At 35.4% G+C, this 72,089-nt stretch overlaps 4 protein-coding genes across 4 annotated transcripts; 1 reads left to right on the plus strand and 3 right to left on the minus strand.

Moving 5' to 3' along the window:
• The first annotated feature begins 16,176 nt into the window (after window positions 1–16,176).
• Window positions 16,177–17,632, plus strand: LOC113284194 (protein LIGHT-DEPENDENT SHORT HYPOCOTYLS 4-like). The gene has a single exon (XM_026533609.1). It carries the CDS (start codon window positions 16,750–16,752, stop codon window positions 17,440–17,442), a length of 693 nt encoding a protein of 230 aa, XP_026389394.1. The 5' UTR covers window positions 16,177–16,749; the 3' UTR covers window positions 17,443–17,632.
• Window positions 17,633–21,488: 3,856 nt separating this feature from the next.
• LOC113284196 (probable methyltransferase PMT23) lies at window positions 21,489–25,224 on the minus strand. Its single transcript, XM_026533611.1, has 8 exons — window positions 24,745–25,224; window positions 23,961–24,110; window positions 23,566–23,836; window positions 23,297–23,410; window positions 23,006–23,177; window positions 22,664–22,912; window positions 22,077–22,271; window positions 21,489–21,944 (listed from the first exon to the last, which is right to left on the minus strand). The coding sequence occupies exons 1-8, from the start codon at window positions 25,153–25,155 to the stop codon at window positions 21,743–21,745; spliced, it is 1,764 nt and encodes a 587-aa protein (XP_026389396.1). The 5' UTR covers window positions 25,156–25,224; the 3' UTR covers window positions 21,489–21,742.
• A 573-nt stretch (window positions 25,225–25,797) lies between these two features.
• Window positions 25,798–29,149, minus strand: LOC113284195 (probable methyltransferase PMT23). Its single transcript, XM_026533610.1, has 8 exons — window positions 28,600–29,149; window positions 27,987–28,136; window positions 27,592–27,862; window positions 27,349–27,462; window positions 27,059–27,230; window positions 26,713–26,961; window positions 26,282–26,476; window positions 25,798–26,151 (listed from the first exon to the last, which is right to left on the minus strand). Exons 1-8 carry the CDS (start codon window positions 29,068–29,070, stop codon window positions 25,953–25,955), a joined length of 1,821 nt encoding a protein of 606 aa, XP_026389395.1. The 5' UTR covers window positions 29,071–29,149; the 3' UTR covers window positions 25,798–25,952.
• A 13,333-nt stretch (window positions 29,150–42,482) lies between these two features.
• LOC113284198 (eukaryotic translation initiation factor 2 subunit alpha homolog) lies at window positions 42,483–47,911 on the minus strand. The gene is made up of 7 exons (XM_026533612.1): window positions 47,403–47,911; window positions 44,313–44,369; window positions 44,140–44,226; window positions 43,904–44,050; window positions 43,659–43,763; window positions 43,106–43,204; window positions 42,483–42,957 (listed from the first exon to the last, which is right to left on the minus strand). Exons 1-7 carry the CDS (start codon window positions 47,784–47,786, stop codon window positions 42,808–42,810), a joined length of 1,029 nt encoding a protein of 342 aa, XP_026389397.1. The 5' UTR covers window positions 47,787–47,911; the 3' UTR covers window positions 42,483–42,807.
• Between the last annotated feature and the right edge of the window lie 24,178 nt (window positions 47,912–72,089).

The raw sequence follows: 72,089 nt of genomic DNA on the forward strand, positions 1-72,089 counted from the left end.
CTAAGCCCCACTTTCCAAAAGGCCATACACTGGTTGAAGATGACAATGGTGCTCCAGGTTCATGTATTTTCTTTCCGTGCCGTTGACAATCTTCGCAACATCTTCATTTTTTTTTTGCATCTTCGTGCATGTATGGCCAGTAATAGCCTTGCATTTTTTATCTATGTGCCAAAGATCTTCCCCCGCTATGATTGCTAGCATCCCCACTATGTAACATTTTTAGTACCTTTTATCCTTCTTCTCGTGTCACACATCTGAGTGATGGCCCATTAAAGGATTTTCGGTATAGCAGCCCATCTCTTAATTCATAATTTGTTGCGCGGCTTTTTAGCTTGTGTGCTTCCAATCTGTTTCTTGGTGTTTCTCCTTTCGCCAAATATGCATGAAGTTTTGTTCTCCAATCTGCGATATTGTTCGTTTGTTCTTCTTCTCCACCTTCTATCATCATTACGTTCTCTTCTTCTTCTTCTTTATTGATTGATGGTGACAGAAGTGTCTGTATTTTTATGCATCTCGCAGTTGGATCTGTCATCATGCTTGAGATGAAAGCAAAAGCGTCTGCAGTCTGTTATCCTTCCTTGAAATGTGCCTCCATTTTATCTTTGGGATTTTCGCTGACAATTCTTCAACGAGTTTCTTGTATTTCTTCAAGGATGGTTCATTTGTAGTGTACTCTCCCTTTATTTGGCGAATAACTAGCTGCGAATCACTAGTGATTCTGGCATTTTCTAGTTTCATTTCTATTGCGAACTTTAAGGCATGTACCTCAACTTCATATTCCGTTTCGTTATTAGTGGATACGAATTCCAATCTGAATGAAAAAGCCATCTTCGCTCCTTCTGGTGAAATTAAAACAATTCCAACCCCATTGCTTTCCCCATTTGATGATCCATTTACCAATATCTCCCATCTATTTGGTTCTGTTAATAAGTCTTTTGGATCTCCATGTTCTTCTTCTATATCCATCATCTCCTCCACCGCTTCATCATCTTCTAAAGGAAATTCTGCTAAGAAATCTGCGACAACTTGTGATTTTGGTGAAGATAATATTTCATATTTGATTTCGAAATGTCCTACTTGTGCATTCCATCTCTCCACCCTACCTGATCTTTTTGAATTCTTCATCACTGATTCAATTGGTACTTTTGTTAGCACCCTTATTTTGTGTGCTTTAAAATATATGCGAAGTTTAAATGCGGCGTATACTAATGCTAAAATTAGATTCTCAATCTTTGAATCATTCCTCTCTGCAGCATTAAATGTTTTGCTGATGTAATAAATGGGCTTTTCCACTCCTGCGTCCGTTCGCAATAACACGACACTTAAAGCATGTGATGTTGTCGCAACATAGATCAATAGTTCTTCTCCTGGTTCTGCCTTTTGTAAAATAGATGTATTCATGAAGTGTTCTTTGATCCCTTGAAAAGCTTTTTCACATTCATCAGTCCATTTGAATTTCGCACCCTTCTTGAGTATGTTAAAAAAATATTTACATTTGTCTGATGATCGCGAAATGAATCTTCCTAGCGAAGCTAAAAGTCCGTTCAATTTTTGTATATCCTTTATCGTTGCTGGTGTTGGCATGTCACGAACTGCTTGTACCTTTTCTGGATCAACTTGTATTCCTTATTTTGAAACAATGTAGCCTAAAAATTTTCCCGATGCAACACCAAAAATGCATTTTTCAGGGTTCAGTTTAATGTTATGATGCTGCATCTGTTCAAAAATCTCCCTCAAATCTTGTACATGATCTTTGGCTTCTTTACTCTTCACCAACATGTCATCCACGTACACCTCTAATGTTTTTTGTATCCATTTCGCGAACACCTTCTCTACCATTCTTTGATATGTTGCTCCTGCATTTCGCAAACCAAACGGCATTTTTGTATAACAGTATAAACCTCTTGGAGCGAAAAAAAGCAGTATGCTCTTGATCTTCTTCAGCGAGAGGATTTGGTTATAACCTTTGTACCCATCTAAAGAAGACACTCTATCATTTCCCGCTGCTGATTCAACCATTTGAGGAATATCCGGCAATGGAAAACTATCTTTAGGGAAAGCTTTGTTTAAATCAGTGAAATCTATGCAAATTCTTATCCCTTTATTTTTCTTTGGAACAACAACCATGTTTGCTATCCACTCTGGGTATTTAGCTTCTCTTATAATTCCCGCCTCAAGCATTTTCTGTAATTCTTCTTCTATTTGAGGATGGTAGGTCGTTGCGATTTTTCTTGTTCTCTGTTTAAATGGTCTCACATTCTTGTTAATCTCCAACTTATGACATGCAATTGACGGATCTATTCCAGGTATCTCATCCATGCTCCCCGCGAAAATATCTTTATATTTCCGCAAAAGATTAACATTTCTTTCTTCCTCTTCTGCATCCATCTTGTTCCAATCCTCAGTATTAGGGGTTATTCTATAGTCCCAACATTTACTTCTTTTGTTGGTTCTTCCGCAGTGTAACTGGCCTTGGGTTCTCCCATTTGTGTTGGCTCTTTTATCATCTTCGCAAGTCCATCTCCTTCCTCCTAAATTTCGTTGGGTATTCCTTTACCTTCTTTTGCTCTTTTCATGTACACTCTAAATTCTTCTTCTTTCTTTGCCTCCTTTGCTATTTTTCTGCGAAATTGTCGCTTTTTTGCTCGTCCTTCATAATGCTTGACTTCAATTTGATAACATAATTTCGCGTTGTCAATATATCCTCTAATTTCACCTACTCCATTTGGCATGGGGAACCTGATGCATTGATGCAACGTTGATGCTACAACTTTAATTGCGTGTATCCATGGCCTCCCCAACAGCATGTTATATGGTGATTCTATATCCACTACGCATAATGTCCCTTGTGTTTCGATCTCTCCTAGTGGAATTCACACCACTATTTCTCCTTTAGGTTTTGTTGTGGATTTTCCAAAGCCATGAACAAGATAAGTTGAACAAGACATTTCTTCATCTTTGAATCCCATTCCTTTGAACGCATGATAGAATATTATATCCACTGAACTTCCTGTATCGAGTAAAAATCTGTTCAATATCCATTCTTTTAATGGATTTTGTTGTTGTCCCCTTCTCTTTTCGTGTAATAGGTACTGTAATAACCAATGGAGATGTGTGGCTCAAATTTTCTTTTGGTATTTCTGCTGCCATGAATGTGATTTTTTGCTTTTCCCAATCTTTCAAGGGTGATGTTTTTTCTACCGCCATAACCTTTCTTCCTTCAAAATCTCGTTTATGTATCCTTCCTTTGATGTTTTCATGGAATTCATTAACCATTGTTTTTCTTATCATATTACACTCCAATCTTTTGTCATCTTCATTGACTCTAATCATTTTTCTTTTAACTAGTTCACTGATTTGTTTAATCACTTTCTTGATTTGAACAATCTCAACAACAATCTTCAGTTTTCAATCTCCAGTCCCTGTTTCTAGCGCCATTATGTAGTTGCAGGAAATCCTACACTACACCCCTCACAAGATTTCATTAACATTCAACTCATTTTTAGATTAACAATCTTAATTTTATTGATGAATCTTTAAATAATCTTACAAGAAAAGATAAAGGAATCAAGAATAACCTCTGCTCTAAATTTTCTCTCTCCTATTTACTTGCTTCTCACTCAAAAAAGATCTCTCTCTTCCTTACAGCTGATCGGCTCTTTATATAGAGCTTTACATAGTGGATGACAGCTAATCTAACCTTTATTTTCGGATTTTTCTTGCGGTACTTTCGCAACTTTGCAAATGTTCATTTTCGCAAACTTCCTTATTTTCGCAGGATCGTCACACTTTTCTCATGATTTGGCTGATGTCGTTTATTATGTCGTTTCTGAAGTTGTTCTGCGACACTGCCGTGTTGTGTTGTTAATAATTTCGCTGAAGCATTATTGCTGCGAGATTCTGATCCTACAACACATGGGTACGTAGTGGAAGGGAGTGGGGATGGGGTTGGGGATTATATAGCATTTTCGAACAGAGACTAGCATGATTCTGCAAATCACGATATACAAACTCGTACAAGTTAGGTCACCAATAATATAAAAATCAATTCTGACCACTATTTCTATAATAAGTTATTTTTTAGCGTTTACATACTTATTAGTGTTAGTTTTTTCCTTTTTATCAGACTAACATTAACGTATATAGAGACTTAATGATCCACAATAAATCGCTAATGCACGATTTAACGTATGAGTCGATTCTCAAAAATGAAAAAGGAGTCACTAATTTAAAAACCCTGTTACATATATGTAATTTAATTTTCACTAACATATTCTTGTTTTAAGAAGAGAAAAACAACAAGCCCATGGGTATCCCATCTTATCAATTTATAATTCTTAATTTAGTGGAGTACCCTAGTGGGCCACTAAGAAACACAGCACCAGCTGCAGCCTGCAGAGGAAAAGGGAAGAGAAGTAGTGAATGTATTACAGAGCCCAACAAAATGATAGCAACCTAGACTTACCAGGTTAGCATTTAGTAACATATGTTTCTTCCCATGAAATCATATCAGCAAAGATGAATGGCTCCACATCCAGTATGTTTTTTGTCATTTAGAAGAACTCTTTAGCCGCCCAAAAGCCATAATAATAAAACACTCAACATCATCACATCAAATATGAATATCAATGGAGGAGCTAGTGGACACCATTAGGTTATTGACAAGATTAATGAAAATGGTGGGTGCATCTCCTTGCCCACACCTTCTCCATGCACCATTTAGGACTTGGAGACGATGATGAAGTGGTGGGAGGAGGTGGTGAGTGGACCAATTGGCAATAGTCATATATAATAAGGTTTTGGTAATAACTGATAAGCAGCATCACGTCTGATATGGGGGCAAGAAGGAATTATTTGTTTGGTAGAAACATGACCCATCCGATTTGTTGCGACATTTAAAAAAATATGGTACATGCACTAGATATGAAAAACAAAGAGGAAAAGAATAATGAAGACGCCACAGGGAAGATTGTAAAGAAATTGCACACCGAAAAATCAAGATTAGATAAATATTTATCTTTGAAATGTCGGCAAAACATCGAAGGATATTCTGACACGTTGCGGGAATGCATAAATTTTAATTATTCCATGCATCATGACTTGAAATATTATGTCAAAAAGGCATTGCATCCACCCATAACAAATGCTTGTATTTGAAATTACAAGAAAGAAAAAGTATGGGTGGAGACAAAATCAATGATTTTTCTAATTTTTTATTGATTTTTTTTTTTTGTAATATAGACTTTGAAAGTGAAAAAACTTTATATTGATATGAGTCGAATCTTTTTAACAAATATAATTGAAGTGTGAAAATCGAACTATATTTTGTGTGAAAATGCAAAGTATTCGTTGTTTTTCTACTTATATATGCATTGTCGTTTGGTTAACAGTAGTTCATGGAATTCAGATAAAATTTTTATTTATCGTTTTTAAATAATATTTTCATCCTTCCACAAATATGTGTCTCTCCCCCGAAAAAAAATCAGGAAAAGAAAAGTGGAGACAGGAAGAAAAAATTTCCTAGATGAAGAAATTTGTTTTTCCCTTTGATTGATAGAAAACAATTTTTTTGATCGTGGAATAAACATTTAATGATAGATTTTTTAACCACCTAATTTACCAGACATTGAAAACAAAAATCTAAATTTTGTGCAACCACATGAGATTTAATTTGGACAATAAGATAATCATAAATTTTAATTTATAATCATTGAAAAATAATGATTTAGATTTAGTGATCACTTAGATAGGAAATATAATAATATTATATAAATTCAAGTTGATAGGTAACATCATTGCATGATCTTTTATGGATTCTTAATTTGTTTTTCTCTAACCGAGTAAAAAAATAATTTGTTTTTTTCTCTTTTCAAAAATAAAGTATTTATCAAAATTTCTTTGGTTAATTAATTCTTTAATTTTCTTGTGGTATGTGGTTTGGAATTTGACTCCCTATTGGTAACGGTAGTATATTGTGATTATCATTTAAGGCGCCATCTGATTATTGGTACCGGTCACAGTTATGTAAATCCAAAAGTTATTATGCATGAACATTTCAAACTTCATAATGAGAAATTAGCAGACTACTCCACAACAAGAAGTAGCAGACTACTCCGTAACAAGAAGCATAAGTTTTTACTAGGCATTCTAAATTTTGATTTCAAACTAATTCTTGACTCTTTTTTCATAAAAGAGGGGAACCTCAAGCGATTCATTCACCTAGCCGATTTTAGTAATCGGAAATCATTACATGATTTTTTTTTTAAAATCATCATACAATCATCGAATCTATTGTAACTCCACCGATTCTTGACTAACCATCATATCCTTATAGACATTAAAGCCATTTCAAAATACCTAAAAAACCAAATCACATCAAAGGGCCTAATTTTTGTATTACTGCACAAAGCAGTGATTGGATCAGATCTAAACCAGTGTTTTTAAGAACATGTAAACCTGCGAGGGTACATGAACTAACGTTTTGAAAATAACGATATATACAAAAATAAAAGTAACAAAGACTACAGTAACAGTGTCTAAAGTAACATAGGTTTTCTAGATAGGTCTTTAGAGGTCTAGATCAGAGTGAATCGCCTTGCGTTGAAGTCTTGTTAACATTTGGAACTGATGAAATTGTAGAAGCTTTTGATCTTGTTGTAGCTGTATTTGTTTCCTTAGTTAGAGATGATGGTGTTCTCATTGTTATTGTATTTGATTTTTCTCTATAGTGAAGCATCTTCCACTTGAGCAAGTCTTCTCCGGAGTGATGAAAAAAACCTTAATCTCAAAACAGAAAAACCCAAAATTAAAAAAAAGGTTAGTATTGCTTATAATTATTGCTGAAATCAAATCTAAAGTAAGGTAAAACAAGCCTTAGAATAAGAAAACAAGAAATAAAACCAAAGATAGTAATAAAGAAAAAAACCAAAGATAGTAATAAAGAAAAGAGGTAATAATAACAAAGATAAACCTAAATGCAGTCATGTTTGAATCTAAAACTGTCATATTCAAACCCAGAAACTGAAAAAAACAGCAAAAACAAAGCAAATAGAGGAGATCAAGCAGAGGTTTAAGATGGGTTGATCTTCTCCTGCTCAGATATGCTTCAAGGGAGCCGATCCAAGCAGGAGAAGGCCCAAGTTGCTAGGGTTTTGAAAAGTTCTGAGAGAAAGAAAGTTTTGAGTTTTCCAAGAGAGAGAAATAAAGGTTTCAAGTACATTGGATTCTTGATAACTTCTTACGTGTCATCGAACATTTCTAAAACAAACAACCTATTCCATAACTTTTTAATATCACTTCATTTAAATGAAGTCAGATCCTCGACTAAAAAAAGACTAACAAAGTTTAACCAATCGAGGATGCAACAAGAATTCCTAGGACTAGGACTAACAATGAATGATTTTTTCTTTCGAAAGAAAAGGTTATATTAAAAAAGATGGCCAAGCCAACCAAAAACAACACTGAAACTTCAGATACTCAATGACCTAAGACCGAAAACTTCAAAACATGATATAACGTGTCAACATCCATTCAATAAGACCCAAAAATGTCGCCTGACTAATATTTCAGGACAGTTGTGAAACAATACAGAAACCTGCACATGGAGAATCGGTACATGAACCAAAAACATCAGACAACAGACTGCAGAGAAGAGATATAATTGGGAACTGTTGATGTAAAGCCAAAAGACTGCAGATATGACTATGGTGACTGCAGATAAGCCAACTGGTGTAGAACCTACAGACTGCAGTTGATCTCAATAGAAATGAGTCTGCAGAGAAGGAGACTATAGAGATTAAAACTGGTGACCACAGAGAAGGTGACTGTGGAGAAGTCTGCTAGTGTAGAGCCAACATACTGCAGTTATTCCCAAAAAAACTGAGTCTACAAATAAAGAAAATGGTGAAGAAAATGTACTATGCAGATAAAAAGTGCAGAAACTAATGAATATTTTTCAAGACATGATTAGCTCATTCCTTCGCTCATTAGAGTCTCCCATCTGCTCCAAATAAGAATAGTATCAATATATTTGAAAGTGTCAGATTCGCAAGACCATAAAACCACAAGCATTTTGACATGATAAATTATCTCAACTGCATTCTTCATTCTTCCTCCAAAAACTCTCTCAAATCTCTCCTTACAGAGTATCCAGCATACATAATGAATAATCCTCCAAACATCTTTGCCTTTCTCATACAAAACATTCGTACACCAAGTTCAAGAAATTGGAATAACTTCTTCGGCATATATAGGCCACGATATCTTGAATGCTTTGAAGAAGTAATCCCATATCCCAAAAGAGAAAGAATAGTGCATAAACATGTGATCAGTTGTTTCTCTTTCAGTGATACATAAAACACACTGGTGACTTTCATTTTTTATACCTCTATGACTTAATATATCTCCGCTTGGTAAAGAAATGTGAAAAGTTTCCCAAAGAATAAAATTGACTTTGTGTGGGATGTTGTTCTTCCGTAAATATTTCTCGAAGTTACAAGAAGCGAAGTCTCCGGCTAAAACATCATAACATTGTGAGTGTTGAAATTCTTCATTATCATCAACTCATCGTCTTTATTTACCAACTCAGGGACGTTTGCAAGGTCTCTTCTGAGTAAGTCTCATTTCAACTATTCGTACGTATTCAAAACTTTCTTGAAAGAACATTTTCAGCCATTGAAGTATACCATATCAGCAATAGTGGCATATTTATCTTGAACAACTTTAAACACCATCGGGAAAAGGTTTTTCAAACATCCTCTATCCATCCATTTGTCGTTCTAAAATCTAATCCGTTTATCATTCCTCGCCGTAGATTGAGCAATGTTTTGAGCATCTGGAACCAAGTTCACGATAGTCTTCCACAGACTCCTGCATTGTGGTTGATTGTCTAGATTAGGCATTGGTACTTCTCTATTACTTTTAGATTTCTGATGCATTATCTTTCTCCATAAATTGATTTTATTCTTCGCATATCTCCAAATCCACTTCACCATTAAAGTGTGATTAATATTTCTTAAAATTCTTACCCTTAGGCCTCCATTCTCCTTAGGCATACAAATGTTCGTCCAAGCCACTCACACTAACATCTTTCTACTTTCCGCCGCACCCCACAAGAATTTTCTCATGATGTTTATTATTTTCTTCTTAATACTTATTGGAAAATGAAATAAACATAAGTAGTAAACACGTAAATTAGAAAGACAACTCTTGATAAGAAAAATCCTGTCAGCTTTATTCAACATCCTCTTTTTCCAAGTTGCTAACTTTTGCTCCATTCTCACTAAAACCTGCTCCCAAATTGAAGCGCTTCTCCAATGTGCACCAATCGATATTCCAAGATAAGTAAAAGGTAACTTTTCTATTTTGCAATCAAGTTCTCTGACTAGAATATCAATAGCATCTTCAGCTAGCTCCTATACTAATCATACTTGTCATTTATAAATCTTGATAATGATAACATCTTCCTCCCAAATTTCTGGTTTCCAAAGTCTTTTCCATTCAGAATCTTCTAGTTGGACCAATGTCGTGAGTTAATTTATTGACTTCATCCATTTTCAGATATCGATTCCAACCAAATTTTCTCTTGATCAGTCTAGCAACTTTCCCCCAGCCAATATTTTTTGAGATTTTGATTACTCCCCTGGTATCATTCTAGTATCCAAACTTGGATAATCACTGTTTGATTGTAAGCTACCAATTTTCCATAAGAAGCCTTTTTGGGGACAAAAAAATCCAGCACTTGAGAAATAAATAACCCGACATTGGTTACATTCTCCACTAGGAAAGCGTAAACTAAAAAATCTACCTTCACCACCCCTCTTAAATCTAGATACACATAGATATGATCCTTCTTTATTTTTCCGAATATGAGCATGATAAACATCTTCTTCAACTCTTTCCCTCCATTTATTCTCAGCCAAATCCTCTGTCAATAATAATTCCAGTGTATTTTTCATCCATGATATCATCCTTGGATGAAAACCCAACCAGGCTCAGTACCCGTTTCTTCCCCTTTTTAGTTATCTTCACAGTTTTTGTGCTCCCAAAGTACGATATCTCAATTGAGAAAGATTTCGTCTCTAACTGGAAGAACCTGTTTTCTGGATCTTTAGCACCACCGGAATCCTCTGCACTTTGATCCTCATTGAAAGAATCTCCCCCGTCTCTATTCAATATTATGTTTCTCATTCTTGAAGTTCTCTCTTTGGATCTACCAATCATCATAGGTCAAAGTAAATAAAAAATTAAAAACTTCTAAATAGCGATTAAAATCCAGACTTCACTGACCAATAAATCCCGACCTCAAGGGGAAGGGCCAAAGATCCGTCCTTGGACAACAAAGAAGTCTAGTTGTAGCATACTCTCAAACTGAATCAATCAAAGACTGAAGCGATTGAGAGGCTGAGCTTGATGATGTAGAACAACGCCATGAAAGAGAAGCACCATATTTTTCGGTTCACGTTGCAAAACTTATCGTAGAGAATAACAATGGATGATGCAATACTGCCCTACACATTGGAGTAAATTTTTTTTTTTATCATGGTTTCCATCTATTATTGATCCATCTTTTGCAACACTGTTAATAGGGATACATGTCCATTGGGAAGGATACCAAATTCTATGTACGACAAATTAGAAATTATATACATAATTAAATATCTTCCACGGTAAACTAACACCCCCATTAGCAGCCATGATTTTCCAAATGGAAGTTTAAGCTTAAACCAACCCTTAGGGTGAGCGGTTAATTAATGGGTCGCATTTCTGCTAAGGACATGTAAGTGCCCGACAGATGCTTAAACATTTAGTGGTTATAATTCCATTTGGTTGAATCGCATTTGCATCAGAATTGGTTTTTTCTTTTTTCTTTCCTTTGGCTAACTATTTGGGCTTATTAATGGCGTATTTTTCCTAACTACAGAAGAAGAATCAACCTTTTTTGGGAAAAAATAGGTTAAAGTGTATGGCTATATGTTCTCCATAATCTGAATAAGTAGAGTTCTGAAATCTTGTTGGTTCATTTGATTCGTGAAAGCATAACATGGGACTAGCATAATGGATTATCTGGACCCACTAGTTATGCAAAATGTAAAAATTAACAAAAAAAAAACATAAAAAGTTACCACATGCATATATACGTCTTTTAGTAAGCGGTAAGATTTTTAGATATACCTACAATTCAATGCACAAATCTTTTCATATGAGATGTTTTTATCATTATCTGGATTCGAGAACATGGTGCCGAGGATACTCTTTCTCCCCTATCGAATGATTTTTAACATGTTTTGCAGGGTGTTATAAAGAAAATTACTAACACCATGTTTGTTTACTCCTGACTCATCTGAGTCGTCTGGATCTGAATTATCTGGATCTGAGTCGATATGTTTGTTTTGAGTCAGATCTGACTCATCTGACTCGGAAATAAGTGAGTCAGTAGTTTGGTCCCATGAGTCAGGGATATTTTGTTACCTGATTCAAATGAGTCCGACTCAGGGGTTATGTCTGAGTCATAGGTCGAGTCCGATCTGACTCAAAATGGAAAACAAACGGTCTGACTGCTGACTCGGTCCGAGTCAGGGGTTGACTCAGATTCAGACGCCGAGTCAGCTGCAAACAAACAAGTTCTAAATCAAAACAAGACAATTACTTGATAGCTCATCAAAAAAAAAAAGTCCGGATAAATCATTTTATACGAGCTAGATGATGTAATTTCTTTTGCTTTTTCCAATTTTTTTTTTTTTTTTGATTTCTTCTTCTTTTCTCATGAGGTTATGTTCCCTCGTATTTTTGTTTTTCTTTTCTTAATAAATTTTTTGTATCAAGAAAAGTGATGAACTTTTAACAGATCATGCTAGGTTGCACGACAATTGGACGCAGGGGGAAAGCGAATCTTATGGCAAGAAAAGCAGTTGCCCACCCAGCCTAAACTAGTGTTAAAGTTAATGCAAGTCTATTTTAGCCCTTTATAGTTTATAAGTTCAAAAAATGGGCTCCCAAGCCAATTTTGCACCCCAATCTAGGTTTGGCATGGATGGCTCTGCCCTTGATTTCGAAACCTATTTTGAGACATACACATCCATTATATTATTTAGGGTGGGTTTATAAGGTATGTCTAAAGATAATGTAATTACCTATATATCTCTAAATAATTTCAATTTATCATAGTTCCCTTATCCTCAAAAACCTAAAATTAAAAATCAAAATAAACTTTAAACTTAAACATCTAGGACTCCAATTCAATAAAGAAATTAATCAAACAAAGGAAACACGAATCGAAGTGAGCGATGTTGGAATGCGAAATCCAAATCTCAATTGCTCTTAGATGTATTTTAGAATGCATGCGTAACAAACCCATCTTGTTTTTGATTGATTTTATTTTGTTTGATCGGTAGAATATGATTTCAAAGATGAAATTAGGGTTTTCAGAAGATCAGTTCGGCTGATCTTGCAGTATTAATTTTGAGCCGAACTTAGTGTATGATTTAGAGAAACACTATGTTCGGCTAATGCGACTTTACAATATTTTCACCCGCACCTCAATTTTCCAGCCGAACCTCAATTTTTCAAGCAGAACCTAGTGGATGATTCAGTTTCTGAGTGAAGTTCGGCTGATAACTTTTAAGCCGAACCTATGTTTTTTTTGAAATTATACCTAGGTTCGGCTGACAAATTATCATCCGAACCTAGGTATAATTTCAAAAAAACAGAGGTTCGGCTCAAAAGTTATCAGCCGAACTGTTCATCTGGTCAGCAGATCTGGGTTTTAAAAATTCATTTTTTTAAATTCAATTTTTTGGGAGATTCAACTTATAAAAGGAAATTAAACCTCGATAGAAGTTTACCTCTGATTTGAATCACACATTTTGGTCACTTCTAAACACTAAAATCTCAAAAGTCAAAACCCAAGTTTTTTTTCTTCACTTCTTCTTCTTCCTCTCAAAAATCCCAACTCTCTCACATAAATTTGATTTTTCTACTAATTCACCACTAATAATTTAATGTTTAATCAATCCTTAAAATTCATAATTAATCAATTCTAATCATAATCATTTACACTAATTATATAAGGGTAGTTATGCCATTATCAAAAATGGTGGATGAGGGGTGATGTTGTTTTTTATTTAGTGACCCTATTTTATCATTATCTAGTATGCCTCAAAAAAGTATAGTATGCCTCAAAATAGGTTTCTTGATTTCACGTATCAATCAACAAGCCCATGATACTTTCGCTATTTGTTTTTCCTGTGCTAAATGATATTATTTGTTTCTCCGTGTTAGATGATTTTTGAAGTTTGACACTTATCCACCTACAAATGCGACATGTTTTAATGTCTATGGTGGTTGGCATGCTCCATCCCACCGCGAAGGTAGGGGTTCGAACCCTGTAATTGCTGAAATCCATTCCAATTTAAGGAGTTTGGATGTAATCTAGGGACCACCATTCTAGGGCGTCAGAAAAAATAAAAAATGGCTATGCTTCTAAATTTATTTTTGGTATGTTGACTATGGATAGGTTGATAGCCCATAATATAACTTTTAGGTAAATTTTTTATAAGATCTTGTTAAATTTTCGTTTTCTTCAAATCAATCTAATTTTCTTTTTATTTCTTCTTCTTTCTACGGGAGATTCTGGCTTCATGGCCCCCACTTGTTTTTCATTTTTTTTTATTTTCTTATCAATATTTCGCTTAAAAAAATAAAAGGTTGATGGCCTAAAAATACCTGGGAATATATCAGCCACCAAAAATTCATCATCATGTTTTTATTTCCTCTTAGTTACATCAAATCTCAAGATTTTTGTATAAAAACCCTTCTTAGAGCAAGTCCAACGGGACTGGTATATCACCATATTTGCCCATTATGCACCAACAATGAGACTAGCAAACCACTAAAACGGATGGACAAACCCTCAATTAAAAGAGTTTGTTTATTGCGGCTCAAACTTATTCGAAAGAATCAATCAGAGATGACCGACGCAAACATGGCCGACCGACTCATATTGAGTCGAGGCTCGGTTCCAACCGAGACGATGGTCGTCTCATTCTAAGTCGTTCGGTCTTGACCGAGCCGACAACGACTAGTCCATCCAACGGTTAGGAATTCAATCCCTATAAATTCGGCTGATTTCAACTCCAAAATCGTACCTTATCCACCTTCTACACCTACAAATTCTTCATACTTCTGCTTCAATCTTCTTCATTGAATTTCAAAATCTTTCAATCTCAACAAATGTGTATCAGAGTTCGCGGTCCTAGGTTTTTTCTGGAAGAAGATTCGGCAGTTTGTACAGCTTATGTTTTTCAAAAAAGAAATAATATCCACAATGTTACGAATTTCGCAAACGACTTTCTGGCAACAAGTTTTTGCAATGTTCGTTGCAGAAATAAGGAACTTGAGAAATCGTGATGTTACTGGATTGTCTGCTCGTTTTCAATTAATTAGTCATTCTGTCAACTAATTTCTTGGTATAACAGAAAATATTATGTGCGATGAAGACATGTCAGAGGCGTTATTCTGGCAGAACATTTTCACAATGTTCGTCTCAGAAAAGAGGAAGCCCGAAAATCGAGATGTTGTTCAATTAATCGCTCTGTCGCACCATTCCTTCATCAGTTAAGGGAAATTGATCGAGAAAAATTTATTGGTGTAACTGAAGTTGAAGTGATCCAAACAGCTCCGGATAATTGGAGGAAACCCACGACAAACCTTTTCAATACGAAGCTTATTTCAACATTCTTAAAAATGGTCTATCTCAATCACATCTGTACTGCACCCGGAGGGCTCTCCCTATCTTTACTATGGAAGAAGATATTACTCTTATTTAATGTTTGATGCATATTATATCGAGAAATGTGACCAATGGCTATTTTTGGGAAAGATTGTTGCAAAGGTTTGTAGCTCGTCAAAATGAATATTTAAGAAACAACATGAGCCTCGAACTAAGATTTGCATTCATTGGTAAGGATGTCAAACGTTATACAGAAATTTTATGGATGGTTCAACGTGATAATTCTGGATTGTGCAACGAAGAACTGGTGAGTATCTTAATATCTTTGTCCTCATTGAGCAACTGCATCATAGTTTAATTAAAATCATATTAACTAACTTGTTGTTTATCTGTTTTTCAAAAAACCATGGTTCAAGCCAAGTTTATAGAAGAAAACGGAAGAGAGTATAAGCTAGCATTCATAATGCTCAATGTTATTGTTGTTGTTATGAAATCAAGTTACTGTATATGTACGGAAATGTAACAAGTAATAGTGCGGTCTTTCATTAATGAGATATAAACTTGACAATAAAAAGATCTTAAACTAGTACAATCTTTGGCCTCCTGGTTTTCTTCATTCGATGTAACTGCCATTCAACGCGCTCATGAACTGTTTCTCCTCTGGTTTTGGTGGAGCTTTTCTTTTTAAAGGGATATTTTCCTTGTTTAACTTCTAAAACTTGCGCTGCTCCTTCCTTATTTGCATCCGCCTCAAATTTTGCTTAACAGAAAAGAAAAACTGCCTTATGAGACATTTCAAGAGAAAAATTAGTGGAAATGTGAGTTGAATGTTTGAATGAGTTGATTATTTATAAGGGTACAAATATATAGCCGCTGGAAATCCGACCGTTGCCAGTGTTGTTCGAGACGACCGGCTCACATTGAGCCGGGTCTCGGCCCTTTGTTGTCCGGTCGTCTCAAATAGCACTGGCCGGCTTATCTTGCTTCGGAAAAAACCTTTCCCCACTATCCAAAACTCTTTTTGTCCATCTATTTAGATAGACGTACCAAGTAATTTGATGGTGCCCGTTGAAGTTGCTCTTATACGTTTGTGTAGGAATATTCTACAACTACAAGTCATGCTAGGTTGCACACCTTAACCAGTCAAGCGCTTAGGAAATTAGCCCTTTGGATTTGGATGGATGTGCAATTTTTTCTTTTGCCAATCAAGGATATTTTTCCTCCGTCTTGGATGATTTTTGGAGTTTGACGCGTATCCATCATGTCCGTCATTCTCGGGTATCCTTCCTACAGAAAGTAGTATGAATGAAGATAATACCCCACCAGCTGGTCATTTCACTCACTCACTCACTAGTCTCAAACACTCAAAACACATAGGATTTCTTCTTTCTTTTTAGTCTACGCTCCTCACTCGCTAAAACCACACTCCATCCATCCATTCATCCAATACAAAAACTACACTAAATTACACTATAGTAGTACTCTAGTACACCTAGTAGAGAGCACATAGATATAGATAGCCCTTTATCGTTTATTTTTATGTCCCATCTAATTCCACTTTCATCTTTCTTTTTCTTCTTCATCTTCTCTCATTCTCTCATTCATTTCTTCCCTCCTCAAAACCCTCTCCATCTCACAAACTCTAAACCACAAAACCACCATTAAAAATCATCCTGAATCATTATCAAACATGTGTATGAAATGAATGATAACTTCTCCTCCTCCTCATTAGTCCAAAAAAAGAGCAAGCAAGCAAGTTAGTTCTTTATGTACCCTGATCATCACTATCTTCATATATCATAACCCTATACTAGTTTATGGAAACCGGCACAAGAGTTCAACCATAACCACATATATTAATCCACAAAGCAGCTCAACACATCATCAAAAAACATACACTTAGAGGAGAATTAAATGGTTGTGTGTTAGAGTAGAAGTGCTAGAAAATCAAGAGAGACTAGAGAAGAAGATATAAATAAAGAAACTCGTCAAATTTTCAAGGAAAAGATCAAAAAGCAGTCATGGATGCAACATCAGGTGGTGGTGGTGGTGGTGGTGGTGGTGGAGTTATTGGAAGATCTTCGTCAACGAACATAGCAGCAGCGGCACCACTAAGTCGATATGAATCACAGAAGAGAAGAGACTGGAACACATTCTTGCAGTATTTGAAAAACCATAAGCCACCATTATCATTACTGCGGTGTAGTGGAGCTCATGTAATTGAGTTCATGAAATACTTGGATCAGTTCGGAAAGACTAAAGTGCATACTTTAGGTTGTACTTTCTTTGGCCATCCCAATCCGCCTGCGCCGTGTACGTGCCCGTTGAAACAAGCTTGGGGTAGTCTTGATGCACTTATTGGACGGTTAAGAGCCGCATATGAAGAAAATGGTGGAAAACCAGAATCAAATCCGTTTGGAGCTAGAGCTGTTAGGATTTACTTGAGGGAAGTTAGAGAAAGTCAAGCCAAAGCTAGAGGTATACCTTATGAGAAGAAGAAAAGAAAGAGACCAACACCACCAACAACAACAGCAACAGCCACAACATCTTCGTCGTCGTCCGGGGTGGTTGTCGATAGCAACGGCGGAGGATCATCCTTGTCTGGTCACCATGTTGGTGGTGGTGGTGGAGGTGTTAGTACTACTACCAACAATCATGTCGACATGGTAGCTCATTTTCATCAACAACCAAATACAACTATCACTTCCATATAATCAAGGTGTATGGATTTTTATTTTGTTTTGCTCAATCGGTTAATTCTAGTCTATAGTCTACTAGTTCATTTCGAGATTTGATCTCTATATTATTCTACTATTAGTTAGGAAGATCAGTACTTTTTATTAATTGTCATTTCAAATTGCGTTATTAGGCAAATTCAATAAATATATGACTTTGAATTGACAATCCCCATAATCCCCGATTTGGTAACAAGTTTTTCTCTTCTCTTTTACGTACTCTCTGCTTAATGCTTAATACCCATTCTTCTCTCTGATAGCTTGATTGATGAGATTGATGAGAAACTCTATATTGTACTGTATGTATGCCGAATCTTGTTTCCAACACAATCCTGGGTTTAAATATGCTGTATCACTATACATATACTAAGTGCATGCATAGAAATCCCATTATGTCATATCATGTTGATCCTATAATTTCTTGGAAACATTTGTTTAATGGTGCTGTGTGTCTTGTCCTCCTATACATGGGCGTAGTCGGGCACTACTTCTCTTGTGCAGTAGTTGCCGTTGGTTCCTTTTCTACTGCTAGAAAACTACGTACACGCATACAGTAATTAACTTGAGTTTAATACACTCCTATACTGATGAAAAACATCATAGACTTGGCCTATGAATTAGCAGCATGTTGTAGAATAGGGTTGGGGGAATTTAACTTGTCCAAGGTTTATTTATGAAACGTGGGTGGCTTTTATTATTGTTGTTGATCTTTGATTAGTTAGCAGATTTGATATTTTCAAAATTGAAGTGAGGTTTTAGGTTATTGTCCAAATTCTTGATTCATCCATCACACGCAAGTATTGCTTGTTCTACCATGGAAAGTCCTATCTAGACTGATAATGACATTCACTCCACCCGATTGTTCATCCCTAACCTTAAGAAGGACTGTGAATTAACGGCGGGTACGTCAAAGATCCACGTCAGAGCGCGAGTAAGTCGCAAATTGTCACACATATGGTGGATCGATCTTAATATCCGTCTCGTAGATTTGTACCATCCGTACATAGCCTTTCCTGCATCTCCATATATCACTCGCATGGATTGAGTTGCCAAACTCTCTTTCTCAGGAGTCAGGAGGCATATATCATCCTGTGAAATGACATATGAAAGGAAATATAACAAGACTTTGCAAGGAGCTAGCAGATGATTATGGAACAAGGGCATGAATAGAAGCCTATAACAGGGCACAGCACATGCATATCTCTCTGGGATTCTTGTCCATTATCAACCTAGTTAGTAAGCTAAATGCAGGACATTACAGCTTTACAAGGAGCGGCAAAGCAGATTTTTTTTTTTGAAGCATACGGCAAAGCAGATGATGCTTCCCATCTTGTCTACTTGTTGTCTTGACTCAGCATTCTTAGCTCATTATAACATGTCTCAATTATTGATAACCAACTACCATTAATTTGCTATCTAGCTAGGTAGAGTCAGTCACGGTTTGATGGTTATGATTAATCAATTAGTAGCAATTAACTAAGTTGATGGTCCTGCTGTATATTTTTAATTACTCTTTAATTCTTTGTCCTTCTACACCCTACTAATTGTTTTTAGCCGTTCACCATAATTATAACATTGATGGTCGACTTTGGATTCTTTATTTGCTTTCTTAACCATTGCATAAACATTAATTACACCGGAAAGACTTATGAAAAATGTAGCGTACAAGAGCAAGCAATGTTAACATCGGCCTCATTCTCATCCCAAACCCGTAATGCTTGGTTACATGCTGAGAATCCTTCTTCCAAGCTCATACGTCAAGGCTAAGAGCCTAAGAGCTTTGGAAGATACTAATCTCTTTACAGCTGAAGGACGGTTTTCATCTGGTACCGTTAGCTCCGTGAAATTTAATATTCCTTGTAGCAGTCTTTGTCATTAGTGAGTACATGCTTCCGCAAAGAATACATGACAAAGAAAAATAAAAGACAGTTTGCACAAGAAATAAATTAGCCCTTAATTAAATAATTATGCTGCGAGTTATGGTCGGATTGGATTAGGTCAAAGCTATAAAATTAGAAATAAAATTATTTCTAGGTATTCAGTGAATAGATTATACATCAAACAGGTGAAATAGGGCTGCTTTTCATCCTTTCTGTCTCTTCTTGGGGTCTTTCCGATTTATGTATGTATATTTTATGCTGACTGCTGAATCTATACAAAATACAAACGAAAGGAACAACTGCAAATACCAAAAATCTTACATTTGAAATGAAGTTACAGTGATAAGTTGATTGTTTGTTTCTTTTATTTCCTCAAACAAAAAATACACACAAAAAGAGACACAGAGGTTGGGGCCATGGTAGAACTCCTAAAAGAAAGAAAGAAAAAATTTAATTAAAGTCATACACACTTGAGGTTGTTCTACTAACTCTCCTGCAATAGCCCTGACTAGACGTTAGTCTTGTCTTGTCAAAGACTCATAGTGGTTTTAGCGTTACGCATTGTCCTGTCCTCTGCCCTGCACTGATGCACCCCTCCTGTATTGTAAATGCATGACGAATGACAATACAAGATTCAACTACACAAACACACACTATCAGAGAAGAAAGAAAAGAAAAAAACATATATTCATCATCATCAGTTTATTTACTATTCTCATCACTCTTTTCAGCTCAAACAAAAACATAAATCCCAGACTCTCCGACATGCATATACGCAACATGCATGTGGCACCAACCAATATATACAAATCTGGAAAAACATAATTTTTTTCCTCAGCTGCTGGGGAATAGGATGAGACTTATTGTGCGAGTGGTCCTAAACCCTGTTTAGGTCGAGTTTAATTGCAAACCTTTTTAACAGCCATCAACAAACACTTAAACAGTATTATTAAAGAAACGCGCATCAATGTTAATTATATTATTGTACGTGCAAACTTTGCGAACACTAGCAGTAGCTAGTAAATTAATTACATCTGCAGTAACACTAAAAGCAATAAACAAATGGTACGTGTTTGTTTGCCGTTGCGGTCAGTATAAAAATTTAATGGCCTAGAGAGCTGATAAGGACCAGAAGAAGAAGAAGAAAATGAGTGTACTAGTATAGTAAAGACTAGAGGGTGATCAGATTTGGAAAGGGCGGTACGTTTTTCATTTTGACTCACAGTTGGTGTAGTCTCCGACAACTCTATCTTTGTGCCATGGACCTGGTGAACCTTTGCATTGGTGGTGGTGGTCATTTCTGAGGGTGGGGGCCAGTAATGACCATTTGCATCTTATTGATAGATTTCTTCTCTTACAATGACCCCACCACCACTGCACCACCACCACCTTAAGACAACTTAAAATTTTCATCAATCTCTCTCCATGGACTGATAAGTCAATCACATAATAGAGACAGACATGCACTGTGAAATGTAAATGTAAATGTAAAAGCTATCGTCCTCTTACACATCCGATCGTTTTCTTACAAAAGATTTCCCATCTCTGTTTCTCTGCAAGAGAGATTAAATGTGCCCCATGAAACACTATTGCTTATCGACGTACATAAAAGTTTGAATAAGAGTCGTTATTATTATTGTAGTACCGGTTCTACGTGTCTTTTACATTTATATTTTTCCTTTTTTCCATTTACAGGGGGCGAGGTAAAAAACGAGTGTAGGCGTTGGAACATTGGTGTCCAAGTCTCCAGGATGATAAACTAGTTTCAGTCCTTGAAACAAGTCCCACCAATCCTAAAAAAATAGACATGGTACATATTTGGTGTCTACTTTTGCAACCGTGATGGGAGCCGCGTAACTTGTTCGTGTACTGAGGTGGAGCCTGCTATGATGCTAAAGTTAATGCTTAAAATTTGAGGGTCTGAAATTTACAACACCACGTTTGGCGACCAATAATGGCTTATGTTGCGAGATTTTCAACATTTTTGGCGTGATCTTTTCTTGTTTTGCATTTTCTCTCTGGGTGTCATTGCGAAATCTTTCTTCAAGTAATTCAAAGGCCATTAGGGGATGGGAAGAAAAACTTGGCCAATAATGTTCTATGCTGGGTGGTTTGGGGCGAAATAAATTAATGGATTATGGCACATAAGGTAAGAATAGTGGCAGACATGTTCATCAATGAAGGGTGAACCACAATGCCAGGCCCAACCCAAGCCCAAGTCTTGAATGCCATGAATTGAGAATATCGAGAATTCTACTTGTGTGGATGAAGATAATACACAAGGAATTAGGTCTCTCCCCTCTTGTTACAGACATTTGAACCAAACACAAAATCAAGATCAACATTTGTAAAATTGGGAGAGATGGCATCATTTTTTATTCAACTCATTGTTTTACCTTCTACGCGTCGTCATAAGTTGTGGGTCTCCAAGAACCTTTCCTCGCAACAAAGAATTGGTCTTCGTATAATTTGGTTTCCCAGTGTAGAGATCGAAAGATAGGGCCTAGCTTATTAATCATATCTAATGTGTCTTGGACGAGAATTACACCACCTGGTCTCAAAATCCTATCCATCTCTACCGCTACATCCACAATGTCACACCTGGACAATGAGAACAATGAGTTAACTTGTAAATGTAATCATCAAAATTCATGCTACAGAGAATATGTATAGCTTGGGATTCCCCGGAAAGAGAAACGTCCACTGACAAAAACAAGCAAGTTCATGTGTTACCTCTTTGTTAGATTTCCAAATAGGTAACTGGAATGCAGTAGGTCATAAGTGCGAGGATATGTACTTAAGGGCTCACACCAGTCATGATACATTCCAATTAATCCGCGGTCATAAATAGCAGATAAGGTATCTGGTTGTTGGATCGGTATAATGTTCATCACCCACAGAGGTTGATTAATCAATGCTGCAGCAAAACTGATAAACAAAGAAAACAAAGTTGAAGTTGTAAACACTTAGTCAAATAACTCAACAGAAAGAGAAGTGCCACAGTGGAAGAACACATACTTATGTTAGCATCCAGCAATTGATTGCTCCAAGTTAACATGATACTATTTCTAGGATTATCACTTTTTTTTTTTGGTAAACAACGATAATATGGGAAACTAATATTCCTTCACAAATGCGTTGGGTGAACTAAGAAGAAGGCGAATTTGGAAATGCTAAACAAATATAGGATATGGAGGAGATGGCTAGCAAATGTTTAGCTGATTTGTAGATGGCCATATGTATATGTTTCAGACTTTCTGGTGTTTAAATTCCAATATATCAACATAAACCCAAGTTGTAAGATCCCAACAATGCCTTACCCTCCATAACCAGCATTCATATCCATTACGTTCCGAATAGACGACCAGTTGATAGCAAGGCCACCCAAGTATACATCCGACACAAGTGCAGACCAGTGCTTAGTGTCTTCGTAAAATATTTCCTCAGCACTTGGTTCCAGACTAGCAGGTCTACTGCTCAGCCTTTGGGGCCAGGGGGAAGGCCACTTGTACTCCCCAACGGAGTTGACAGCTGGAAGTTGGGGAAGACAACTTTCAAGGGGTGTATACCTGTCTCGGAACAAACAACATAAGTCGTATTATAGGAAATAAGACGAATGAATAGCATGGAAAATAGAAGCCTGTTGACTTAGTAGTAAGTACCAGGAAGGTTTTCGTTTCTCCATTTGATGACACAACGGAGGATCATTCACTTTACGTTTTTCATAGCACACGCTTGAGACAGGTTTTTGGTATATTACAAGTCCAATTCCTGTTGAATCTACTGCTTTTGCAACTGCCTTCCAGCAGATGGATTCGGTCAAAGCTACCATGACTGCAGTGAACATAGAAAGCTGAAGTCAATTCATGAACAGACACATCCTTTGGTGCAGTGGTTCAGCAGCCAAGACATTTTAACCAGATGTAAACGGAAAATGAGTTAAGGAAACAAACCCTTCCAATCATTCCGATCTCTCTCATTGTCACGACGATAAACTGGTGTTGCAGACCATACGAAAACCCCTCCTGGCCTAAGAACCCTGTTAAGCTCCATTAACGGTTTCCCACCTGCATATTTGAGAACAACAAAAGAAATCCACATTAATAAGCTATTAAGCTCCAAGAATCTCCAAGATCGCCTAATATATGAGTTTAGTAGCATTTGAAAAATGAAGCCACACCAACCATGTAAAAATCAGCATGTGTATATAACTGAGACCTACCATCTGCATCCCAATGGACCCTGCATCGTGCACAGTGTACTAAATCGAAAGCATTATCTGGAAAAGTAAGCATTTGTGTCCCAATGACCGACAGAGTAGCTGGAATTCCTCGCTCAAGCGCAAATTGTATTTGAGCCTCATGTTCATCCTTTGGGGCAAATGACATAGTAATAACATTTTTGTCCAGCAAGTATCCACCAAAGCTAGCAACACCACACCCAACGTCTAGAATAACTCTTGTATGCCTGCCCCATTTGATGGCTTTATAACTCTATCACAACAAAAATGAAACAGCCGAAGATATAAAATACCTTGTCGCATGATTTACATTAGTAAACTATAAGGAGCATATTAAGTTAACATTTCATGATATAGTAACAGAAGATCAAAAATACCTTCTCTATGAAGTTAATATAGTTCATGACTCCTTCTTTAAACTGTGTGCCACCTCCTGGGAACACAAGATAATCACCGGATTTCCGCACCCAATTCTGATCCTTTTTGTATTCCACAAGTTTTGGATGAGGCACATTATCATACCAAATCTACATAACCAAAAGAAAACACATTTCCCATTCAGTATTTCACAAGCAAAATCACCTATTGCACTTACTCTACAAGTAAATATACACCACCTGGCTGTTGCCTAGCTAATCAAACATTTGCCCACACAGAACATGGCAAAATGAACAAACTTATGCACAACAAAATCATAATACATTCTCACGGACTCACCAATCTATTTCAGCTAATTCAATCAATTTAAGCAAGTTTTTATCCGAAAAACCGATAATTCATTCTAAGCAATCTATTCTCAGCTAATTTAATTGATCAATGTAAGCTAGATTCGTTCAGAAACATGGATAATTCATTCTAAACAATCTATTCAGCCAATTCAAATGATCAATTTAAGCTAGTTTTCCTCCGAAACACGGATAAATGATTCTAAGCAATCTCTTCACAGCTAATTCAAGTGATCAATTTAAGTTACTTTTCGTCCAACACACAGCTAATTGGTTCCAAACAATCTATTTCCAGCTAATCTGCATACACAATTTAAGCTCGTTTCCATCGAAAACATGGATAATCAATCTACTAGCACCATTTGAAGAAAAATGTACTAATACTAGAAATGACAGACAGACTCTTACCGAAAATAAGATAGCAATGAAGTCTCACCATGTCCCTACTCTTCGGCCAAGAAAGTGACGTCTTATAACCTTTCGGAATCGGAATCAAACATCTGGAATTAGGTTTGGGACAATGCCTCTCTCTATGTTCCAAATGTCTTCTTGATTTCAATCCTTTAATCGCCTTCATGTTATCTAAACATGGTATATAATCTGTCGCCGCACTTCCATTACACAATCTCCAATCAATTTCATCTGCAGAAGCTTCGTCTTTAACATCATCAGATGATCCTGCCGCCGAAGTAGAAGAGATCTCAGGATCGGTGATTTTAGGGATATAAGAAACGAAACTACGAGTATTTGAAATTACAAGAACTGAGAAACAGATGAGTAAGAATATTGATGTGTATATGAATGGGTATTTTCTTTCTCTGAAAATACTCCCTATTGAATTCGCCATTAGAGAGAGCCAGAGAGGAAGATAAAACTTGATCTTCCTCTATTGAAAAATAATTTGATAATTCGTGGGATATTAATATTAATTTGTTCATTATAATATAATAAAATTCACTTTACTGATCTCCAGAAAAGATTAAAAATATACTGCTCGGTTCCAATTTACCAATTTACTTGATGTTTTATTAGACGAGGTTTTAAGAATTTTTTCTAAATTCTCATTGATTTGTCCTTGCTCTGAAATCAGAGCATACCATTAATTCTCATTTGAATTAGTAGATAAATGATTATTCCAAGAATTTGGATGGAATATTTTGTTTACCCAGATAAATTATAATGGGATTCGTAATTTACATTAAATTTAAAAACTAAAAATTAGGTGTTTTAAAATTTTAGGAATCTATTAATATGGGTAGATTTGGAAAAATTTGATTCTCTCTGTTGTTTCTTAATTTGCGTGAAAAACTCTATAACGTCAACTAAATCGGAACGGAGGGAGTAATATACAAAAAAATACAGTATTTTAGTGGCAGCCAGGGGCACCTGCTTTTATGTTCCCCCAGTACTAAAATGTAGAACCGTAAAAATGTACAGGCATTTGAACTAAGCACAAATGCCCCAGTACCACTGAGGCACTGATCAAAAATGTAGAACCATAAAACTATCTGAATATTGAGAATTATCTGTCTCTCTTGTTACAGGCATTTGAACTAAGCACAAAATCAAGTTCAGCAATTACACAACACGAGAGAGATAACAGTATAACACCTTTGTTTATTCAACTCACTGTTGTTGATCCTTCTATGTGGCGAATGTTGTTGGTCTCCATGAACCTTTCTTTGCAACAAGGAATTGATCTTCGTACAGTTTAGTCTTCCAGTGTAGAGATCGAAAGATAGGGGATAGCTTATTTATCATTTCTAATGAGTCTTGGATGAGAACTAACCCGCCTGGTCTCAAAATCCTATCCATCTCTACTGTAACATCCAGAATGTCACACCTGAACAATAAGAACTATGAGTTAACTTGTAAATATAATCAACAAAATTCATACTGCACAGCATATTTAAGTTGGGAGTCCCAAGAAAGAGAAAAGTTCACTGACGAAAACAAGAAAGTGTGCATGTTACCTCTGTGTAAGATTTCCAAATAGGTAACTGGAATGCAGTAGGTCATATGTCCGTGGATATGTACTCAAGGGCTCACACCAGTCATGATACATTCCAATTAACCCACGGTCATAAATAGCAGATAAAGTATCTGGTTGTTGGATTGGCACAATGTTCATCACCCACAGAGGCTGCTTAATCAACGCTGCAGCAAATCTGATAAACAAAGAAAATGAAGTTCAAGTAAACAGAGTTAAGCTTATACAAGAAAGGAGAAAGAGATGCGCCAGAACATATGGAGATGTTGAGCTTATATAGAACTTCAAGGGAATTGTTGTAAAAATTTAAGCTGGTTTATTTGTGGTCGAGTCCCATTTGATTCAAATTTCTGATATTCACATTCCAGTAAAATAAACATCAGCCAGCATAATCAGTTTCTGAAAGTGCCTTACCCTCCATAACCAGCATTCATATCCATTACATTCCGGATAGACGACCAGTTGATTGCAAGGCCACCCATGTACACATCAGACACAAGTGCAGACCAGTGTTTGCTGTCCTCATAAAATATTTCCTCAGCACTTGATTCCAGACTAGCAGGTCTACTGCTAAGCCTTTGGGGCCAGGAGGTAGGCCATTTGTAGTCTCCACCCGAGTTAACAACTGGGAGTTGGGGGAGACAACCTCTTAGGGGTGTATACCTGTGTCAGAAACAAAACAGCACGAGTCATATTACACGAAATAAGTCAATTGAATAGCATAACAGATATATGCCTGTTTCAACTTAGTAATAAGTACCAGGAAGGTTTTTGTTTCTCCATTGGATGACACAATGGAGGATCATTCACTTTACGTTCTTCATAGCACACATTAGAGACAGGCTTTTGATAAATTACAAGCCCAATTCCTGTTGCATCTACTGTCTTCGCTACTACCTTCCAGCAAATGGATTCTGTCAAAGCTACCATGGCTGCAGTGAACATAAAAAGATGAAGTCAATTCATGAACTGCCACATCCTAGGTACATGGTTGGGCAGTCAAGATTCTCTAACTAGATGTGGGTGGGAAAATGGGTTAAGCAAACAAACCCTTCCAGACATTCCTATCTCTCTCATTATCATCACGATAAACTGGTGTTGCAGACCATACGAAAACCCCTCCTGGCCTTAGAACCCTATTAAGCTCCATTAACGGTTTCCCACCTGCACATAAAAAGAATTCCACACAAATAAGCTCCAGGAATCTTGAGGATCGACTTGCATATGAGTTTGCAGCATTTGAGAAATGAAACTCAACCATGTAAAAAAACATGTTATATAACTGAGACCTACCATCTGCATCCCAATGCACCCTGCATCGTGCACAGTGGATCAAATCAAAAGAATTATCTGAAAAAGTAAGCATTTGTGTCCCAATGACTGACAGAGTAGCTGGAATTCCTCGCTCAAGTGCAAATTGTATTTGAGCCTCATGTTCATCCTTTGGGGCAAATGACATAGTAATAACATTTTTGTCCAGCAAATATCCACCAAAGCTAGCAACACCACAACCAGCATCGAGAATAACCCTTGTATGTGTTCCCCACTTAATGGCTGGGTAAGTCTACAACAACACAAAAGACCATATCATTCCATACTGATGGAAAAACGACCCATACTTGGCACATGACTCACATTACTAAAATGTAAGGAGCATATTAATTTGATATAAGATAGAATTAAAATACCTTCTCTATGAACAAAATGTAGTTCATGACCCCATCTTTAAACTGAGTACCACCTCCAGGGAACACAAGATAATCACCAGATTTCCTCACCCAATTCTGATCCTTCTTATATTCCACAAGTTTAGGATGTGGCACATTATCATACCAAATCTGCATTATATCAAGAAACACACTTCCCATTCAGTATTTCACTAGTGCAAACACCAATTACGCTTATTCCACACACGCCATTTTACTTGCCCCTAACTAATCAAACGTTTGCCGACACAGAACATAGCAAATTGAACAGGCTTATGCAACCCAAATCACAATCCATTCTAAACAATCTAGTGTCGGTTGTTTCAAATGATCAATTTAAGCTAGTTTTCATCATTCCCAGGTAATTTTCATTCACAATTTAAGCTAGTTTTCCTCGAAATCAAGGATAATTCATTCTAAGCAACCTATTTCCAGCTAATTTTCATTCACAATTTAAGCTCGTTTTTCCTAAAACATGAATATTTCATTCTACTAGCAACATTTGAAGATAAGTAATTTTCATTCACAATTTAATACTCAAAATGACAGACAGACTCTTACCGAAAATAAGATAAGTGAGGCAATGAAGTCTCACCATGTCCCTACTCTTCGGCCAAGGAAGTGTCATCTTATACCCTTTCGGAATCGGAATCAAACATCTGGGATTAGGTTTAGGACAATGCCTCTCTCTATGTTCCATATGTCTTCTTGATTTCAATCCTTTAATTGCTTTCATATTATCTAAACACGGTATATAATCTGTTGCCACACTTCCTTTACACAATCTCCAATCAATCTCAGCAGAATCACCTTTCTCTTCATCATCATCAGCAGCATCAGATGATGATGATGATCCTTCCGAAGAAACAACTTCATCTTCACTTTTGATTGAAGGGATTATTGATTGAGTAGTGGTAGATTGAAGATCGGTGATTTTAGGTACATAAGGAATGGAATTACGAGTATTTGAAATGAGAAGAATTGTGAAACAGAGTAGTAAGATGAATGAAGCGAATAAGAATGGGTATTTTTTCTCTTTGAAAATAGTTTCCATTGAATTCGCCATTAGAGAGCCAGAGATGAAGCTCTCTGAAAGAGATTTTTTTTATTTTTTAAGTATGGAGATGAGGGCATGGGCACATACATACACGTAGGTCAATGATTAGTCGGTAGGCGAAATAATGTGATTTAATTCTTGGGATATTAAATTAGTACTACTTAATTAACTTTGATTTTGGTGGCAGTGGCACCTGCTTTTATGTCCTCCCCCCATATAGTGGTTGATACTTGATATTCTAGTCGAAAGGTTACTTACCAACAACCACAAGTACTTAGCTAGCCAAGCTGGTTGCCGGAGGCTTCAAGGCATATGCTCAACTAACGAAAAAATAGTTTTTTAGTTATAAAAATCATTGTGAAATATATTTTCCGATTTGTTGCTTCTTGTATGGACAGAAAATCACATCGCTACGTGTAAGCATCGCCAAGCGTAACAAAGATTGACCAAATATGGAAGTTCATATGGTGTATACATGCTGACCGCTTTCATGATACCATCATAAATCACATTTTAAATGTGGAAATTTCCGAGGAACCCATATTTGATTCCTCTCTCTTCTAGAAATCAAATATGACTTGGCCAAATCAAATATGAGTTCCTTAGAAATTTCCACCATAAGACTTATTCTTAAGATAGTATGTATTTGTAGCCCAAAATACAAGATGGACAACAAAGATTATTAGTTTCAGATTAAATTTAGGTTTACATATTTAAAGTGAGACTAAATTAAGCTTTAAAAATTACGATTTATTAAAGAATTATTATTAAGAAAATTAATAGTGCAACTAATTTCACTTGTAACCGGTCAACTAAGTAGTCACGACCGTTTTGTGTGGGTGACAGTTTCTCGGAGAAACTTTCTCCTTTTATTATCAGACTTAAGGTTAGTTAATTGATTCGTTCTTTTTTTATTTTCTTCTGCATTTTTTTCCATCTTCCGTGGTAAATCGTTCGGGTACGGAAAGGAGTTTTCTCCCTCTCAAAGCCCATTCTCATTATCATATCTCTGATACGATTGTGCGACTCGCACCGATAAGCTCTTTGTACTGGGAAGAAAGGAATCAGTAATAGCAGCTATCGAAGATGGTGCCTTTGGATGATTAGTGTATCAGGACAAACTATAGTTGTGATTACGGATGGTGAAGAAAGGGTGGAAATAAAATGGTGGAAGCATTTATGAGCGGGGGATTTTGAAAGCCTCAGCTACGGTTAGGTACCAAATATTCAGGTGGAAAGTCTTGGTTAATTAAAATTGGTGCTAGGGTTGTTACTATAGATCTGTATATAATGAATCCGAGCAATTTTGTAATTATCATTTGAGTTTTTAATCTTGCAGCATTTGTATCGCTAATTCCAACTTCGTTGTTTTGTTTACTGTGTATGAATTTGGTGATAGTATAATTTTGGTATATGCCTGTTTTTAATTAGGCTAATGATGATCTCAATGTTGTTTTTCCTATTAAAAAAAAAGATGATTACATTATTGTGCACGAAATTGCAAACTAAAACTCTTGTGTTTTGTGATTTTTTATCAGATTATTTAATTGTGATTTTTCACCCATTTATTCATGGAATTTTCACAAATTTCAACATGGCACTATTATAGGTGAAAAATTGGAATTTTTGTCAAAAAAACTAGTCGTTACACCAATTGCACCTGTGAAAATTAGAATTTCCCGAACTTCGGCATGGTGATAATTGCAAATTTTCCCCAAAACGATGTGAAAATTCGTTGTTTCACCAAACCTGTGAAAATTAGAATTTTCGGAACTTGTGCATGGTGGTAATTCAGTTTTCTGGCCTGAACTTCCCATGGTGATAATTGCATTTTTTTTTTCCTTTTATGTCGGCTAGAAGGAATTTCAAATTTGAGGTTTTCTCAGTGAGAGAGACTAACCAACCGACTTGATAAGCAACGAGATAAAAATGGATAAAAATTAGTTAATTTAGGGAACGAGATAAAAATGGATAAAGATTAGTTAATTTAGGGTATTATAGAGAGATAAAAACGGATAATCCGGATAAAAAGGAATTAATTTAGGAATTTGTTTTAGGAAAGGAAAAGAATTACTGTAGAGAGTATTTTAATTAAGGGATTAAAATTAATCACCATTATTAACGTGTTTTCTTTTATTTTTTCAATAAAATTAATTAGGTTAAAAGGTCATTATAGTAAAACTAGATGTTGTAAAACTAATTTTGGGTTTCTAATATAGGGTATCTTAATGGTGGGCTCCTAGTATAAAAAGTTTCCAAATTGGGCTAGCCATATATTCCCCCATTCTAAATACATTACACTCGACGAACGAATTGTACAGATTGATGCCAATAGCCGGGAACAACAACATTACATGCTTGAATAACTTTAATATTTCGTTATGCATGTATACATACAAATTTTTTATTATGCATGTTATAATGTTAATAAAAGTACCATAAATACCTAGTAAAATATTTTGTTATTGTCATAACAAATGTCGTTATTGTCTTATGCCTAAGTTTTCACTCATCCCACATTTTTTTATTTGTTATGTTATTTCATTACTAGTTAGCGTAGTTTCGTTGTTTCATGTCCTTTGAAGTAGCAAAGAGAAAGCTTGGTCGATATACACGAGGGAAAAGAAGAAGACACAGAAGATGTCCAATATATTCAATTGAGGTCGGTTGTATTACTGCGTAAATGACTCGTCCATTGATCATCAACTGAAATTAAAAAAAAAAAGGAGAAAAAAAAATTGGTCCTACTCTCAAAAATAAATATTCCCTAAATTTCCAAGTCTCGCAAAATATCACTTCTTGAGGAGAGATTTCTACTATGCCTATTTTCATAAAAAAGTCTCTCCAAATCTCAAAAAATTAAAAATCATAATTGTTCTTCGAATAACTGGGGTATTAGAGTGACTCTTACAAAATCCTAATCCAATAACATGGAGTTTCATAGAATCTAAATGACTTGATAAAAGTCTCTAACCAATAACAATAAACATTAGAAGACTCTCCAAAATTCTCTATGGACAAACAGTAGATTTGGAAACTCTCTTGTAATTCATTTGAAATCTCAATTGACTACCTCGATGTAAATATGAATCAAATACTCACGTTATCTCGTGTGTAATTTCCGTGTTCAATCAAACTTAGAACTACCAGAAAATAGTTGGGTCGTCAATATACAAGCCCACAATAGGTTAAAATAATTTCATGTTGTTCCGAGCACAAGCTGACGATCTTTAAAACCAGGCCTGCAATCAAGGTCTTGATTGAAAACATTATGATGCATGTTGCTGAGACTATGCAACTCAATTTGGAGGTGTAACTATGAATCTCCCCACCTCCCACTCTTTTTTTTTTCCTGAATATTTTGAATTTCATTCGTTATTTGTGTTCGATTTTTTTTTTTTGTATTCGAATTTTGTTGATAATGTTGTTGGAATTATATTAGTTGCATAAATTATGTTAGAATTACTAAATTTAGAATTATTACATGCATATACAATGCTAGGGTTGGACTGATGTGTTTATTGGTTGGCCTTTTCGTGGATGTGGATGCGGATGCGGATGCGGATGCTCGCTCTTTTGTTCCATGTCTATATTATGAGGAAATGCGAAATGTATGATTTTTTATACAAGTCCGAAAATATTTAAAAAAAAGAAAAGCAAAGCTATTTACAGATCAATGTGCACCTCAAAATGTGCCTTATTCAGCTGAATCAAGAAATCGTCCTTCCAACGTAACTCTCCATTGCACTTTGTCGAAGCGCACAACCTCTCTTTATCTTGTGTAACACAACAATTTATGTTAATAAACTTTCAGGAAAGTGAACCTAAATACAAATGCACAACTCTCCTCCAAATAAGACAAGCTTCACGCGAAATTGGCATGCGAGTTCTCGGCACATTCCTTGTCGACTTGACCAAGAACCGACCTTTTTTATTTGGAGCCTAAATTATAATACAGTAAAACTCCATTAATTAATACCTGACAATTTGATAAACTCTTTTAAATAACATTTTTAACTGGTCCCTAGTCGGGGACAACGTGCCAAATGAATAATCCGCTAAAATTATAAGATAATACATTTTATTACCTATACATACCTCATATGAGATATTAATTAATAGCTCATTTACTTATATATATACTCAATACATTAATGATCCATGAAGACTTTTTGAAAAATGATTCAGTTGTCTTTTGTTTTTTGTTAAAATCAATCACATTGAATTTCTTCTCTAATTTTTCTTATCATTGTAAGAATTTCTGATATTGTTTTCTCATAGCTCAGCAAGAAATTATTCAATTAGGTATTGCATTTATTTAAGAAACATTTCCTTATATGATGATAAATAAAAATTTATTTAGAAAATATCGTGTTTATCGAAATATAAAAATATGATTTGATATTGATATTGTGTTTATATAGAAAATATAAATATGATTTGATATTGTGTTTATAAAATATGATTTGATATTGATATTATGTTTATATAAAAAAGTTAAACATATGATTTACATAAGAAATAATTATTTGAAAGTGAAATTATCTATAAGTTAATAAGGTATTAATATATAAATTAATAATTATTAATTTATCGGTTAATTAATATTTCGCTTAATTAATAAATTTTGATGTTCCTAACAACATTAACTTATAGAGTTTCTACTGTATCTTGCTGACAGTGGCACCTGTTTTTATGCCCCCCTCCCCCCCATACAGTGGTTGATATTTTTAATCGGAAAGTCACTTACCACCTACCACAAGTAGTTAAATAGCCTAGTTGGTTGCGGAAGCTCCAAGGCATATATGCCCAACTTTACAGGTTTGAGTTTCCTAGTAATTAGAGATTCCAGATATTTCGAAGCAGAAGTAGTGCTTTCTGACGAAAAGATAGTTTTTCTGTTTATAAAAATCGTTCTAAAACAAACCCATCAATTCAAATTTCAAAAATGTTGATTCAAAACTATATTTTCAGAGAATGGAAAAGCAAATAATAAAGAAGTATTTTCAAAATTTTTGATGTTGCTAGCTATTCGTATAGCTGCACTTGTTATCTATTAGAGATCCAGAAATATAATTGGATCCTCCACTGTGAACTGAAAGAGATTTTTTTCTTTTTTTGTTAAGTATTGAGATGAGGGCATATATACACGTAGATCAATAATTAGTCGGTACACGAATTTAATTCTTGGGATATTAAATTATAATTAACTTTGATTTTGGTGGCAGTGGCACCTGCTTTTATGTCCGTCGCCATACAGTGGTTGATATTTTAATCGAAAGGTTACATACCAACCACCACAACTAGTTAAATAACCAAGTTGGTTGCCGGAAGCTTCAAGGCATATGCTCAACTAACGAAAAGATAGTTAAATTATTTTGAAATATATTTTCCAGTTTGTTGCTTCTTTTGTGGACAAAAAATCACATCGCTACGTGTAAGCATGGCCAAGAAAAAATTTTGACCAAATATGGAAGTCCATGTGGTATATACATGCTAACCACCTTCATGATACCATTATAAATACTATTCTAATACATCACACTCGACCAAGGAATTATATAGATTGATGCCAATAGCCGGGAACAACAACATTACATGCCCGAATAACTTGAATATTTTGTGTTTCATCCCAACAATGATGGTGGTGGCAATTGAATCCCCACATTGTTGTCTTCTAGTCAATTATCATTTGTTTTCTTTAGTTTTCCATAAAGAGAGTTTGTCGAGTAGAAAAAATTAAAAAAAGACTTTGCAAGCGGTTTACATTTTGAGCTCGTGAGTATAAAAATTTCAAGTTTACACTTATTATACCCACAATGCAGTGATATTGCATATTGTAGTTTATTTGTAGTCCTTTACCTTTAGGGTTTTATATCATGTTTTTGTTTGAGAGAAGTTACATGGGGTTAGTCAAATGACATTGTCGTAGACTTTTATAGATTTTTATTTGAGTGACTCCCGTAGACTCTCTGAAAATCTAGAGATTTCTAGTGATTCTCAGAGAGTATTCTAGAGAGCTTATATGACTTGTAGGGATAAAAAACAAAATTTGTAAAGAGTCTCTATGATTTTATAGAGACAAAAAATGAACATAATATCTAACTAAAAATTTAAAACATTTATCGATTCTTTATTATGCATGTTATAATGTTAATAAAAGTACCATAAATACCAAGTAAAATATTTTGTTGTTGTCATTATAAATGTCATTATTGTCTTATGCCTAAGTTTTCAGTCATCCCACATTTTTTTTAATTGTTATGTTATTTCATTATTGGTTAGTGTATTTTTGTTGTTTCATATGTCCTTTGAAGTAACAAAGAGAAAGCTCGGTCGATATACACGAGGGAAAAGAAGAAGACATAGGAGATGTCCAATATATTCAATTGAGGTCAGCTGTATTACTGCGCAAATGGCTCGTCCATTGGTAGGGTTGGACCGATGTGTTTATTACTAAATACAAATTCACAACTCTCCTCCAAATAGGACAAGCTTCAAGCGAAATTGGCATGCGAGTTCTCAGCACATTCCTTGCCGACTTGACCAAGAACAGATCTTTTTTATTTGGATCCCAAATTATAATGTATCTTGTTGACCACTAAGTTGTGGCATCAATGTTCATACCAGCAGTTTCTTTCATGTGCACACGAACAACGTCAGGAAAAGTCCAATTACCCATTAACTATAAAATGTGACACCGACACCAAAGAAGTATACCCATTCCTATGCTTCATAAATTCTCCCTTAATTCCACTGTCTCATGGGGTGATGAGTTGGCATTGATTTTTGAACTTGAGTTCTCAGTTGTATGGTGTACTAGTAGCACAAATTTAACTGGGACACTAAACAAATTCATCGATTCAAATTTCAAAATTGTTGATATCTTTATCTCTTTCTTTTTTTTTGAAAGTAGGAAATATATATTTCGGAAGCAGTTAATTTACAGATTCGGTCTCATTTGGAATTTATTGAGGTTGAACAGTCTGTACGATAACTGAATCTATATGATTAAGGTTCACTGAAAAGGATACAAAGTTTGCATTAGAGTTACATATATCATAAGTTTTAACAGTGTCAAAAGATATTGAAGGAATTAAAAAAAATAAAATAAAAAAAAAACTATTGCAAGAATTAAAAACAGGGGTGTATATTGAAACCAAGAAATATTGTTAACTTTTTTTCTTCCTTTCTTTGCTAGGAGATCGCTACTTTATGCCCTTTTCTGTCTTCGAAATGGAAACCCCAAAAGATACTAATTGTTTTGTCATCTTCTAAACTTCTTCTAAAATTTCTACACATTGTCTCCTTCAATGACTAGATGTTGCAAATTATGTGTGATGTCTCATTCTGGTGTCTGTAGCATAGTTAAAACTTCTGCTTCTTTAGTTGATGATATTCTGCAACTTCCTATTCCTTCTCCTTTGAAGGTACCTGTCCAATTGTGCATGATGAAACCAAAACCAGCATCAGACTTAGTAGAAATCCATGAAGTATCACAGTTTATTTTATATGTATTAATATTTGGAAATTTCCAACAATCTTGAGATTGTAATTTGTTCCTTCTTTATTGTGACACTATTTTTAGTTTCCCTGAATGGAAATAATCATAATGTCTGGATATATCTAAAGATAATTTTTCTTGGATCCTGTTTACATTTTCAAAGATTCTAAGACAAGGTTCTTTCCAAATAAACCAGCACTTAGTAGCAACAAGTTCTATTGATATAAAAGAGTTCAAATCACCTTCCCTCCATGCATTATAAATATCTAAGAAAGAGATATTATCATAATTTGAGTTAGAGAATACTCCCTATACAGGCATAGGAAATAAGTTCCAATATGTTCTTGCATATACGCATTCAAAGAATAAGTGATAGGTGGATTTCATAGCCTGCTGATAAAACACACATTTTGTTTCTACTTCTATTACTGATCTCATCTTCTGTCTTATTGGTAATGTATATATATTGTAGACATTTCCAGATAAATAATTTTTTATCTGATAACTATCCATACTCCATAAGCCTTTCCAAAATCTTTTTGTTTTAGTAGAAACTAAGCTAGATTACTTTTGAAGTTTACCATTTAGAGATTTTACGGAGAATTCTCCATTTCTAGTTAAGGTCCATCTTAGTTGTGTTTTTTAAGATTTTCATCTTCCGTTAAGTACAATCTAATGCTCAAAATTTCTTTCACCAATGAATTTTCAAAAACATAATTTAACAAGTTTATGTTGCACTTTTTAGTATCAGTGTCAATTAACTCTGACGCAAGTGTTATGTCTGAGTTTCTTCTAAGAACAGATTGTGCTAGAATATCTCCCCTGTTTGGTGGCTATCTATCCTCCCAAATGTTTATGGAAGAACCATCACCAATTTCCCAAATATCGTATTTCTTAATGTGCTCAATTCCTTGCACGATACATTTCCATACCCGAAAAACTTTTTATTTCTTCTTCAAAACGTAAAGCTCCTATAGTTTATAAGTATTTACCTTTTAATATTTGTGCCCAAAGGTCATCAGGATGACTAACTAACCTCCATGTTATTCTGTTAGTCATAGCTTGGTTAAGATAAACCCTAAACCCCCGCCGCACCCCCACCCCCTATTTCCACTGGTCTACATAGTAAATCAAAAGACTTTATGTAAATTCCTTTAGAGTTAGTGTATTTTCCCCACCAAAAGTCTCTTTGAATATCAGTAATTCTCTTTGTAATTGTTTTTGGTAAAAAGAAAAAACATCTCATACTAAATATAGGCATGCTAGATAAAACATATTTGTTCAAAACAATTTTACTTAGTTAGGATGGTATCTTTCCCAACCAGCTTTTTATCCTCTTTCCATTTTCCCAATGATATTATCAAAAGCCTTGAGGATGAATGTCTTTTATGTTGATTTTTTTTATGTACATTAGTGTAGAGATTATCCTTGATGTTTATTGTGCACCCTCTTACTGAAAAAATCCTGATTTTGAGACGTTAATTACTTGCCCTGAAGATTAACTAAACATATTGATAACATCTAGAAGTTTTTTACAGCTCCCTAAATCTGCTTTAGTGAAGAAAAGTAGATCATATGCGAAAAATAAGTGAGAAATTGAAGTTGATTTTGGTGTCAGTTTATTTCCCTGAACGTTTTTTGTTGTTTCTAGATGGCATAGCAGACGAGAGAAAACTTCCATGCATAAAAAGGGGACAAAGGATCTTGTTGTTTAATCCCCCTTGAAGGTTTGAATTCTTTACAAGGGTTACCATTGAGTTAAACAACAGTGGAAGAAGAGGAGATGCATTGACAAATTAGCTCACTCCATGCCTATGAGAATCCAAAACCTTTTAAAGTTTGAATCAAAAATTTCCAATTTACCTTGTCAAAAGCTTTCGACATGTTGATTTTGAGTAATATTTCCAGTTTTCTTTTTACTTTTCTTCATTGAGTGCACGACTTCATGAACAATAATGATGTTGTTTGAAATTTTCCTTGAAGAGAGAAATGTTGAATGTAATGGTGATGTTATTTTTTTCTAAGTTTTTTTAAACCTATTAGTTATTAGTTAGATATTACTTTATAACGTGTATTACACAAACCAATTGGTCTATTATCAGCTGGGAATTTTGGATTCTTAGTTTTAGGAATAAGGAATAAGAAAGTTTTATTTAGATCACCATGAAGTTGTTTTTCTTTAAGAAATCTTGTGTTACTGCAACCATTTGTGGTCCTACAATCTCCCAGTTATGCTTAAAGAAGCCAATTGGAAATCTATCCGTATCCGAAGCTTTATTAGGTTTAACTTTTTTTACCGAATCCCAAATCTCTTCTAGATAAGGGATTTCAGTTAAAGCATTATTATCTTCCATAGAAATGCATGGTTGAATATGAGTAAAGATCTCCTTCTCGATATTCGACATTGAATCCGAAAACAGATCCGAGAAATAAGAGGTCAAAACCTCCTCTATTTCATTTCTAGTTGAAACTACCTTGTTATTTTTATCCTGGATTTTATGTGATTTTTTTTCCTTCTTTTGAGAGTGGTCAATGAAAAAAAATTGTTTCGCCCAAAGCAATTGTGTTGTTTCTTGATTGTTGTTTTGTAATTTTCTTCCTGAGAGTCATACAGAACATCTAGTTCTGATAGATTTTTGCTTATTAAGTTTGTGCTTATGGCTCCTGTCGGTTTTGGCTGATAAGTTATCAATGATTTTTATTAGAGTTCTAATCTTTTTGGTAGGTTTTTCCAAATACATTTTTCTTCCATGTACTCAGATCTTCACCTAAAACAGAGATATTTTCTAAATGATCTAAAACAGGCATTGATATGTTTATTTTCCAAGATTGCTTGATAACCTCAATGCAAGAAGGTTCTTCGAGCCGAGCATCATGAAAATTGAAAGTAGGAGTTAAATGAAAATGCAGAGAACTTAAAGTTAGGCAAATAAGCCCATGATCTGAGCCTATTGCCAGTAGATTTTCAAGGGATGCTTCATTGATTTCCAAATTCCATTCAACATTTGCTAAATCTCTGTCAAGCCTTTGTTTGATATTAGCATTCCCTTCTCTTTTATTGCTCCACATGAAAATGCTCCCTTTAAAACCTAGATCTTCTAAACCAATTCTTTGAATTAAATTCGTCGTATTGCAAGGGAGACCACCTTTTTTCTTCTCACTATTGAAAATAATGTTTAAATCTACTATTACAAGCCAAGGCATTGAGTTCAAATTTATTCTTTGTGCAATATTCTCTAAGTATCCCATTAATTCTTATTTATGTTCATTTTTAGGTGAGCCATAAAAACAAGTTAGTATTGAGTGAAAATTGTTTTTAACAATGATATCAATCATGTTAAGGTTCCATTGAACCACTTCAAAGTGAAACCCCTCCACCCAAGTAATTGATATCCCCCGAGCTATTCCACCTGGGTCTAGAATGTGGGTGTTAGGAAAATAATCAAGAATGTTTCTCATTAATCCCATTTGGGACTTAGTTTCAGATAGAAACAAAACATCTGGTTTTTCAACATTTAGTAAGGTGTTTAGATGTTGTTGAGTTTTTTTTCTGGCCACACCCTTATATCTTCCATGCCAGAAACTGGTACAGGGAGGAGTTCCTATCTGAGGAGTAGAAGAAGTAACTAATAACCATTAGCTCTCCCATTTCCAATTCAATCCTAAGAAAATCAATTGTAACAATTTGTTAATCTTTGTGGTCTAACGTACGTGAGTTTAATACAAACGGAAAAACTCTCATTTGCATGAGCACGATTCTTTCTTGTTTATGTAGTATGGAACTATAAGTGAATAAAAATTTGTATATCTGATCTTGGTTCGTCCGAATCAGAGGAAGTGAAATGAAGAATTCTCGTCCACATTTTGGAACGTGAACGCTTAAGTTTCTCTACTTGGAAAGTGGCGATGAAAACCAACAATTCACTTCCACCCAAGCTACGGTGAAATATGATATTTCCTTTCGACTCAAGTGATGGTGAAATTCAACGTCCATTGTTTTCCTTTAGTTTTGATTGATCAGTCTTACTAATTTTGCACTTAGTTTAAATGTTAAAGTTTTTCCATTTGCAACTCTCACTAGCAAAGAATAAACTCATCTTATTCCCTGAAGCAAATTGCATTTCCTAGACTTACCTGCTTAGAAGCGAAATGGTTATCAGGCGTGTGTACATCATCTTGAAATATCGTAGATTGGTTGCCATGAAAAGAATTATTAACAGCTGGTGACTAAACCATATGTTTTGATCCTTGGTTGCCTCTTGCCTTGTTTAACTCATCATCAAAATCATGAGACATTCCTTGGTTGTGAATCTGATTAAATGCACCTCTTGTGTTAGCAACAGGAACACCATGTAACGACTGATCGAACTGCTGTTGAACTAGTGCCGAGGAACAAGCACCTTCCCTTGATCATGTGAAAACACAGGTCCATTGGCAGATCCATGCATAGAAGATCCATCATGCTGCGACTATTTGGAACTTTTGGTTCACCTCCTATGTGTTCATTCGGCCAAAAATAGTTGGATCCATCGTGAACGGGCATTCCATTGATAACAGATGTAACTGCTCAGCTAACTGTCTCGCCAAGGCGGGTGGAATATTCATCGGATTTTGCTGTTGTAGTAGCTGAATTTGACGCTGTCTCTGGAGCTTCTGTAATAAGAATTTGTTGCCACACCAGCATGTCATTAAGCCCGCATGCTGCCATGACCAGGTTGTGGCTTCCCACCATGGAAATTTCTAGAAGCTTCAGTAGCTTCCAGCCTTCCTGAGTCTCGGTTCATGACAGACCTGTGCGCAGTGGCATTTCCTTGTTGTGGTTCAAGAGAAGAGCTTCCAGAGATTTGGAATTCACGTTCATTATTTTGAACATGAATGGTTCATTTCTCGTTTACTGGTACGAACGAACCAAGGTTTTACAAGTGTTTTTCTTTTCTCCATTTACATAAGAACAAATTTAAATTGAAAAAGAGTGGATGATGACTTAATCACTTGGATACCTAGAATTTTTCTCGTTTCCAATGAACCCTTCTGGTATATCTGAAAACACATATTCACAAAATGTTTCATATGATTTTTTAGCCTTGGCAAATCGTTCCCAACCTTCTTAGTCTCTGGACAGATATTCGCCCATCATTATAGTCGTGCATTTTCGGAAGATATAAAGATATTTGAGTGATGAAGTATTCGAAATCTTTGTGGTTTTACATTAGACGGGTCATAAAAATGGGAAGAAGTACAGGAGGAAGATTAGTATTTTGGGGATTTTGTGTGAGGGTAGTTCTGTCTGACTCGCATGAAAGTATTGAACTGAGTTTTCCACTCCCTTGATCCAAAACCTCCCTCCGTATAACAAAAGTGAAAAGAAGCGGAAACAGCATAAGAAGCCTAAAGTTCCAGACTCTAGTGAAACCTCAGCTGAAGGAGGATACCACCAATTTGGATAAACCGATTTCAAATTACTAGGCTAAACAAAACATAGAAGCAATTATAGTTTTTATTTTTACCGGATCTAAAACTTCCAATAAGTTGGATCTAAGAGTCAATAATACTAAATTATAGGGAGGATCAGTAAGCATGTAATAATTTGAAAATATTGCTCTTAGAGATCAAGATTAGAAATTTAAAGAAATAAGGGATCAAATCACAATATTCTCTACTTCAGTTGGAGCAGCAGAGATAACAAATCGATCAGTCGAGGGCTAGAGGAATCATAAAAAAAACGATTTCAGGTCTTCATCAGATTGTAGTAAGAGTGGCACCATGGTATAGAAGTTTTCTAGAAACGATAACATGAAAGCAAGGTTATATCTGATAAAATCACCTAAACCTTATAAATTTTCACCCTACAATTTAGTAATCTAAGATAACCTTAATGAAAGCTAATAAAAATAAAACGAAAAAACCCACAACAAGAAAGAGGAAAAGAGATTCAAGGATTTAAGCTTATGAAAAAAAAAAAAAACTTACTAAGAGAGTTATAAGAAAAAGTCCGGTCAAGCTAAAAATAAAGTCAAAACACATATTGACTAGAGTTTATAACCAAAAAGGGAGAAAAGATGACATCAAAACTGTTGACTCTGAAAATATTTTCAGAGAATTGAAAAAAATAAATAATAAAGAAGTAGACAGCAGTTAAAATGATGTTGCTAGTTGTTTTCGTATAGCTGCACTTGTTATCTATTAGTCTCTCAAAACAACAACGAGGGAGTTTGAATGGGTGCTTTTGTTGGGCACTGGCTTTACTCGTGGACACCAACTGGTCCGTCAACATCGATCTCTCCCATCCCCGTGTCTTCCTCTTCACTATCATCATCACCATCTACATCTTCGTTCGATTGACGAAGCTGTGCCATATGCTGAGCAAGTAAGTTGTCGTCACGCTCGCTCACCTGCATTCAAAATCAGTTTCATAATTCATAAACCATAATTGTTCACTAAGAGTGGATACAAGTGTTTACACAACTACATGTTACGCAGCTCTTAAGGTATATGTTGCACAAGGTTTTAAAAATCGATTGCAAGAAAGTTAATACTCACCGCTCTTGGTGCCTCCTTTACCACCAGTTTACCCTTGTGGCTGTCTATTGCTTCAGTGCAAGCTTGGATTGCATTAGTAAGAACCTTTATCCCTTGATCCTGAACAGACACAGCATCACTTGTCTAGAGCTTGATAAAAGATACAGCAAGGATGAAAATGACAAGCATGAAACATGCCAACCAGAGCAAATCAAATCCCTTGGAAGCTTAATTCCAAATAACACCACATACTGCAAACGAGCTACATTACTAGTTCCATGATACCTCTTCTTACAATATATAACACTCTAACCAAGGTCCAAGGCTCACACTTAACCAGCTGTTTAAAAATGAACCACTAATGAACACATAGATTTTCTCCATGGCACGGAACAAAAATAAGCCAACCATCTCAATACACACTATTCATGCTGGGAAGTTGCCTAATTAACATACAAGTCTACTAGTGTTTTCATATTGCAAAATTTTCCTACACCACGTGTATAAATTTACACATTCCAATTGAGAATTTTCTCATTGATACATTAACTTCCCATAATTGGTCTAAACTAACCTTGTCAAGGGTCTGAGTCGTCAGAACATAGAGAGGAGGTGCCACCAGTTTAATTTTAACTGGACAGTCATCATTACCAGTAGCTTCAGCTTTCCTCATAGCCTCCTGGAAATATATAATAATAGACAATTTATATCTTGAAAAGTCCTATAATATACCAAGTTCATGAACTATCAACACTATGCACCGCGTCACTAACATCATCACAAGGAAATGATAACTAGTTGAAAAGATGTCAACATTACCTTGATGTGGAGAACCCCGTCAAACTGAAAGCATTTCATTTCAATATCTGCACGAATTTTCATCGGCTGGGGAGTCATACGCCTTTTGATGTTCTTAATCAAAGCATCTTTAACCTCCTCTGTCAGAGCAGGTACCACTTTAGTAACCTGTTATAAACATATTGAAATGTCCCTATCAGTTTTAAATCCAACCATAAGGAAATTAAGCAAATTACATGCAGGAAAACCAGCTTTACCTCTTGTCCATCGGGACCAACTTCTTTGACTTCACGTGTGAGGGAATCGAGAATAGTATCAGGATCAGCCACAATCAACTTGAATGCCTAGTAAACAATAAAATATCAGATTAAACTAGAGCAGTAGGTAAAGAGTAAAGACCCAACATGAGAGTTTCTTTGCAACGCATTACCTCAAATGCATGCCCATATTTTCGATATAGAGGCCAGCCAACATGGATATACAGATCCTGTCAATGGAAATTATCGTCAGAAATTAGCATTATGTCAGCAAATCCATTACTTAAATAATGGCCATAATGGCCAGACAGCCAAATAAAATAAAACATAAACTGGACCACCTCACATTGATTTGTTTTTTAGTAAAAGTACATACATGTTACAGAACCCTATGACCATGCAACGAGACTGTATATGGAACAGATTACGGTCACAAAACCATCCTATTCATCCACCATTGTTACTTTACCACATTATCAAGATTCAAGACCAGAAATTGCTTCATTTCATAGGGGCAAAACCAACACCGTATCATATTAGTGTTCTCTGGTCAACTACAGCAATATTTCATATTGACTCATTCTAAAATAGTAATCTTAGTATCTTACAATTAACAAGGTTAGAGGGAAATGAAATTTAAACACAAGCAAAAGCATCTGGCCGATCAATGATGTATTGGTTAAATTTCCAGCATCATAAGCATTCATACTTCTATTACTATTACAAGATAAAACTTACCATGCCAGTAAGTGAGACTGAATCCAAATGTTTATCTTAACCAATAAAGCATGTAATTACAAAAGTGAGCATCCATTGTCGCGATAATACCTCTTAACATAGACATGAATTAACATAATAAATAAAGGGGCCAGTGCCACAAACACTACACAACACAACTTGAAACTCAAGTTCAAAAGCCAATGCCATTCTGAATTAAAAATACAGAACTCCAAGTAGTGTTTTCTAAACTTAACACAGCAAAAGAATTAAGGGTACAGAATGTTCAAGTAATCACACATTTTGCACTTCCTCATAACATAGACACAAATTACAGAATACGTTAAAGTGCCATCATCCACATTGTATCAACTACGAAGAGTAAAACAGTCGCGCAATCCAACTCTAGCCTTATCTGTGCAAGTAAAATTCCTTATCTAAACCCTAACATGATTTGTGCAAGTAATATACTTCTAAACATGGACAGGGATTACAGAAGTAACATAAAAAGGACCAGCACCCACAAACACTACACCACACAACTTGAAATTCAAGTTCAAGAATCAATGCCATCCTGTATTAATTCTAACAGTACTTAAAGTAGTCTTTTTTGCACTTCACGGTGCAGCAAAATTAAGGATAAAACATGTTCAAGAAACCACATATTTCACACTTCCTCATAACATAGACATGGATTACAGTGCCAGCATCCACATAGTTAACTACGAAGGGTAAAAAGTCACACTTTCCAACTCTAGCCTTATCCATGCAAGTAAAATTCCTTATCTAAACCCTAGCATGATTCGTGCAAGTAATATACCTCAACATACACATGAACTGCGAGGTCAAAATAGAAGAAGGACCAGCACCCACAGACACTACACCACATAACTTAAAACTCAAGTTCCAGTATCAATGCCATCCTGAATTAACACTACAGTTCTTCAAATAATTATACATTTCCCACTTCCACGTAACATAGACTACAGAATAAGTAAATGGACCAGCAACCATAACTACGTAGTGTAAAGCCAACCAATAAACACAGCAGTCCCCTTCTTGAATCCCCTACCATTATCTAGGAAAGTAACAATTCCTTACCTGATTAACAAACCAGTCCCCTTCTCTAACCCTAGCAATGTCTATGCAAGTAACAATTCCTTATCTGAACCGTAACAAAATATGTGCAACCAGTACACCACACAACTTGAAACTGTAAACTCAAAAATCAATGCCATCCTGAATTAACACTGACGGCACTACAAGTAGTCTTTTGTGCACTTCATGAAGCAGCGGCATTAAGGGCAAATCATGTTCAAGTAATCACACATTTCATACTTCCTCATACAATACATATGGATTACGGACTAAGTAGAAGTGCCAGCATCCACAACAAGGAAGTGTATAGCCAAACAATAAACACAGCTGTCCCCTTCTCTAACCCCTAGCGGCGGGTTGCACACATTCAGCCACAGGTGTCCAATATGGAGACATCTCTGTGTATCCAATACGGCAATTCTAGGAAACCTTGATATGGAGACAAAGCGGTATACATAAAAATACCATCAATTTTATCATATAATAGAAGTTCAATTAGATTTTTGTGTATACTACTTACAAGATGTCATACAAAAGATCATGAACTGGCCATGTATTATGTATATGATTGGTCCTAGACTACTTTACAATTTAAGTAATAATCTTTAATGTAATAGACATATTTTTGGTGTGTCCCCGTATGTGGCTGTGTGCATACAATATGGGGACTCCCTAGAAGTATCCGCGTAACCCAGGCTAGCATTATCCATGCAAGTAACAACTCCTTGTCCGAACCCTAACAAAATTCGTGCAACTAGTACACCACACTACTTGAAACTCTAAGTTCAAAATCAATGAACGCCATCCTAAATTAGCACTACGAGTACTTCGAGTAGTCTTTTTTGAACAATTAAGGGTAAACCATGTTCAAGTAATCACACATTTCACACTTCCTATGTAACATAAACATGGTATACAGAATAAGTAACAGGGCCAGCATCAACAACTATGAAGAGGCCAGCCTATAATGCAATTAATATAACAACTGCGAAGTGTAAAGCCAACCTACAAAGTGTAAAGCCAACCAATAAACATAGCAGCCCCCTTCTCTAACCCCAGCCGTATCTAGGCAAGTAACAATTCCTTAACCAAATCCGAACAAAATTTGTGCAGCTATACACCAAGCAACTAAGTTCAAAAATCAATGCCAAACAGAACTTAAAGAAGTCATTTCTGCACTTCACGGAGCAGCTGAATTAAGGGTAAGGCGTGTCCAAGTGTCACATAGCAGTGCCAGCATCCACATCCAGGAAGAGGCCAACCTATAAACACTTCATTCCATTTCTCCAACCCTAGAATTTATCTATGCAAGCAACAATTCCTTATCCAAACCCATACAAAATTTCTCCACCTAATATATTTCTAACAACAAACATTACCAATCGCATTAGAACACAAACAAAAAAAATGAAAATTCAAAAAAATCAGAAAAAAATTGGTAATTATACCTCCAAATCGAGCTGCATAGTCTCAGCAACATGCCTCATAATAGAATGAACAAGTTTACTCTTATTATATCTTTCTTCACAAGTAGCAATATCTTCTTCAGCAACTCTTCTTTTACTCAAATCAATATAACCTTTATCTTTATCAACCCTAAGAACCATAACCGGTTCTTGTCTACCAACTTTAATCAAACTACTAACACTTCGAATACGTCTTCGTGAAAGCTCACTGAACAGAATCATACCTTCAATGTTATTGTATTCAAGAAGGGAAACATAAGCACCCATATCTGCTATGTTCTTCACTTGAATCATTACTGCCATATCTACTTCTGGATACCTTGCTTCGTACATTCTACACTCCAGATTTGGAGTGTTCGACGCCATGATTTGAGTTTGGGACGAGATTGAAACCCTGGTTTCTGGTTGATTTTGGAGATTGGAAGAGATTGGGGAAATGGGGATCGCGTTTTCTTTTAGGGTGAAGGGTTTTCAGAAATGAGGGTTTTGATAGTGGGGGATTTTTGCGGACCATGGATATCCTAGTTTGAGGCGGTTAATTTGGGTGGACTCAAAATGTGGATACATGGGATCGGCCCAAAGTGAACCCATGACCACTCTGACGCCCAAACACACTGCTAAGGGATTTCACTTTGCTATAGCTTAACTGTGCAGCGAAATCTTAACTTTTTTTTTAATTGTAGCGAAATCTTAACTAATACGGTCTTTTGAGTCGTCTAAGTGTAGCGATATCCCTTACTTATACTTTAAAGTTGATCAGATCTGATGCGGATTGTAGTTAAGCAAAATCATACGAAAACTGAGTCTGTTGAAAAAATTACTTTACGAAAACTCAGTTTCCGTGTGAGTTTCAGCGGATACTTAATTTTATTTTGAAAATTTTCAATTTTACTCTTATTTTAACTCTTATAATTTTTCTATTTTCTTATTATATCTCCACTTTTTGTCTCTTAAAACTATTTTAAGCATAAATAATTTTTATTTGAATCTGTGGAAAAAGAATTTGAGAAAAAAATGAAACTGAGTTTCCGTTTGGCACTATTTATACGGAAGCTCAGTTTTCGTGTGATAAAGCTAAGGGATGCGCTGGCGCTATAGTGAGGTTGGGCTCAGACCATTTCGCTTAGCTTCAAATAAGCTATAGCTAAGGGAAATCTTTGACCATTGTGCTTGGCCTGAAGCCACTCAACCTGCTTCCTAGCAAACTCTGATCCAAAATTAACACTTTTAGGACATTAAATTTGTTGGTTAAGCATTTTTTGATCAAATTTGATTATTAATTTACCGAGTTAAATTTTAGCTTTTATAAGTATAGTTTGGATCAAAAATTTATACTACCTTCGGTCTTAGAAAAGCTATCACTTTTTCATTTTAGCCTAAAATAGGCTAAATTGAAATAGCAATGGTAACTCTTTTCCGGAAATAAAGGAAGTACTATTTTAGAGATCTTATTAAGTAATCGAGTATTAGTTAATATTAATTGTGTTTATACAACAAATATCCTGGGCGATCGGCTCCACGAAAGATCTGAAACTATTGAGGTTGCCCCTAAATAAAATGTGCCTAAATCTTGTTTATGTTTAAGAAATACGTCTTCTAGGCTCTGCCTTTCAAACCCTAAGGGAGCACTCACCACTAGCAACATTATGTTGGTGTGGTTAAAGGTGGCGCCGAGTGCAATCTTCACACTTATGGGGGAGATAGGAATCATGCTTGTGTAAGTTGGAACCCTCGAAATATCGAAATGATGTAAAGAAATTTTGGCAAAAGGAACTACTAAGATGAAATTTCTTAGATTAAGAATTGTATGGTTTTCGTAAATTTACATGTTTTTCCCAGCTTTTAGCCTTTGTTTTATTCTCAGTAAATTTTCTATACAAAGTAAATGGGGGTATGCATGTCAAAGAGTATCTCGGGATTAGAATTCCTCCTATTTAGTCGGACTGAAAAAATCCAATATTCCGCCTTTAAATTAGGGACAGAGGGAGTAACATCCATCTCGATATTGTAAAAATGTTTTATTTAGAAATTATAATTTACTAATGCACCTGGTTTATCCCAAACAATTAGACCGAACTCCAAATTTGAAAATGCACCTTGTTTGGCCCAGGTCAATTAGATATAAATACAGTTGACTCTGATTAACGAGTCAATTATGATTTTTTCTCTCCCAAATCGATCTCCCTTTAATAAAAATTTAGCTAATTGCATCCTTCAGTATTGAATTACTAGAATTTTTACATACCCAAAATTATATTTAACAACTCACTCATATCGCCTTGAATTATTTGGAACTAAAACCCCTAATCCTTACTTGAGTGTTTCATAAAGTCATGCCAAAATACAAGTTTAGAAGGCACAAGTATACTCGTGAAAGAAAATGACTAGTTATACATGTCAATTATCTGTTAAATACTATGGCGAGAAATTATTCCAGACAAAGGCAGGTTCGTCAAGAATTTAGTACTATAAACTTTATTTGGGATCAGATATCCGCATCCTTATTACATTTGACTAAATACACTATCAAAAGTTTGTACAAAAAATTTCAGCAAAATCTTATATGTTTGTGTGAACTTTCGACCTTGTTACACTCATTTTGGCGTATGTCGAGGTTTAGAAGATCATGGCCAATTTTCAGAATGATATCATTTGCAAAATTTGTTTAGGAGTTAATGATATATCATCGTCGGTGTGTCTCAAATCTGAATAAACATATTAGACATTTGCTACCTTATACAAACTATATGGAGATAAACATAGGTATGGTAAATGGTAATATTTCACCTAGGGGTGTACATAAATTGTGATATTTCAAGTAGGGATGATTGTATATTTTAATAATTCACAAGTGAAATGATAAGGACACTAAATACACCACATTCTTTTCGACGTCCACCTATATAAGGTGTTGTGTAATCTAATTCAGATGAGTCCTGTCAAAGAGATTTCTTTTCAACAAGGTAACATTGTGTACATAAAATAGGTGTCGAGACTGAACCTAACTATTAGGATCAAACAGAAGTGTTGGACTGATGACGTGCTAGTGCACTTACGTTATTATAACTAAAATAATAATTATAATGTGGAAAGTAAATTAAAAGCACACAACAAGATTTATTATCAAGGAAACCACAAAAATACTGAAAAATTCCGGGTTATGGTCCGGTTTTGAATACACTCAAATTAAGCCGTTATACAAAAACCACTACCAACTTCATATATTTGAGAAAAAAGTAAACTGACTCTAAGTTACTCAGTTCCTTCAGTCTCCCTGCACCTACTACCAATCTGGACTATGCATGTGAATCCTAAGATAGTGTAATACCCCGATATTCGGCAGTAGTTGGCCGAATGAAATATAAGTAATGGTTTGTCCTCCCCTAACACCGAGGCCTTTTCAGCAAATTGGCTCTAGAGTTGGCAGAAAACTCTGCAGTTAAGCGTGCTCGGACGGGAGTAATCATGGATGGGTGGCCATCCGGGAAGTTTCTGCTAGATTACCGCAACGATGCCCATTAAAAACCCCACACTACCGGATGACCACGGTGGCTAAGTGGGGACAGTATCGGTGGAGGGACGGGTCACTACAGATAGAGCCCACTATCTTAAGCAGATCCGCCTGTTGTGAAGGCTTCTATCACTCAACACCTTTGGATCGTATTCCGAAACAATAAAGTACTAATATGTTTAAGTAACTTCTCTATTAATCTCCCGTACCAACAAGTTAATCAGAGATATGTTGAGTTACAAAGGTTCTTGAAATGATGAGGGTACCAAGTACACCACTATATTTTCGATATCGACATATTTGAGACCTACCTTGTGTAACCTAATTCAGATAAATATTGGCAACAACTTTTATAGCCTATAGGGTCGGGCTTGTTTTGCGCCCAAGTCACTAGAAAACCAAATGTGTTCAAAAAGGTAAAATGAAGGGTTAAAAAACAAAAATCCTTAATGAAAGCGGATATCCTATTAACACTTTTTTTCAAGGTGAAGTACAGAATAAGAGAAAGATAATCCAACATCGCATGTTCTCATGTGATTTTAACGATTTCAAGGAGCAATCTCAAACACCAGAAGAACTATCACAACATAAAAAAGAAACGAAGCGTTATGAGACATTCCCATGCGAATAGGAAACATACGAAAAGTCGTTTATGAGCGAACAAGCACTTGAGCGTCATCAAGCAAGACGGGACTAAAGAAAAAAGTATGCTTGCTTTGAACTGTCTTCTTCTACATAATCAATTAACTATATTTCATGTCCGTTTATTCCGATAACATTTAGATAGTTCAGTTATCGGTTACGATGTAAATTGGGCAGTAAGCGAGTTAGAATGTTCGTAATTTTTCAATTGGCATCAGAGCTAGATCTATTAAGATGTTAGATGTCGAGTGGTTATATATGTTAACCCTTACAAGTACGAGTCTGCAATGTGGAGTTAGTGTTCCTCGTCACTAACTCAGGTGAGCAAGGCATGCCAAGATGAAGCAAGGCTCATAGAGGAATTAATTAGTTTACAACCAAACTTGACATACCAACGCCTTAGTGACTTCAACCGTTCAACGCTCTAACACATATGACGTATGCACTAAGCTAACTTCATTTTCTCATAGGCTCATGAACTCGAATTTAAAAAAAATGAAAGACATTTTATTTATTTCTTATTTAGTGTTTGTTGTTTGTATGATATCTTATTTTAATTGGATGTTTGATCTTGATTTCGATTCAAATATGGGTGGATCATCTTAATTTAATTTTTATCTTTGATTCTGACTCGATTAAGATGTTTGATCTTGATTTAAATTTGTGTTTGATAATAATTCAAGTTATTTTTATCAAGAAAAATATGAAGATAATTAGCGATGATTAAGAAGATTCGACTTCTATAGCCTATAGGCTAGGGATTGTTTAGCGCCCGAGTCATTGGCAAACCTAATGTGGTCAAAAAGGTAAAATGAAGAGTTAAAAAACAGAAATTAGTTAGCCATGAAAGCGGAAATCCTTATTTAGCTAAATTACGGATAACACGTCAGATCTTTTGATTGTAAAAATAAGTTAAGAGACAACATAATAAGAATACTCGGGTACCAAAAAAGAAAAAGAAAAAAAAAAGGCTAAAGAAGGGGATACAATCCTGCACAACCAAAGAACTACAAAACCCATGTCATTATTTTTTCTCCCGTTCTTTATAAATCAATAGTAATAATTAAAGATCTAACTATGCTTTATAAATATTAATAGTAATTTGGTAAGTTAGTAACCGATGTGAATTCAGAACCCTGTTTAATTGAGGTTATAAAACAATAAGTCGATTACTAACTTGTTGCTCCAACCCTCGGTCCAAAGACAAGACTCAAAGTGCGAAAAAGATAAACCGTATTTTTTTTCTCAATCATTATAACATTCTAAGTGTACATAATTCGGAAAATTGTATGAATTCTTTACATATGTTGCAGATTCATTATATTGTGCATAATTTACGAATCTGTATGAATTCTTTACACATTTCCAACCAAGATTTGTTTTATATCATTTACCATTCTCGACATCGGCATCGCCCCGTGCCTTACATTATATATGAAACTTGTCACAATATTTTCACCATTCCTCCCTAAACACCAATGACTTCCTACAATCTTTTGTGTGTGGTTTCTTATTCAAGAACACATGAATATAATAACCTTCCTCTCATTTTTCGTGTGTGGTCTTTCATTCAAAAAAGGATGTGCATTGATATTAACGTAATTATGAAAAGTGTCTTATTTGTTAAAATTAAAAGTATATAAAAAATACAATAAATGAAGAAGTGTGAATTTTTTTCAAAAAAAAATGGGTTAATAACCATTGATTAAAATACATGACAACCCATTGCATACATATACATAATAAAACCAATAGCCTTAAATCTTAATTTCTTCTTGAAATTCTATATGGAAAATCCAAAACCAGAAGAACAATGGCCAATCATAAAATTTAACCTCATTTTCAATGCCTCATCCCATCCCATCCCATTAACGAGAAATCCAACCTCACAGCGTCAACTGAGATAATATTATCATATCGATAGGGAAGTGTAATTCAATCCTGTAGAGTTCATCATAGGTTTGCACAAACCATATTGTACAACGGTCGGTGCATGTTCCTCCTATACATGGGAAATAAATGCGATTACTTGTCTCAGGTAGCCTTACACAGAGATTATTATTTTCGTCATCTATTTTTCTATTTCGATTGGAAAATCTGGAACAACTCATTGAATATAGATTTCCTTTAATATAATGTAGTGAAGTGATGAAATATTGTTATCTTCATCAAAACTCTTATCTCTAGAACGTATGTTCTCTATAATTTCTCCACGGTGGCAGAACAAAACTACATCATTGTATTCATTATCATGTGGCTTAAGCGCAAAGAAATTAAACCACCGAGTAATTGATATCTCCATGATTAGTACTAGTTATAACATTTCTAGGGGAGAGGATAAAACATAATCCTAGGTATATAATAACCATATGTGAAATCCGAAGATTTCTTCTAGAGAAATCTGTAAAAACCATCGATCTCATGACAAACATCAAATAAAGATTATGAACAAAAGAAAAAGAAATATGATAAGTAATTTACTTATGTATATATATTTGAACGTGTAGTACAAATTTGAATGAGTTTCAAAACTTCGTCATAATGATTACAGAACTTAAGAGTGGATAAGAATGGATTGTCAATTCAATTATTGATAATTTTACTTACATCTACCATGAGGAGAATGTTGTTGGCAATATTCCTTTTTAAATTTACAAGATCAATACAAAACCGAATAAAGACAAAAATGCCAAGGTTCTTCAGGTGCGAGAGTGGAGAAAAGTTCAACACGAACCATCAACTTGAAATGAAAACTTCTTCTTTGTTATTCATCAATTATACTAAAACCATTCGACATTATCTCAATATATATAATGGTAAAAACAACTAGTAAACATGATTGTCATTCTTCAGTATCTTTGTTGATGAATTTATCGCAAATGTCTTCGTTGTTCTTCCATTTTTATGGATTATTCAGTGAATTCTGATACTCAACTAACATGCTATAGTTAATCCTTGACCGAGACTAACTACTTTAATAAACTATAAATCAAGATATAGTTTTTTTCTACTGATCATTGACAAAAAGATTAACATACCAAAAATTTTGAGTTTGAAAGAGCGATGCTCTAACAATATCCCCCTTTGTCAATTTTAGTGAAAAAACTTATATATGAACTTAAATAAAAAAATAAAAATTAAGCTCAATCTCTGTAATGCTTCTTAATATCTTGAATATTCAACATCTCTTGAATTTTTCGTTCCTCAAGTTCTTCAATGGTTTTGCAAGTGTTTGTCTGACACCTTGTTGTTAGTTGTGCGTTTGAAGAAAGTGATACCAAGATTAATTTCATATTATCAGCGAGTTTCTCTTGAAAATAGGTAAATTCTAGATGGAAGTGTTAATACTGTTGAATGTATTATCTCTAGACTCAAGATGAAGATATCGGGGTTGTATGTAAAATCGATATGGATAAAGTGTTTTATAATGTTAGTTGAATGTTTCTGTTGAAAATCTTGGAAGCTTATGGCTTTCAGATTCAGACGAAGTTAATTAATAAAGATAAAAAAAAAACAGTATTTCTGGGTTCCTAGTTAAAAAAGATGACACTGCTATCTCTCAATTACAATTTGCTTGTGATATGGTAATAGTTCGGGATGCACATATTATATCTCATCTTGTTAATATGGATTTTTTGAAAATCTTAGTGGTTTATGATTCAATTGGGAGAAAAATTCTATGATCGGTATAGGCGTAGATGCTTTTATTCATGCTTTCGTGGACGGAGTTAGGTTGTAGGGTGGAAAATTTACCAATCAAATATCTTAATGTTCTCATTAGTACAACTGTAAGGAAGGCGTCTGATTGGAATTATGTATTAGAAAGAACAGAAAGGAGCTTGCTCATTAAAAGGAAACTTTTGTTAACAAGACGGGCAAGTCGGCTCTTTTTAAAGGCATAATTTCTTATATTCCTTTTTATTATATGGTGATCCTAACTTTTCCACGCGTTGAAGATAAAAATGACAAAAATCATGGTTTTTTTTTTAAATTTTCGCAAGATGTGTTGGGTTTCATGAAAATTTCGCAAAATATGTCGGTTCCCGAAAAGAATTTGCTTACCTAAAGAGAATGGAGGTTTAAATTTTAATTAAATGTTAAAGATTGGACACTTTGAGTGCTATCAACAAAGCTTTATTGTCAGTAGCAGAACCGAGATTGGGTAGACCTATCTCTAGCCCTCACCTCCAAATCTTAAAGTCTTGAGTTTTTGTATATTATATGTCCTGTCCACTAAATATATGCATGCATTTGCAAAGTTTATCCTCCCAAATTCTAATATTTCAACCCAAGTCCTAAAATTTTCCTAGATTATCCTCTCAATAAGCATATAAGAGTTGGAAGAACGGCAGATGCTCAAGCTCAGAGAATGTGGAAAGAAATGTGGAGCATGAATGTGATGCCAAGAATCAAAACTTTTATCTAAAAATGTATGCTCTCTATCTTACCTATCAATTAGAGGATTGGTTAGATTATTCACTCAATTAACAAACTATGTCCCAACTGTGGGAAGCAGGAAGAACCCCTAATCCACTCATTCATATATTGTGATTTTACTCTTGCTGTGTATGATAGGCTAGGTCTTCTTATATTATATTTAGAACATACTGATTTGGACTTTCACAGGTAGTTTCTAAAATGCTTATATAGCCTTAGCCATGATATTAGCTATAAAGTAAATAATGTGGAAGTATTAGGCACGACCAAGCAGGGAATTTGGAAAGCTAGGTGTGATTGGGTTTTCGACAAGACACGAAAACTCTAAACATAAGTAGAACTGTTGATTTGATCGTCACAACAATAAACATTAAAAAAAAGTACCAAATTCAACCTAGATAACAGTAAGGAAATAAAAGTTAAGAGATCTAGAGTTTCAGTTAAACCTAATAGTTTTACCGTTAAGGTTAATATCGTGTTTGCTACAAGAAGGAATTCTAAGTTTTAGAACTTCGAAAAGATTAAATCAAGTTGCATGGAGACAACACTAAAAACTTGATATTATACGTAGAACCATATAACTTGCAATCTAGCAACTACGAGTCTTAACTTGTCTGTTTTTTGTAACTGGAATCCTCGAATTCTTAAGAACTTTCTGCCGACTCTAGTGAGATAGGAAAGAAACAATACTATTGTCATGTAACTTGCAGGGTTACCCCCTGTTTATTTTATTAAAAAAAAAGGTCCTAACTTTCTAGGCATATATCGTAAAAAAAATAAAAAAAAAATCACCCACCCAAGTCTCAAAATTTGCCTAGATTAGCCTTCCTAAATTGGGGCCTATACCACTTAATTGGGACCTATAGCTACATGACAATATAGGGTCACTAACAAGTAATTTCTAGAAACCCGTTAACCATTATTTTTGTTAATACCTAATATACCCTTATTAAATTAGTGATGATTAATTAAGTTAGTATTAGTTAAACTAATTAGTGTTTGAGTTTGATTATAGTGTTAGGATTAGAGTAGAAATTCATTTCCTCTTATACGGTTTGGAGGGAAAGAAGAAGTAGAGGGAAAAAAGAAAAAACTAAGGTTTGTGATTTTCTTAGAAAAAATGAAACTTTATGGTGATGATGAAGACTCTAGTAGTGATGAAGAAGTGGGTGCATCAGATTATCACGATTTCGATCCTATCGAATTGGATAATTTGTTGAAAGAAGAAGAGGATGTCAACCAAAGAATGCTTGAGGATATTATTCAAGCACAAGAACAAATTCTTCGGGAAGAAGAAGGTGATAATGCTTCTAATAAACATGTATGAGTTGTAACGATCTAAAAACATGTATTTGCACGTCTCGATCACCCAAAAAGGGAAAAAAACTCAAAATCGTTTTCCAAAATCGGTTTATTCGATATCACCACATAAACCGATTATGGAAAATCCCCAAATTGGGTATCATAATCGGTTATTGTCCATCACCATATAATCCGATTGTAGTAATTTTTTGGGGCGATGGGTACGTGACCAAAATCGGTTTATGTTGGTGATGTGCATATGCCAATTTCTTAACTTGAATAATCACGTAGAATACCCGAAGCTGACAATCGGTTTATTTACGTGTATATGTAATCCGATTTTGGGAAAAAAAAGTTACAGGAGAAATGTGAACGAAAATCGGATTACATGATACGAGACATGAACCGATCGTAGACTTTGAAATTTTTTCCTCAATTCTTTAATCGGACTTTGTAGTTGCACATATTAACCTATTATTGATAATCGGTTGTCTCGACTGTAACATATAAAACGATTTTAAATCCTCAACTTGTTGATATTTTTTGTATATTGTTGCGGCGTTCGACGAAGATCAGCCCAAACTCGTAGGTGTTGTTACCTCTGCCCACTATTACACCGATTTGGAATGGAAAGAAAGAAAGGATGCAAAGAAATGGTTTATAGATAAGGGAATAAAGATCAAATGCGTGTTAGTTTTAGGTCGTCATTCAAGTCAAGATCGTTTGGAAATTGTTTGTGAGAGAGGTGGAAAGCAAGAAGGTTACTGGGCAAAGGACCGAAAGTACGTGAAGAAGACAACAAGGGATTACATTACTAAATCAAAGAAGTTTGGTTTCCCGTTTAAGATTATAGTTCATAGACCCGAGGGACCCAAGGGTAAGGTATACAATCTCTTTAAAGTGATGAATCGTTGTCATAATCATGATGATCCGGAATCTCTTATTGGACACACGGCCGTTTGTGGGTTGAAACCACATCAATTGGAAACGATGAGGTCGATGAAAGCGTGTAAACCAAGTGACATCCTTAGGAATATTAAGGAGAACGATAAGGATAACTTGTCCACTTTGAGGCAAATTTACACGGCAAGAGCAGCCTTTAGGAGGAGGGAAGGAGATAGTAGAGCGGTTATGGGACAATCTCAGTGGTTAGACGATCAATAAGGATACACAATGAGGAAGCAGGTATTGGAAGGCAAAGTGACTCATATTTTCTTGGCGCATCCGGAGATGATCAAGTTGTCCCAATGCTTTTATCAAATTTTGTTAATAGATTGTACGTACAAGACCAACAAGTACAACATGCCGTTGTTAAACATTGGTTGCCATACTTCCAACAAGCAAACTTTCACGGTAGCATGGGGTTTTATGGATCGGGATAATGATGTGAGTTTTATTTGGATTCTAGAGACCTTGAAGGAGATATACCGTGGCGATCAAACTCCGAGGATCATAGTAACGGATAAAAACGAAGCACTAATGAATGCCATAGGAGTGGTCTTTCCGGACGCTAAGCATTTTCTTTGCACGTGGCACATACAATGCAATATTATAAGTAATTGTAGAGGTCATATCCAAAATCCAAAGCCACAAAAAGGTACCGCTCGTGAAAAGGCCGAAGATGAGCGTTTTCAAAAACTAACTTCGGAACAACGAGAGGAGGAAAAGAACAAAAAGAAAGCGGAGTATGAAGCGAATGGGTTACTATGGAAGGCTTTTCAACATCATTGGGATTTAATGGTACACTCAATGTCCGTGGCCGGGTTCAAATCCTATTTGAAGAGTTTTATTGGGCTATGGAAGAAGAATTACGAGAAATGTGTGGTTTATTGCATGAAGGAATTGTTGGATCCTTACAAGGAAAAATTTGTGTATACTTACACCTACCAACACTTGCATTATAATGAGGCGACAAGTATCGCGGAAGGATATCATGGACGTTTGAAAAGCTTGCTCCGAGGGAGCTAAAACACTGTGGTTACGGTACAAGAAGCCATCCATGAATACACCAAGGCTGATATCATCAAGATAACCGCGCAAATGGAAGAGAGTAGGATGAAAATCATCACAAGCTACAAGGATTACCACATTTAAACTATAGGGTGTCTCATTGCGCAATCATTTCTATGATGAAGGATTATAAATATTATGTGGAAAAAGAGATGGGTAGAAGTAGAATTGTATGTTCATGTATGACGATGACGGCCTTCGGATTTCCGTGTCGTCACATGATTGCGAGGTACCATCAAGGAATTCCTTTTGAAATCATTGATCCGTTTTGGAAGCAACTAACTTTCAAACCACCCCCAACCGAAGAACCACTCGAATCCTTTGTGGACACGGATATTGTAAGAGAACTCATCAAGAAATTTGCAAAAAAGGATGGTTTGGGATAAAAAGTTTTGATGTACGACTTAAAACTATCTGCTAACCCCCATATGGTACCGGTCGGAGAACCAACGGTGCTACCGCCGACGGGAAGACCACCTACCAACATGGATAGGAAGGAAGAAAGGAAAGAGTTTAAGGTTGCAATGAGTACCGGAAAAAACCCGTTATTCAGTCATAAAAGAATCGTTTGTCAACATGAGCGTGAAGACGCTAAATATGAAGAGGCGAAGGTTCCAAAGAAAAGGGACCGACCGATGAAGGGAGAAAGCGGGACAAGTAGCGCACAATCCAAGACAAATATTTCAAACGTTCCTTCACAAATTTAGAATGAAGAGGCACCGGCTAAGAGGAAAAGGGGTCGACCAAAGAAGGGAGAAAGCGGGACAAGTAGCACACATTTGGTCCTTTCAAATGATCCATTATCTCCTTCGCAACATGAGGATCCAATCGATCATTTTCAAGAAATTCAAGCGCCAAACAATCTAATTATTCCTTCCCAAGAGAGCTAAGCGAGTACAACACGAGTATCAAGGATAGTGGATGGAAGGGACAAGCAAGACAAAAGGTTTTTATGGTGACTATAAGGGCCGCTCTTGTTAATGGATGCACGCCTAGGTATGAACGCGGAAGACCCCATCGAATGTGTTACACCATATTCGAGGAGTATTACTCGAAACTTCCTAAAATCGTTAAGTCCTATGTGTTATCTACCAACGACATGGATGCAGATGGGAATTGTGGTTATCACGTTGCGTCGGAACAAATATGCCATATAAGTTTGGCGGAAGATGAGAACCTACCCCAATGTCAATACTTTAGAAAGATAATGACCTTGCGCTTACAAGAAGACAAGGAATTTTACATGTCGATGATGAAGGTAGGAAAAACAAGACAAGACAAGAAGTGATTTTTGAAAAAATGGTTGCTAGAGTACATGGGCCAAAGGGGAATGGACCAATTACCCGACAGTATTGGATGTGTATGCCCCTATGTGGTCATCTCTTGGCGGAAAAGTGGAGTTGCGTTGTTCATCTATTTGGTAAGGGATCATGCTACACATATGCTCCAAAATACACCATTTTGGATGAATCGCTTAAGGATCAGAGAATTGTTTTATTCAACAATAACAACATGCATTATATCGGTCTTAGAGTACGTGATGATTGTCCATTACCACCGCTAGATGGGTTTCATGAGGTCTCGGAGGTCACCAAGGAGTGGCTAAAAAAATACGATCCCAACATGAGGAGATGGGAGGAATTGATCGTGTCAGATCAATTCGATGGTCTACATTTGTTAGAATGAGTATTTTCCTTATGTTAAAAAATTGATCTATCGGATGCTTACATTTTGTCGCTTTATTATATGTATTTTGCAAACTTGAACCAAGCTTAATGAATGAAAGTGATTTGTCTTTTTTGGGTACGTTGGACTCATGAAATTTGTTACATAATCGGTTGCCAAATACGTTTTTAAAGTCCGATTCTGGAGTTATTCAACTTCAGCTTTTACAGAATCGGTTGATACTTCAACTGTTATAAACCGATTCTGACTTCAAAAAGGAATCGATTAATTAAAGAACTACTACAAACTGATTCTGAACAAAACTATTATAATCGGTCCTTATGTACGATAATATAATCCGATTTTGGGAAGAAAAAGTTACAGAAAAACATAACTAAATAACATAATCCGATTGTGGACCATTTCTACTTTTCATTAACTCTTAACATTGAAACTAGCACGGTTCTATTTCTGTGTGAGCTTCAACTATCAATGCCGCTTCAAAATGATAAAACTGCTCTCTTCTCCAAGCTTTATATGCATCTTGTGCAGCGAACCTGTCCCCTCTGTACCTATCAAGAAACTCATTGTACATGATGAATAATTTCCTAACATAATTCGTTCTTGAACAAATGTAGGATGGCTCATAATTATAGCGTGGTATCTTGCCCGCCTGTGTAATGAAAGGATCCCGACCAACGTTAATCCAAAATATAGTATGATCTTTAGGATCTTCGGGAAGATCCTTGAAAATGTAAAATTTTCTAATCCATTATGTCTCTTCATCAACATCCTTCATTCTTTCTCTTAGTTGGAATTACTCTTGACCTCGTTTATTTTCCTTGAGTTTCTCTTCATATTTTTTCGTAGCCGATGACGATGATATGGTTTCTTTTGTAGTTATTTGTTTGCTTAACACTTCATCCATTACATTAACATATTTGTTTGTAGTTGTTTGTTCGCTTCTTTTGCTTATCTCTTCTTCCATTGCCGCAATTGATTTGGTTGTTCGCTTGCATCTTCTAAGTATGTGTTCGATTGAATTGGTAGTTGATGATGATGGACTTGACACCTCCAAATGAAAAAAATTAACAATGGAGAAAGATTGGATTAGGTAGTGTATGAAAGAGAATATGCTATCCTCTTTATATACACAAAGTACCAACGACTATAATTTCAAATTCAGAAAATAGCTGTTAACAGTAACAATCGGATTATACGTATGCACTAATAATCCGATTCTTGATTTGTGTCTACAAATCCGAAAATCCACCCAGAATCGGTTTATACGTGTATTAACGTAAACCGATTGACGTTGATGTTCACCCAAAATCGGGTTATGTTGGTACATAATAAAAACTTGCTACCACAATCGGACTAGTATAGTGCACATATAAACCGATTCTGGGTGGATTTTCAGAAAATTTGATGAGTGAATTTCAAAGATTTAGAGGTAAATCATTGTAAACTACCTCTTAGAAGGAATGGATTAAAGGGATTTAACTCAATCACTTGAATTGTTTGTTTTTGATTATTTTTTTCAAAACCCAAAATGAAATTAGATTTCAGTTGTTGTTTTGGATTGATTAGGATTTAGTTTTGATGGAAATTCAAAATGACTTTTGATTAATGATTTTTGTATTTGTTAATAAAGTGATTATGATTTTGTATTTGAATTTATGTTAGAATAATTAAATTTTCTTTAAGGGTTAATTTAGTATTTTACCACCTTTGAGACACTCAATATTCTTCTCTTTAGGTTGGTTGAAGTAATTCATAGGCCCCAATTAAGTGGCATATGCCACAATTTAGCCAGATAGGTTAGCCTATCTATTTTTTTTTTATCTTTTTTGAAGCATGCGTATATTAAAAGAAACCCGATTAAATTGTTAGTACATGTGGGAATGTGATTCTCATAAAATCGCTTAACAGAATCTGATAGATATCTAAGCCCTAGCTCTCTAGGTATATCCTAAAAAAAACAAACTAAAAGGTTTAGTATGATATTTCTACAAGCCTACCAAAAATCTATGCTGGTGCTCGTACGAATTTAATATATGAACCTAAAAATTAATCAGTCGGTGTTCAAAACAAAACGATAGTTACAATTTATTCAGTTTTTAACCTCTCTTCCTGATATGGAATCAGTTTTTTTGGTTAAGTAGGCGCTAGATTTGAATTCCTGTGTCATATAGACAAGCAAACTATGCCAACCTTTCAAATAGGCATAATTTCAAATTTATGGTTCATAATTTCATATAGTCATCGTGTCCGTTCTGCCCAGGTTTGAAACAAATATCTAATGGCATAGTTACTAATATGACCTTGAAGAGAAACTGTATTTATGCCCGTAATCCCCATTAATGGCGTCAGTTGCAGATCTCGGATTCGTAAAAGTGACAAAGTAATGACATTTCCGCCATGTATTACGGGCATTAGTAATTTGCAGACATGAGTATAAAGGGGAAAACCAACGTTATTTGAAACCCTAGATAAGAAATTTAAAAATACACACACAAAAAATTAAAGAAAGAAGAAGAATTAAACTCTGCAGATGTCTACTTATGTGGAGTCATACGAATACCCAGTGGAAATAAGGACAACATTAGTAATTGAAAAGATGAAGACGGAAGAAGGGAGACAATCAGTGTTAATCTCGATTTCAATCAGTGGAATAGTTTAAAGATAGCAATTTTAAGAAATATCCGCCAAATGATGTGAACCCCTCCACTTTTCACTGGATCTCAATCAAGGAGAGGGTAAATCTAGGAGTTCCCAATTGATGGCCCTTGGAGAAGGTATGTTCCAATTAAAAAACTTAGATTTATACAAAATTGGCTTTTCGTTTTGATTAAATTTAGCTGATGTATGTTTGATTAGAATATGAGTGCTGTAAATTGATTTAATTTAGTATTAGGACTGCTTAGAGCATCCACAGTGGGCGAGGAAGACTAAAAATTTGGGATGATTTTCTAACGCAGCGGGACGGAGTAAAGATCAAAACCCAGCCCACGATCAAAACCCAGACCATATTTAGTCGCGACCAAATCCCAAATCCTAATATAGTCGGGCGTAAATTTAAAATCCGTTTGTTGTCAGGCGTAAACTTAAATTGCGTTTGTTAACGGGCGTAAATCAAATTTACGTATGTTGGTGGGGCGGAATTTAAATTTACGTTTGTTGCGGGCGTAACATAAATTTACGCCTGGTGAGACGGACAGCAGAATTCCGCGCGTTGCCAGGCGGACACCAAAATTCCGCCTCTCTGGGGCGGACACCAAAATTCCGCCCCTCTCAAACGGACTTTTTTTTACGCCCAGTAACTGTTATCAGAAAAATTATGAAACATGAAATGAAAATTTTCGAACGTTAGAATGATAAATTTTTCGAACGTTGGCGTTGGAGATTGCGTAGCAGATTTTTGACCGTTGGTAAGATATTTATCTTTTTCGAACGTTTGAAATTGAATGTTAATAACGGGTTTATTTTATACCTATATATACCAGATGAATTCCTTTAACATTTTCATATCATTCGTTGTATTCGGCAAGAAAAAAATAGTATCAGGAAGAAAAAATAGTTTTCCATATTTCAAATCATTTTGAAAATTTTCATCGAATCGTTTTTAATGGCACCACCACGAATAGCAAGAGGTCCAAATTTTACGACAATCGAAGATGTCACGATGTGTAAAATTTATTTATCAATATCTCAAGATCCCGGTGTTGGAGCCGATCAATCAGAGATTGCGTTGTGGACTCGTATCAAGGATGATATTGAAGCTCATTTACCGGATAAACCAGAGCGGTCTTGGAGTTCCTGGCAAAAACGATTTCAGGGAATAAGTAAAGAAGTTGCGTTGTTTTCGGCAAAACAGGCGGAAGTGGAAGGTGAATATCATACGGGATGGGGTCCGGAAATGACCGTGAGTATTCTCTCTGTTTTGAAACAATTATTTTCTAATATTGAGATGCCCATGAACCTAATTGTTTTTAAAAACATTAACAGCTCGAAGAAGTAAACAAACGGTTTAAGGAATGCAATCATGGAAGAAAATTTAGGCACGAAGAGTGCTACCCAATTGTCATAGAAAATATAAAATATAATCGTCGATCGACTTTTGTTTTTGATACGACGCACGATTTGGATAGTAGCGTGAATACCGAGGAAGATGGCACTCAAGTCGAGTCCGGTAACGACACAGATAAAGGAGACATAGAGAATACATACCTTCGTCAGATGGGAAAAAAAGCAGCTAAACGACTGAAGAAAACCGGGCGAGAGAAATCCAACCGCCAAGAGGAATTGATGGGAATAATTATTACACAGCAAGAAAATTTCAATTCTCAATACCGGGAACAATCAAGATTCAAGATGGAACAAAAAACGGCCGAGTTTGCACAAAAACAAGCTGAGCATGCGGCTAAAATATCCAAGGAGGTCGCAGACGATGAATTTCGCATCATGATGATGGATCTTTCCAAATTGGATCATGTACAAAAGGAGTACTTCGAACTTCGAAAGGCTTTAATAGTACGGGACAAAAGGAGCCAATTATAATCGTCAAAACGGGATAGTTCGAACCTTAAGTATTAAGTCTAACAATAAGTGATAATAGTTTTAGTAGTTTATTTACGTTTTAATATGTATTAATTTTGTCATTAGTCGTATTATTATGTAATATTTGGGATTTAATTTTATCTTCATTTAATTTAATCAACTTTAACTTATTTTGTAACATCTTACTTTAATTTACCAAGTGATGAGTATATGAAATAGAGTTAATACATTTCAATAAAATTATTCGTTAAAATAAAATCACATAATTTTTTCATATGGGAAACAACATTTAATTCCAATATTTTGTCCTCGTCTCCAACCTTTTAATTCCCATATTCTGCCCATATATGTTCGATTAAGTCATCGCGCAAGCGAATATGCCTATCTTTGCTGCGCATATGACGTCGGCGTTGCTCAGCTCTAATTTGGGAAAACTCCTCACTGTTGCCTCTTAATATATTAACCGGTGTCGGGTTGCTACGATGATCATAAACATGTGGCCATTCACCGGGTAGACGCTCATCCTCGACTATCATATTATGTAAGATAATACACGTTTTCATGATATAGGCAAGCACATCTGGATTCCACATTCTAGCAGGTTGTTTGATGATTCCAAACTGTTGTTCAAGTACACCAAATCCCCGCTCTACGTATTTTCTTGCACCCTCTTGCATCGCTGAAAATATCTCTTTTTTCCTACCAAGCGGATGTTTAAACGCCATAATAATAGTAGCAATTTCTGGATATATTCCATCACCTAGATAATACGACATGTCATAAGAATGACCGTCTACCACATAGTTCACCGGTGGTGCTTTTCCCGTGACCAGACTTCGAAAAACATATGAACGGTGCATCACATTAATATCGTTGTTAGAGCCTGGCATACCAAAAAATGCATGCCAAAACCATAGATCATACGACACTACCGCCTCCAACACGATACTTTCGCTCCCTTTATACGCGGTGTAAGCCCCTGATTCGGCAGATGGACATTTATCCCATTTCCAATGCATGCAATCTAGGCTACCTATCATCCCTGGAAATCCTCTATCTTTGTTTTGGTTGAGCAACAACTCAACATCACCAGCCGTAGGTTCACGCAAATATTCTTTCCCATACACATTGACAATCGACTTGCAGAATCTCCGAGTTGCTTCCAACACCGTGGTTTCGCCTATGCGTAAGTACTCGTCTATTGCATCTGCCGCACATCCATAAGCTAACATTCGCACCGCTGCAGTTACTTTTTGATGAGGGTTTAATCCTAAAACTCCACACGCATCGGGCCTTTGCACAAAATATATTTGTCTTCGGCTGTAACACCTTCCACTATTCTGTTAAACAATTGTCGACGCATCCTGAATCTTCTGCGAAAAACATTAGGTGGCTGGTTTGGATACGGAGAAAAATAGTCGTTCCACAGAAGTTCAGCACCAGTCTCACGATCTCTTGGTATTTTGATACGAGTTTGAGGCCATTTAGAATTGGTAACAAGGACTCCCATACTAACGGCCATGTTATTTTGCATAATTGCTATTGAATCATCATCCGAGGAATAAAAACTACTATTAGAAGAAGAAGAAGAAGATGAAACAGAAGAACAATAGTGAGCGGTATTCTCATATGCTTCCATATTCTATCCGAATCAGAATAAGTGTGTGATTGTAAAAAGAGGTGTGTTGGTATTTATAGAGTGAGTGAGGGAGATCACATGCTTCCATTTTCCATCAGGATTAATAAATAAAATAAGATAAAGTATTTGACAAATTTTGTAAACTGTTTGTCAGTGAGATGTTTGTCGTATTGAAATGACTACTCGCTGAAATTTGATAAAGTATTGAAATGACTACTCGCTGAAATTTGATAAAGGATTCAAATAACCACTCGCTGAAATTTGATAGAAATTTGATAGAGTATTGAAATGACTACTCGCTGACTACACATAACAAAGATAAATAACATAATAAATGTCTAGTATGACTACACATAACAAAGATAAATAACATAATAAATTCAAAGCTAAACCATATAAATAGTCATCACAGGCTAAACATTTCCCGTATCCGGAGGCGCCGATCGCGGTGGGATAAAAGCCATTCTCGGAATGGGCCTGACCGAGGACGTTGAAGATGATCCTTGACTCATAGAACTCCACACTTGTGGTGGCAATGTTTGGGAAAAGGCGCCGAATCCAATGGAAGGTTGGATGGTGTGTGGCGTTCGGAAAAGAGACAGTTGATACTCCAATTCCGTGATCTTATTATTCTGGTTTCCTATAAGTTCATCTTTCTCTAATAGACACTCCATCCTATCTTTCGTTTCTCGTAATGTAAAATCTCGAAATTGTTTAGTAAAATCAGCATATTCTTGGAATAATGCATAACTATCGCCCTGTCATGAAAAAATGAGATAGATGAGATTTTTTTTTTTTGGAATTAGCAATGTAAAGTTGAACGAACACTTACGGGCGATAATTGTTGTTGCGGTGGAATAAGAACATGTTCATCTGGTTTTCCAAGTTCGGTAGAATAGAAGTCACCGCCGTACCCAAATGTTTGGACCTCCCAATCAGGATGTGTCACATATTTTCTGAAATTAGTAACCTTTTTCCAATACTCTAAATATACTTCATACTGCACAACTTGCACCACCTCGGTTGCATCAACAAAACCGTCCGCTAGCAGGAGTTTTTGCTTGGTCATCACCCAAATGCCCAATAATTACATGTAGTTTGATGGGAACAGCAAACGAGGGATGGTTTTGCCTCCAACATCTTTCTCCCATGTAAACATTATGCTGTATAACCAAAAAGGGAATATAATTGTAGTGAGTACGTTATTAATTAGATAAATAACGAAAAATAAAAAACTATGTTATTGACGATTAATATTAATGATATAATATAAAAAATCATGTCTAACTCACAACGCCATTCCAAGAAAATATCCATCTCGAGTCCGACAGCTTCCTAGCAGACTTTCCCATCTCAGAACTGAGGACGTCGGTGTATGATTCCCATGGGTGCCATGTCACTTGGTCAATCGTCAGCTGATTCAGTAAAATCCTACAACGAATAATATCATTCTGACACCTCCTTCCATTCCATCTAGAAATTAAGGCCATTTCTGTTCATTACCGGTCATTGAGATGTCTGGTCGACATATGCCTAGGTATTCATACCCCCAAAACTAGTCCATAAAATTAATGAATCAAATTAATATATCCAAGGAAATAAACTTTAATGAAAATATACTTTACGTTGAAAATTAAAATAAAATCGATTACCAAAATACCTCTAATATTTGGAAGGGCCCGCTTAGTGCCTTCTGTTGTTTCCTACAAGCTTGTCGGAGACCTGCATACAATCTCGAAAAGGCACTACCGCCCCAGTCAAGGTCGGGTATTTTATCAATTTCTTCGAAAGCATCTAACCATCCAGCATCAATATAGTTCTTTGCATTAGAAAAGAAAAATTGACCCAAAACATACATAAAAAAGGCAATTGCTATTCTATGGGCGAGGAGAGAATCTTCATTAGCCGCCACCAACTTATCTTCTTTGAAGTATGAGCTTAAATATGTAATTGTAATTGAGTTTGATACCCACGACGTGCCTCTTGTTCCCTGTGTGATATCCGGAAAAATCTTCTCACGGACATAGTCAAATTGGTATAAGCTCGAATCATACGGAACTAAATAACCATCACCGATACTCAGTCCAGTTAACATGACCCAATCTAATGGCGTGAACCCCATCTCACCAAATGGAAAATGGAACGTGTTGGTTGTATCCCAAAACCTCTCAACAATATAATCAACAACGGCATGTTGGGTAGCGCTACACTCTATGTTCAACAATTTTTCCCACCCCGCTTTTTCAATCAAATATTTAACTCTAGGACAATGTATTGAAATAAATTTATAATAATGAATTACCGATGCCAGACATCCACGATGTTTAAACTTAAATGTTGGTGCGTCTGAAAATGTAATGTCTTCAGTAGCGTGCGGCTTATCATCTTCCACTATAGGAAACCTCCCTAACCCGGGAACATCGACCTCCTCAATTTGACCGGTAGAGATTAAGTTGTAATCAGCTTCGGTAGATTTTTGTCTCTTGTTGGTCTTTTGGCGACCACTAAACCTCGATATAAACTTGTTCATTCTACGCACAAACATGTTAAATACAATTTCATAATTAAAAGACCAATCCACGAACCATAATAGACATAAATTTAACCGAACAAAATTTCAACATCATAAAATTCCATAAACATAAATTTAACCAAAAAAATAATTATCCAATTAACTATATTTATAACTATTTATAATTAACAAAAAATTCAATTAAATTACGAAACTAAATTAACAAAAAGATAAATTAAATTAAATCACGTAACTAAATTAACAAAAAATAATTATCTAATTAACTATATTTATAACTATTTATAATTAACAAATAAATAAATTAAATTACGAAATTAAATTAACAAAAAACTATATTAAATTAAATCACGTAACTAAATTAACAAAAAATAATTATCCAATTATTAATATTTATAACTATTAAATAAAACAAAAAATTAAATTAAATTCCGAAACAGTAACAAAAGTAATAACATTAACATTAACATACTATTGGATTAATATGTGATTAACCCAATTTTAATAAGATTTGATTAACCCAATATGAATATCCAATTAGTAATAAAGTCTGATTCAATTTTCAACGTAAAAACCCTAAATAAATTCGAACAAAAAATACAATACATGATATTATTATTACACAAATTGAATAAAGAAAGTAGAAAATACATACCATATAATGGAGTTTTTAGGGTTTTTGTGGAGTTTTTAGGGTTTTTGTGCGGTTGGTAGATGGGAATGGAGAAGAAGAATATGAACTGAAGAGGGGCGGTGAAGAGAAGAAGAATATGAACTGTGGAAGAATATGAACTGAGAAGAAGAAGGCTCGTGTAGAAGAGATGAGTTGTGGTTGGGAAGGAGAGGTGGTATTTGTGGAAGGGGCGGTTGCTTAAGAGTACGCCCGATTTCATCAGACGAACAGGAAGAGTACGCCCTAATGAAAACCTAATGGGCGGAAATTTTGGATACGCCCGTCTCAGGCGTAAAATATTTTACGCCTGACAAATTCATCACGCGGACAGCAGATGTCCGTCCGTACAATTCATCACGCGGACACCAGATGTTCGCCCGTCTGATCTCACACGTGCTGTGTGACCGTGTTTAACTCGGGCGGAATTTATTTTTACGTTTCTTCGAGCGGTCATTTGGAATCCGTCTGATCAACAGGCGGAATTTAAGATTCCTCCCCATACGAAACGTAATTTATATTTACGCTCGATAACAGACGTGATTTATATTTACGCCCGTTTGAAACGTAATTTATAATTCCGCGCAGAAATGAAACGTAACTAATACTTCCGCCCGTCTTCATGCGTAAAATTGTTTTACGCGCGACCAAATTTGGTCTTCTCCCCATAACGTCACAATACAGATTAAACTCATATTTAGTCTTTTTTTTGGTCTTTGATCTTTGAATTTAGTCGTACCATTGCAGTCGCTCTGAGGAGATTAGTGGTCGATTGTACTTCCAAATGTATTGTCTCCATTTGTGCTTGCTTTATACATTGGTTGGTTCCAATTAAGAATTGGTTCATGGTGTTGGATGAGCTGCAATCACAAAATTGAAATTGATTGGATATTAGTTACCAGGATAAATAGAGATTTATCCACAAAGTATACAAAATGCACCTGAGTGTATAATGTATATTCTTATGTTTTGGTCTGGTTGCACTCGAGTGTATAATATATATTTTTATGGTTTTTGTTGTTCTTTTTATTTTTCTTCCTTAATACTTGTGTTTGGTTGATGTTTTAATGATGAATGTGATGGTAATGGTGGTGGACTTATTGCTCGAGATCATTAACTATTGATTTTGCTTGTGTATAAAATATTGTTGGTGATTAGTAGGATAAACTTAGATTTTATTCCCCGAATGTAAAAGATGCACCCGAGTGCATGATGCATTTTTTTTGTCCAGGTGCACCTGCGTGCGTAATGTGTATTTTTTTGATTCTTATATGAAAAAAATAAAAAATATTGGCCAGGTTGCACCTAGGTGCATAATGCATATTCTTATTGAAAATAAATTTTGGTTAGATTGCACCTGGGTGCATAATGTATATTTTAATATACAATAATTTTGGCTAAGTTGCACTTGGGTGCGTAATGAATATTTTCATAAGAGATAAATTTTGGCCATGTTGCACCTGGGTGCATAATGTATCTTGGGCTGGTTTAATTTGTTTTTTTTTTCTTGTTTTTTTTTTCCGAATTTCATATCAACAATGGATCTTGTTTTGTAGAGATTTTCGAGCCTTTTCCAAAAGTATAAATTTTATTAAAATCCGATTTATATTTGGGAAGTTAAGCTCATTCTTGCGATTAATTTTAAATTGGACAGAGAAAATAAATATGAGAGAGAAAATGATATGATAAAAAATAAAGTTTAA

The sequence above is a fragment of the Papaver somniferum genome, chromosome 5 (genome assembly GCF_003573695.1).
Source record: "Papaver somniferum cultivar HN1 chromosome 5, ASM357369v1, whole genome shotgun sequence".
In the NCBI taxonomy this organism is placed as follows: Eukaryota; Viridiplantae; Streptophyta; class Magnoliopsida; order Ranunculales; family Papaveraceae; genus Papaver; species Papaver somniferum.

Bases quoted from the DNA above. Each gene is read 5' to 3' on its own strand.
- LOC113284194 (XM_026533609.1), top strand. From the start codon at position 16,750: ATGGATGCAACATCAGGTGGTGGTGGTGGTGGTGGTGGTGGTGGAGTT.
- LOC113284196 (XM_026533611.1), bottom strand. From the start codon at position 25,155: ATGGCGAATTCAATAGGGAGTATTTTCAGAGAAAGAAAATACCCATTC. The intron at 23,837-23,960 runs GTATTTTTGATC...TTGTTGTGATAG, and splicing joins ATATTAACTTCATAGAGAAG to AGTTATAAAGCCATCAAATG. The intron at 21,945-22,076 runs GTAACACATGAA...CTCATTGTCCAG, and splicing joins TTTGGAAATCTAACAAAGAG to GTGTGACATTGTGGATGTAG.
- LOC113284195 (XM_026533610.1), bottom strand. From the start codon at position 29,070: ATGGCGAATTCAATGGAAACTATTTTCAAAGAGAAAAAATACCCATTC. The intron at 26,962-27,058 runs GTACTTATTACT...TTTCTGACACAG, and splicing joins GAGAAACAAAAACCTTCCTG to GTATACACCCCTAAGAGGTT. The intron at 26,152-26,281 runs GTAACATGCACA...CTTATTGTTCAG, and splicing joins TTTGGAAATCTTACACAGAG to GTGTGACATTCTGGATGTTA.
- LOC113284198 (XM_026533612.1), bottom strand. From the start codon at position 47,786: ATGGCGTCGAACACTCCAAATCTGGAGTGTAGAATGTACGAAGCAAGG. The intron at 43,764-43,903 runs GTAATGTTGACA...ATATATTTCCAG, and splicing joins ACGGGGTTCTCCACATCAAG to GAGGCTATGAGGAAAGCTGA. The intron at 43,205-43,658 runs GTTAGTTTAGAC...GTGTCTGTTCAG, and splicing joins CGACTCAGACCCTTGACAAG to GATCAAGGGATAAAGGTTCT.